Source organism: Oncorhynchus kisutch, linkage group LG28 (genome assembly GCF_002021735.2).
Source record: "Oncorhynchus kisutch isolate 150728-3 linkage group LG28, Okis_V2, whole genome shotgun sequence".
NCBI classification, from domain to species: domain Eukaryota; kingdom Metazoa; phylum Chordata; class Actinopteri; order Salmoniformes; family Salmonidae; genus Oncorhynchus; species Oncorhynchus kisutch.
The window spans coordinates 33,080,484-33,152,572 of NC_034201.2; the positions used below are offsets into that span (position 1 = coordinate 33,080,484).

Below are 72,089 nucleotides of genomic sequence, written 5' to 3' on the forward strand. Positions count from 1 at the left end.
CTGCTACCTTACCATATTCGGTGTCATTATTGCTGTTTTGCTGGCACCATTTAATCTCTCTAGATCTAGAAAGGTTCCTAGAGGGTAGGCAGTGGCGACCATTTTGGAATTGGGACACTATGGGGTTCTCTCATTTGGGCAAAAGTCTGTCCTCCGTCCTCTCTCCTCCGTGACCCAGTAACCGATAAGAGGTCAAGGAGTGTGTGAATTCGTTAGTAGGCAAACTAAAGAAGGTCATCCCCTCTTCAATAGCCTCATTTTGGCAAGTGTACCCTACCGGAGGCCTTTGTCCGAATCGTTTTAAAGCTGCAATATGTCACTTTTTGAGCGACCTGACCAAATTAATATATACATGTGAGTTATAGATATGCTATTCTCATTGAAAGCAAGTCTAAAAAGCGGTATATCTGTTCTATATGCGCTATTTCCATGCTTCCCGTTCTTATGTTTAATTTTTGCTTCTGGTTTTGTACACCAGCTTCAAACAGCTGAAAATACAATATTTTTGGTTATGGGAAATATATTTCACAGCGGTTTAGATGGTACAATGATTCTCTACACTACAGTTGCTTTTTTTTGTCACAAACAGAAGTTAGGTGAACCATTAGAATTTTAGCAACCAGGAAATTGCAGTGCGATTTCTGCATAGTGCATCTTTAAAACCTGCCAGATCCCCTTTGAATCAGCTATATTTTTCTCAATGGGAAAAGAATGGAAACATTTAAAAACGATATGCTACGTATCCTTTTATCAATAAAATGTCTTGCATAACTAGCTAAATTAGTTTGTATCACTTTATACATTTATTTTGGAAATCTACCCTGTAAATATAATTTGCCAAATGAAGCACGATTGTAGAAGGAGAGTCCCAATTCATACAAGTGCTTTTTCCCCCACTTATCCTCAATGACTTTTGAGCTTTTTCAAAAGGAGGTCAGAGAGGTTGCAGGAGTTGAGCAAATCAAATTGACCATGTGACCTGTCCTGTACATGTGTCCCCGCAAGTGCCACCACAGCCTGACCCTACTCTTTTAACTTTAACACACAGACTGACACGGACCGAGACATAAACATTATATAGTTTAACCTGACTCTGTGAGAAGGAACAGAGCCAGTTCCAAATCGCCCTCCCACCTTCTCCTCCCCGGCCCTGACCCTTTAATGCTTGCTGATCTGTCAGGTGGAAGCAATATGGTGGAAGCTTCAACACTACACTGCTGATATACAGTGCCTTGCGAAAGTATTTGGCCCCCTTGAACTTTGCGACCTTTTGCCACATTTCAGGCTTCAAACATAAAGATATAAAACTGTATTTTTTTGTGAAGAATCAACAACAAGTGGGACACAATCATGAAGTGGAACGACATTTATTGGATATTTCAAACTTTTTTAACAAATCAAAAACTGAAAAATTGGGCGTGCAAAATTATTCAGCCCCTTTACTTTCAGTGCAGCAAACTCTCTCCAGAAGTTCAGTGAGGATCTCTGAATGATCCAATGTTGACCTAAATGACTAATGATGATAAATACAATCCACCTGTGTGTAATCAAGTCTCCGTATAAATGCACCTGCACTGTGATAGTCTCAGAGGTCCGTTAAAAGCGCAGAGAGCATCATGAAGAACAAGGAACACACCAGGCAGGTCCGAGATACTGTTGTGAAGAAGTTTAAAGCCGGATTTGGATACAAAAAGATTTCCCAAGCTTTAAACATCCCAAGGAGCACTGTGCAAGCGATAATATTGAAATGGAAGAAGTATCAGACCACTGCAAATCTACCAAGACCTGGCCGTCCCTCTAAACTTTCAGCTCATACAAGGAGAAGACTGATCAGAGATGCAGCCAAGAGGCCCATGATCACTCTGGATGAACTGCAGAGATCTACAGCTGAGGTGGGAGACTCTGTCCATAGGACAACAATCAGTTGTATATTGCACAAATCTGGCCTTTATGGAAGAGTGGCAAGAAGAAAGCCATTTCTTAAAGATATCCATAAAATGTGTCGTTTTAAAGTTTGCCACAAGCCACCTGGGAGACACACCAAACATGTGGAAGAAGGTGCTCTGGTCAGATGAAACCAAAATGGAACTTTTTGGCAACAATGCAAAACGTTATGTTTGGCGTAAAAGCAACACAGCTCATCACCCTGAACACACCATCCCCACTGTCAAACATGGTGGTGGCATCATCATGGTTTGGGCCTGCTTTTCTTCAGCAGGGACAGGGAAGATGGTTAAAATTGATGGGAAGATGGATGGAGCCAAATACAGGACCATTCTGGAAGAAAACCTGATGGAGTCTGCAAAAGACCTGAGACTGGGACGGAGATTTGTCGGAGACTGGGACGGAGACTTCCAACAAGACAATGATCCAAAACATAAAGCAAAATCTACAATGGAATGGTTCAAAAATAAACATATCCAGGTGTTAGAATGGCCAAGTCAAAGTCCAGACCTGAATCCAATCGAGAATCTGTGGAAAGAACTGAAAACTGCTGTTCACAAATGCTCTCCATCCAACCTCACTGAGCTCGAGCTGTTTTGCAAGGAGGAATGGGAAAAAAATTCGGTCTCTCGATGTGCAAAACTGATAGAGACATACCCCAAGCGACTTACAGCTGTAATCGCAGCAAAACGTGGCGCTACAAAGTATTAACTTAAGGGGGCTGAATAATTTAGCACGCCCAATTTTTCAGTTTTCGATTTGTAAAAAAATATTGAAATATCCAATAAATGTCGTTCCACTTCATGATTGTGTCCCACTTGTTGTTGATTCTTCACAAAAAAATACAGTTTTATATCTTTATGTTTGAAGCCTGAAATGTGGCAAAAGGTCGCAAAGTTCAAGGGGGCCAAATACTTTCGCAAGGCACTGTATATCCAGGCCCATCCCACATGCTAAGATCAAGCGGTTAGGGCCAAGGGGGAGGGATAGGGAGCCATTTCAGACTGGCTGATCCGACAGACAGACAGGTCATGAATTCAAATTAATATTTTTTTAGAGGACTATGTTTCCTCTGCGTAATGGAATGCTGCTAAGTGGCATTTTAATGGCTCAACTAGATAAGTATAAACCCAGTAGCCATCAAAATAAAAGCCTTAGACATTTCAGATCAAACTGAGAGAGACAAGTGACATGAGATAACTCTCTACAGTGGTACAGGATAACAAGAGCTTCGGGACCAAATAGAGCTGCCTTATAATCGCCATCTGCTGCACCAACTGTCCAGGACAGGGAAATGGCCTTTCCCATTGCATCTGCTCTAACAAACTCCAACACTCGCCCCATGCAACCTAGTTTGACTGACGAGCCATGCACAAATCATGTAAAATCCTCCATTGATGGCAACTGGAGACCTGCGAGAAAATTTGAGTTAGGTTTCGAGATCTGAAGGTGCCTTATTGTGTTGCGTGTGATTGCCATCTGCTGGTTTTAGAGAGAACATTTCATTTTCTAAAGGAATGTGGCAGCCTGGTCCCAGATCAGTTTGCGTGGTCTTTGTTGTTTTTCTAGCGCTGGGATCATCAACTAGATGTAGCTGCAGGACAATTTTTTCTTGATCTGACGGTCAGGGGGCCGGAACATAATTACAAATCATTTGTCAAATGCAAATTAACTGCAAGAAGCACAAACAGATAAAATATTTGACTAAAATATAATAATTTCAAACCTTGCTTACATTTGTATACGATCACATATATCTCTCTATTATGTGTGGGGATACTTTGGCACAGATTTTCAAAATTAAAAATCAGTTGGAGCTGATTTTCTGGAGTTTTTGCCCAATTTCTTTTTTAGGTCCAATAAAAAATGTAAATGACCTGTTGGGGAACCCTGCTCTAGTGGTTATATGACTATAGGAGTTGGCTATACAGCACTCACAGATCTGGGACAAGGCTAGGAACGTGGGAGGAAAGAAACAGAAGGTGCATCTCAATAAGCTGAAGTTGCATCCTCTTCTACTCTCCTTCATCTGTACTGAAGACATATGGAAAATGATGCCTACCGGAAACCAGCTTTCACTTGTCCAGATCTTTCTCATCTGTTACGTCAAAGGACTAGAGTGGAAGACACTGTAGACTTCAGAGATGCACCCAGGGTGAAACAGAGACCAGAGATGCGTTTAGTTCGGTTCAATGTTTTCTACGTTGTGTGGCGGTTTGTACTGAACAACATGTTTCCACAAAAATGTGCACACCGTTCTTCAACAGCCTTTGAAGTAGTGCTACGCTTGCTCCCGTTTGGTGGGTGTGACGAGTTGTAGCCTGATCAATATGAGAGTGACCATTAGAAATCACAAAACTCATGCAGCCAACCATACACGATCGCTCCCTGGGCCACCATAATCACACCGTTCTTCTACTGGTTGTTCAGTACAATACCCTTTCCATTAAATCAAACAATGTTCTGTCATTTCGAACACAACCCTGGTTGGTGTTCATTGAGTCCCACCATAGAAAAACGATAAATGTTAATGAGTGTTTCTTCTTGGAAAACTTCAGATAGTACCTCCCTGTTTCACTCTGTTTTGGAAAATTTTCTCAAATTTTGTAGCTACTAAAGAAACCCTAGAGTTCTCTGTGCAAATTGAGGCATGTACAGCAAATAACAGACTCTGGTTCAAAATAATTCATCAAATCAGTTTTATTTGTCTTTAAGGGGTGTCTGATTTCACAAGTTGCAACAAAATATTTCCTATCAATCAATGCTTAGTTTATTTAATTAAAGAGCCCATTCTCTTCTCAGATAAGAAATTCCTCAAAAAGGGCACACTACAAACAAACAAAAACATATATGTATATATCAAAGTAGATACATAAATATATATGAAAAAAATCAGATAATGTTATCAAAAAAATAACAGGAGGCAGGGAGTGTTGAAGGTTGTGAATAAGCTGCATATGGTAACTTACACAGCCAAGATGGGATATGAGATGACAGACACTATTGTATGTATATATATATATATATATATATATATATATATATATATATATATATATATATATATAAAAAAATAAGAGAGAGAATATCATTTTAATTCAAAAACAACGAAACACAGCAAACTAATTCTGAACTGGAGTATATATAAAAAAAAGTACAGAATCGTGACGAAGGAAGAGAGAAACACATTGGAAGACTCCCCGTAGGAGTCGACAAACACCCTTTTGTCTTAAGAAATTTAAGATAAAAGTTTGGGGGATTTTTGAATACGTGTACAGTGGTATTGTACTAAGAGGACGATGGGAGTGCATGCAACGGATAAAACTGCCGCCTCCTCGTTTGATAATGCCCCAAGGGTTTGCTTTCATTTTCGTTTTTTACCGAAAGTTGGAATTGACCCAGAAAGAAGGCCAGCCACAACCTGTAAATGATGCCTGCCAACTCTATTATCGCGCCGAGTTTTGTGGGTATCACAAAGGCAAGGGATACCAATTTGGTTCACTATATCCAGAGTTCCAAATCAAATTGTATTTGTCACATGCGACGAATAACACAACAGGTGTAGAACTTACCATCAAATGCTTACTTACAAGCCTTTAACCAACAATGCAGTTCAAGAAATTGAGTTAAGAATATATTTACTACAAACAAATTATAAAATCAATCTGGACCATACATTTGCCCAAAAGTTCTAATCCATTTTTTTTCCCTTGATAGTTTTTTAATTTTAAATGAATTTCATCAGCCCAGTTCTACTAATATAACTCCCTTCCCTCTTGTTTTTTTACAACCCGATTCAGTCTTAAATTGGAATTGAAATCCACTGGCCAGCCAGTCAGTGGGCCATACCCTCGATAACCCTCCAAATCAAAGCAGCAAAAATACTGGAAATGTAAGTCTGCCACCTCAACACAGCCATTAATCCTGATCACACTGGCCATGCACACCTCACGGTCCACCCCACCGATGTTCCTGCATAGACTGGATGTGGATGGATGGTGACCTGGGATAAGGGTTGTGTTAGTGGGGGAGTGGAGACACTGCCATGCAGTCTGGTTGGTAAGGCATGCACTCCCAGTCCTCATTCCTCCCTGGCCGGGTGGGGGTAGGCGGGTGGTTCAGTCTACAGTAAGCCCAAGATGGTAAGCCCTCTCTTGAGTATGAATAGTGGAGAGTCCCCCCTGGAGAACCAGGCTGGAGGAAGGAGGAGGATGACAGTGTGAGATGAGATGACACACTGAGGGTGGTGGGGGGTGGGATCTAGATCTGTGCTACAGTGGTTTGGAGATTAATGTTAATGATTATATGATAACATGGTTGACTAAAGTGCCTGACAATCTTTGGTCTACCAACCCTACAGGTTGCGATACCACAAGCCATGCCAGAACGCATTTGGAAGAAAGCAAAAAAACAACAGAACAAGCAGGAGAAGACAGCACGACATTCCAGGTATTTTCATATTTCAGAATCCATCATTTTCATCAAAACTCTTGTTTCACAAATGTTAAAATAAATCTAAGCTATACAGATATATGTTAACATTTTCTTCATCAAACCCTGAGCAAAGAGAGGAACCTCCAAGGAGGCCGAACATAAGACTTCATACATTATTGTAAAAAAAAAAAAAAAAAAAATATCTGTCCGGAATAAGAATGAATATAAAGAGATTTATCAGGATATGTGTTTTGAATGCTGACCCTTGAACCGCGGGATTCAAAGGCTCTGGATTGCATGTCAGGGAAGGGGGATTGCACTTTAGTGACACATCGTGGTGCCCTAAGTTTCAAAGTGTAGGAGACTACTGGCTCTCTATACTCTGCCTCAAACCTCACAACAACGACATCGAGCTAGCAAGAGACAAAGGGACATTTTAAACGTATACCATAAAAATCCCTAAAGCCATCAATGTTACCCTTACTATATCAGGCCACACCACATATGTCATCGGCTTAAACATCAAATCAATCAATAACAACCCATATGAGAACAACTGAACACTTCAAGATGGGGGCAAATATCTCTGAAATGTCGATTTAAACCATAAAAGGCTCCCCACAGTGGCTGTGCTGCATTGAGAGGACATAAGTGGCGTCGACTTGTGAGGGCATGTGTATTCTGTTCTGGTCCAATAGGGTTCTGGTTAAAAGTAGTGCACTATATAGGGAATAGGGTGCCAGTTGGAACAGAACCCATGTGTACAGATGATGAGTCTGTCCTTCAGGCATCTCACTGTGTGCTGTGGACTGACTCAGGAGAGCTGCAGACTGCAGTGAGCAGCACATCCAGAGAGCCTTTTTAAAGCCATAATGGCCTCGTTAAGAAAGGGTCCCGTATCCTAATTAACCCTGTGTTCCCTGGACTCTGAGCTGCTGAGTAGAGACTGGACACCTGAAGCCAGTGGCAGTGCATCTAGACAGGGTACGAGGAGTGAGCGAAAGATGAAGAGACATGAAGGGAGAGCGAAAGTGTAACAGACAAAGAAAGAGGGAGGGCAAGAGAGTGCATGGCAGGGTAGCCTAGTGGTTAGAGCATTGGACTAGTAACCGAAAGGTTGCAAGTTTGAATCCCCGATCTGACAAGGTACAAATCTGTTGTTCTGCCCCTGAACAGGCAGTTAACCCACTGTTCCTAGGTCGTCATTGAAAATAAGAATTTGTTCTTAACTGACTTCCCTAGTAAAATAAAAAAGAAGGCCTGGGATGTTTCTAGAAGGAGTGCCGTGGTCGTCTCAGGCAGACAGACAAAAGACTTGAGTCGAGGCACATTGCTAGACTGAGCCTCACCACTCTCTGCCTCGGAGTCCGGGCCAAACAAGCCCATCATTTAGCAGTAGCAGCATTCAGCTTCCCTCCTTCCCCAGCCTCCTGCCTGCTCTCGCTCCAGTGGTTACAGAACAAGCCGTCTGCCAGCAGGCCCGCAGTGCACTCATCACTTTCACACACGACCGCCCCGGGAAGCAGGGTCCAACATTCACTTTTTTTTCTACTGGCCCAAACATGGGGTAGTTTATAAATGTATTAGGGTCAAGGCGGGCCTAGGTTAACCTGCTTTCACTCTATTCAGCAAGTAAGAGACAACATTTGGTTATTAGGGTATATATTAAAAAGCTGTGTAATATCATTTAGCAATGTAAGACATTCTATTCTTTAAAATGGCATTGTATTCATTGTTTTTTGTTTCTAAAGTAGGAGATTTGTTTTATCAAAATAGGACGCTGCCACGTTAAGACAACTGCTTTTCAAAAGATATCTGGCTACAGTAGGCTAGCCAAGATGAACGCTAGGTGTCTTTTAGCATTCTTTTTGCAGACTAACAGTAGCTACTAGCCAGTCTATTGCGAGCATTTTTTCACTATTAAAAGGTTTACTTTTGTGATTCACTTTCCCTAAAATAAAAAAGCTCAGTGAGTGGATTGATGAGTGCTTGTGTGTGCAGTGTGAAGGCATCAACTCATTTATTGAGTGCTCGAGAAGTTGTAACTCGCGAGGATCGTGGTTGAATGAATAGCCAATCATATTGCTCAGATACAAATAGCATGACTTCTGTGTGCAGTCATCAATGGTTTTCTATGGCAGACTGCGATACAGCAGGTAAATGTTCAATTGGAACTCCAAAATGCACTGAGAAGTATCTGACCCGGTCGGGCCAGTGGATCTTGTCAGTCACTGGCCCGACCGGGTCAGTAACTTCTCAGTGCATTTTGGAGTTCCAATTGAACATTTACCTACTATAAATGTTTTGTTTTGTTTAACAAATTTTTGTTTTTTTCACTGGCCCTGGGCCAGCGGGCCATCGTTAATGTAGGACCCTGCCGGAAGCACAGTGGCCCGGTTTATTTTGGGCCCGGTTTGGCTCTGGACTGGAGTATTTTCTGCAGAAAACAGCTGAGTCCCCACAATGCAGTGGTCTCCTACAGAGAGCAAAGTCCCCACAATGCAAGCTTGAACTTGCAAACAGAATTTCAGGGGACAGGGACACGTTGACATAACTGACGCAAAGGAGCAGAACGAGGGTCTGTACATAAATCACCTTTGTTGGATGTGCCACAAATAATGCATCCTTACAAGGGACCACTTATTAAAATAGCCTCCAAGACCTGATAATGTTAATTAAAATCATTATGATTAACTCAAGCTAAAATGTAGTCGGTGCATGTAGGTTTGAAGCAAAGTTGTTTTTGTTACCACACACAAACTCCCCTCCTTTCTCAAATGTATTCAATTGCCTAGGTCAGCCTTTTTATGTCTGCTCAGCGTTAAAACTAGAATCATGTTTTGAGTTTGAGCAGAAATACAGTGTGTGTGTGTACACATGATATAAATGTACCGCTCAAGTGCAGTTTGATGGCTTCAGACTTTAAGTGCTAACAGAATCTACAGAAGCTGCTAATTAAGGTTGTCATCATAAAAAAAATTGCGTTCATTTGGTAATGGTTTCTCTAAAAACACATTTTGTTATTATTATCCTGTATTTACAGCCCTATGATTGGTGCTCCATGCTAGCAGCGCTGATGCCAACACAAACGTCACTTCCTCGTTGCCATTATAAACACATGCCATGGATGGGAACTCTGGTTAAAATCATTAGCACTTAAATTTAGCTGTAAATTTGTAATAATTATCTACACGTTAACATTATTTAATTAATTTATACAGAATTATTGCCTTCAGATTGGAAGGCTAAGGAGGAATATTTTTAAGAGAATAACATAAAACTCAAGGCTGTATGGGTTTTGTGACCAATATGAGGTGGATCACATTTAAAAATTGTGCATTGTATAAGTATGGGGTATGGGGTCATTTCTGTATATACTGTATAAGTATGGGGTCATTTCCCACCTAGCTGACCTTTCCTAAGGACCCAACCAAGTAAGGGACAATCTCTAAATTCATTCCCACAACAGGAAATCATAAGGGAAAGTAGAATGTATGAAATGAGTGTGTCGCCACCACCAAGACTTTCTTCTTCTTCTATTCGACAATCTTTGTGAAAATAAATCATTTTGGAGCAGGGTCGCATGCAGCTGTGTAGTCATCCTGCTCAAGCATCATGCTAGGAACCTTACTGTTTTTCTATCTAAACATCAGGTTCATCTATTCTATGTGGGGTTTTACATTGTCCTCGCCGTTTTCAACCTCGTTTTATTGCTCTAACTCAGTGGTTCCCAACTCCAGTCCTCAACAGTCCCCAACAGCACACACTTTTGCTGTAGCCCTGGACAAACATATCTGATTCAACTCATTGAGGGCCTGATGATTAGTTGACAAGTTGAATCAGGTGTGCTTCTCTGGGACTACAATAACAATGTGAACTGTTGGTGGTACTCGAGGACCTGAGTCGGGAACCAGTGCTGGCGCCTTGTGAGCAGTCCCCGGTGGGAACCATTTGGTGTTAAAGAGGAACTGACAGCGTTTTGGCACCATTAAATCTCATTCAAATATAGCGCATTTCTTGTGACAAGTGAGCACATAGATGGTCATTTCACGTTTTTATACATTCATAGAATGTTTGGGAATGACGTCGAGTCGGGTATTTGTGAAAATTCTATAGTAATATGAGTGGGAAAGTGGCTGTGTGTCTGAGCAATTAATAGACACAGCATACCGCATTAAATAAAAACTAATAAAAACTTGTCAGTATTGTCCCGGATCAGAATCTTCACAGAGCAGTACGGCGTACCTAATCAGAGCTACAGTCGGCCTATATGCAAATAAGCCAGTGCCATATGGGGATAATGCCATTCCCTTTGAACTGTGTTTACAGGCAGTTACAACAGCACGACATTAGGTCATAGAAAGCACTCAGCAAAACCCACAAAATACACCTGAATTGTTTTCTTTAAAAGGGGCAGTTCAGTCAAAAATGTGATTTCCAGTTTTAAAAAAAATTATATTCCAACACTATAAAGGCTGAAATAACACTGAAATTGTGAAAATTATGATAACCTTTTAGTAAGAGCTTTGTGGAAGACAAAAAACATATTCTTGGAATTTCAACCTGCTCAGGTGGGATGGAGTTTTTGGCCAACAGCATGACATCACATTCTGATCGAATTATTCTGACCAATGACCATTCAACTTTTATTTGCATATGTTTCCTCCTACTTTGAAGGGGTAAGCGGGGTAGGCTCTAGACCAGGAGTGGGCAAACTATTTGGCTCGAGGGCCACATCAGGATTTCGAAATTCAACGTAGGGCCGCACATTTTTTGTTTGTCAAAATATTTTTGCGGGCCAGAAAAAGTGCAGTTATTTGAAAATATATAGGTCCATTATAATTTCTAAATATCTTCTATCTAGTTTTAGACATTCAACACAGTGGCCTGGAGTGTTTTTTATTTTATTTTTTAGTATCCGATTGTTTTAGGAGCTACTATCTTGTCTCATCGCTACAACTCCCGTACGGGCTCGGGAAAGACAAAGGTTGAAAGTCATGCGTCCTCCGATACACAACTCAACCAACACATGGCCATCCAACCCGGAAGCCACCCGCACCAATGTGTCAGAGGAAACACTGTTCACCTGGCAACCTTGGTTAGCGCGCACTGCACCCGGCCCGCCACAGGAGTCACTGGTGCGCGATGAGACAAGGATTTCCCTACCGGCCAAACCCTCCCTAACCCAGACGACGCTAGGCCAATTGTGCGTCGCCCCACGGACCTCCCGGTTGCGACCGGTTACAACAGAGCCTGGGCGCGAACCCAGAGTCTCTGGTGGCACAGCTGGTGCTGCAGTACAGCACCCTTAACCACTGCGCCACCTGGGAGGCTGGAGTGTTTTTTTTAAACCCATAATAATTCCCCCCACCCCCCAACAACAAAAAACTCCCACCGGCCGGATTGAATGGGCTTGCCAGCGGCCCATAGTTTGCCTATCCCTGCTCTAGACTAGAGTCTAGACAATCCTATCCATCAATTAGGGCTGTGTATGTAAATATATTTACATTTGTATCAACACACCCACACAATCAGACTGAGCATTTCAATGGCAAAACGAAGCTCAGGTAAATAAAATATATATTTTCATTAAATAAAACAGTGATTTATTAAACATATATCATTGATTTAAAATGAAAAATAATGCATCGGGGCTTTAAATATGTAAATACCAGAAGAGTTAAATCTAGTGAGGGATAAACTCAGTCAAACCTTTTCAGCCTGTAGTTACACTGATACGATGGGGAATAGCTTGCTTGCTCGCCCTGTTGTAGCCTGCCGTCTGTCCCATAACCCACGTTTTTGTCAATTTAACGGGATTTACCAGCTTGCTAGCCTGCACATTTGATTGACAAATAAGATATATGGTAACTGTGGATAACAGTCATTCAGGTTTAGCAGTCTGTCAGGGCCTCCCGTGGCGCAGCGGTCTAAGGCACTGCAGTGCTTGACGCATCACTACAGATCCGGGTTGTGTTGCAGCTGGCCGCAACAGGGAGACCCATGAGGCGTTGCACAATTGGCCCAGCGTTGTCCAGGTTAGGGAAGGGTTTGGCCGGTCGGGTGTCCTTGTCCCATCGCGCTCTAGCGACTCCTGTTGCGAGACGGGCGCATGCATGCTGACACGGTCGGCAGTTGTACGGTGTTTCCGACACATTGGTGCGGCTGGCTTCCAGGTTGAGCGAGCAGTGTGTCAAGAAGCAGTGTGGCTTGGCAGGGTTGTGTTTCGGAGGATGCATGGCTCTCAACCTTCGCCTCTCCTGAGTCCGTAGGGAGTTGCAGCAATGGAACAAGACTAACTACCAATTGGGGAGAAAAAATATCTAAAATAATATAAAGTCTGTCACTTACCCACTCATCCAAGCGTTGACATTAAATCCTCCCAGCAGCTAGTTAGGTACAACAAGGTAATGTGTTTTTAGCTTGCCAAAAATACATAAAAAGATCAGATAGCCTATTAGCCACGTTGACTTGTGATCATTGCCCTTGGTAGCTTTGTCGAAAATATTGAGCGAGTGAAACTTACGACAGTTCATCACCCGAATGGCTGCAAGCATCAAACAATGTAAATCACAGCTCATACAACCTCATAGCATTATTTTTTACACTGCCAAGAACGTATTGGTAAAATATGATAATCATGCATTGACTGCATCCATCTATTCTACCACCAATACCAGACTAGGAATTTTGAGTCATGGAATTTTGAGTCAAATCTAAGTTATATATACAGTACCAGTCAAAAGTTTGGACACACCTACTAATTCAAGTTTTTTTCTTCTTTTTTTTCCTACTATGTAGAATAATAGTGAAGACATCAAAACTATGAAATAACACATATGGAATAATGAAGAAACCAAAAAAGTGTTAAACAAATCTAAATATATTTTATATTCCTTAAAGTAGCCCTTCTTTGTCTTGATGACAGCTTTGCACACTCTTGGCATTCTCTCAACCAGCTTCATGAGAATGCTTTTCTTGAAGGAGTTCCCACATATGCTGAGCATTTGTTGGCTGCTTTTCCTTCACTCTGTGGTCCAACTCATCCCAAACCATCTTAATTAGGTTGAGGTCGGATAATTTTTGAGGCCAGGTCAACTGATGCAACACTCCATCACTCTCCTTCTTGGTCAAATAGCCCTTCCACAGCCTGGAGTTGTGTTTTGGGTCATTGTCCTGTTGAAAAACAAATGAAAAGTCCCACTAAACGCAAACCATATGGGATGGCGTATCGCTACAGAATGCTGTGGTAGCCATGCTGGTTAAGTGTGCCTTGAATTCTAAATAAATCACTGTCACCAGCAAAGCACCCCCACACCTCCTCCTCCATGCTTCACGGTGGGAACCACACATGTGGAGATCATCCATTCACCTACTCTGCGTATCACAAAGACACGGCGGTTGGAAGGCCTGACACGACCATGAAGGCCTGAATCACACAGTCTCCTCTGAACAGTGGATGTTGAGATGTCTGTTACTTGAACTCTGTGAAACATTTATTCTGGTTACTACATGATTCCATATGTGTTATTTCATAGTTTTGTTGTCTTTACTATTATTCTACAATGTAGAAAATAGTAAAAATAAAGAAAAACCTGGAATGAGTAGGTGTGTCCAAACTTTTGACTGATATATATATTAAAATATATATTCAAATAACCTCTTATAAAGTTGCTTTTGAGGGATAAACTGGGAATTGATTGATATTATGATTGTCTGTTTCATATCTGCAAAGTAGTTAAAACGGTGTCAGTTCCACTTTAAATGGGATGCCCAGTGGTATACAAGCCCCTCCCATGTGGCCCCGAGACCCCATTGCCAGAGGGCAGCATTGACCTAACAGAAGCACCCCTGACACCTTTTGCCGGAGGGCAAAATGTACCTAACAGAAGCACCGGATCACCCACACCCGGCAAACTTGACCTCGAGTGACCGTAAAGTCTTGTCTCCACCCATTAAAAGCAGCTTCAGTTGTCGCTGTAGCAACCGAGCCGAACCCGGGACTAAACAACCTACCCCATTCCTTCTAATGCCGCTACAGCGCTCCCAGAGAAGTCCAAAGATGGTGGATAAATGAAGATAGTTCACTCAGGCCGTTTACCATATCATTTTTTTTCCAGTTCAGGTGTACTTAAGGGGGTGGCTCTCCCATAGACACCAATGTAATAGCAGCTGGGTCTGGTCTACCTCGTTCGTGGACTTCCATTGAAACAGAAAAAATGGGGGAATGGGATATCTCACTTGCACTTCCGTCTCTGAGAAGTCCTGCGTGTGTAAACATACGGACTAATCTTTTGCTAAGCCTCCCCCTTTAGGCAGGTAGGTCACAGCGCATAATATAGAGGCTCCTCCCCCTCTCTTGGGAGGGGTGGAGCTTGTGATGCCCCACCCCCTGTGTGATACTGAGGGGTGGGGCTTATAGACTTACTGTAAACAGACGCAGCAGGGCAGCACACAGAACTCTGTTGGGCCATAAACAACAAAGGAGGAAGACGGGAGCGTTGCAGGCGCACCGATTGGCCAGCGGCAGCAGCCATAGAGACAGGCAAATGAGGAGAAAGGACAATGGGAGGTGTCAAAGTGGATAAAGGAGTGTGGGGTTCCACAATCCAATCACATTCAAAAAAAATTGTGTAGCTATGCTGGTGCAAAGAGCTTGGAGCAAACATTTTTACTTCATTGTCTCCTTCAAATGTGGATGCTGACACCCGTACCTAGCTTAGTCTATCCCATCCCATCCCACCCCTCCAACCCACCCCTTGTCCCTCCACCCAGCCTTGTCACTATTTCTATCTGCATGCCGAGCCCCCTACCCGCTTCTCCTCCTTTCCCTCCGGTCTTTTAAAGATCAGGACTGGGTGGGTGGACAAACACTTCATAAAATGGGGATCTTCAAAACTTGACACTTAAAAATCATTGACACCAAATAGAACAAATCAATAAATTCTACAGACACATTCATCTACACTGTAACAGACCCTCCAATCAGCAGATCTAGTAATGGAGAGGGGGCGAGGCTGGGGAAGTGACTCAATACTGCACAGGTCACGTAATATGGGGGAAGAAGCAAGACTCCCCCCCCCCCCCCCCCCCGATCCCCCCCATCAAAAAAAGCCAGGAGTTCCATTCTCAGTCTTCTTCATATTCTTTTCGGAAACTCCACTGTAGCACTCCAAATATAACCCATGTCCAGTCCCTATAATCCAGAAAGAGGGGGGTGGGGGGGTAGGAACCCCAAAAAAGATCTAAGGGGGGGTCAAAATTCATCATCAGTATCGCTTGGACTGGGCATGGGTGGAAGAGCAGTAGCTAGTGTAATCATAGTAGTAACGATAGTAGTAGAAGTAGTGATAATAGTAGTAGTTGTTTTGGGGAGACTGTGGTAAGTAGCCATAGTGCCTTTGCAGTAGTAGTAGTAGTAAGTAGTAAATAGTAGTCAATGGTGGTTCGTTTTTGTGTGACTCGAGCGCAGGTAGAGTAGAGAGAACAAGAAAGATCCGAGAGAGCGCAATGGTGACAGAGTGAGCTCTCCAGCTCTAATGGTCTCCCTTGGGTTGGTTGTCCGTGAGGGAGGGGCTAGGTGGGGGCAGGGGGGAGGAGTCCTGGCTGCCGGCAGCAGCGGTGGCGTGACGCTGGCGCTGGTAGAGCCGCCAGCCCTTGCGGCAAAGCAGCACAAACCAGTAGACCTGCGGCGCCAGGATGCATAAGTTGCCCAGGTTGACCGACAGCGTCAGATGGAACGGTACGCCGTAGATGGGGATGCCGTAGTGGCGGCCGTAGACCCAGTACATGTAGGGAAAAAGGGCAATTCGACACAGGAAGAAGCTGAGCAGCACCATGCCCCCATTGGCCTTGTGGACCCAGCAGTCCTGCAGACCCAGCTATGACAAACAAGAGGAGAGAAGGGAAGGATGTGTTGGGAAAATATTCAAAAGGGACAAAAAGAGAGAAAAGACGTCAATATATGGTCAAACAGTGTTGAAATTCTAAGTGAGCAGAACATAAAGTGGGTTGGAATACCTGGGCCTGTTCAAATACTTTGAATATATTCCTTCCTCCTTTCCATGATGAAATTACTGATCTGACACGACCGAACTGGTGAACTCTATGATGTGGTACCCATGCATAATGATAGATCAGTTGATACACCATTACAGGAAGGGAAGGAGGCATTCTAACAGGGCCCATAAGTGACAGTGGCTCTGCAGTACCCAACCAGTCCACCAGAGGGAGGTGTGAGTAAAGACAGAGTGTGGCCCCAAAGATTTTTATAACTAAACCAAGATAGCCCACAGCCTGTTGTTTACAATGGGAACAAATGAGCCATAGTGGGCAAAACAAGCAAGGAGGGGGGCAGAGCCAAGCACAAGCTAGCGAGATCCTATTGGTGCGTTCTAGCATAATCTGCATAATTCCGTTAGGGAACGCCTACTCTGTGAAATGCACCTGTGCAATAACTCAATTTGCCTTTGCACTCCTTCTAAACAATGCACATTTTTCAAACCTTTGCAAAGGCTTAAGTTTACAAACCTAAAGTCCACTCTGTTTATAACAGATTCTAGTTTTGGGAACAGCAAACTGTATTGAGATCAAATGTTTCATTGATGAGAAAATGTGCATAATTTCATCCAAAATCCATCTCCTTCCATCTTCTCCAACTGCCGGCCACTGGGCTTCCTCTTCTCACTACCATATGGTGAGTGGGAACGCCAACCGGATGCTTCACATTTAAACATCCAGTGAAATATCTGTCTCATTGTTCTATCTGTGGTGGGCGGCCCTACAGACTGAAGAGACAGATGTTAGCAGAAAGGGAGCTGGAGGCCAAGAGGACTGCCTGCTCACTGCTCTGCTTTTTTTGTGATACACACATACCAAAAGTGTGCATTTAGTGAGTGGCTGTACGAATACAAGTACATTCACTACATGACCAAAAGTATATGGACACCTGCTCGTCGAACATCTCATTGGGCATGAATATGGAGTTGGTCCCCCCTTTGCTGCTATAACAGCCTCCACTCTTCTGGGAAGGCTTTCCACTAAATGTTGGAACATTGCTGCGGGGACTTGCTTCCGTTCAGCCACAAGAGCATTAGTGAGATCGGGCAATGATGTTGGGTGATTAGGCCTTGCTAGCAGTCGGTGTTCCAATTCATCCCAACGATGTTTGATGGGGTTGAAGTCAGGGATCTGTGCAGGCAAGTCAAGTTCTTCCACACCGATCACGACAAACGTTACCACAAAGTTGAAAGCACAGAATCGTTTAGAATGTAATTGTATGCTCTAGCGTTAAGATTTCCCTTCACTGGAACTAAGGGGCCTAGCCCGAACCACAAAAAACAGCCACAGACCATTATTCCTCCTCCACCAAACTTTACAGTTGGCAGTATGTATTCGGGCAGATAGCGTTCTCCTAGCATCCGCCAAACCCAGATTCGTCCGTCGGACTGCCAGATGGTGAAGCATGATTCATCACTCCAGAGAACGCTTTTCCACTGCTCCAGAGTCCAATGGCGGCGAGCTTTACACCACTCCAGCCGACGCTTGGCATTGCGCATGGTGATCTTAAGGCTTGTGTGCGGCTGCTCGGCCATGGAAACCCATTTCATGAAGCTCCCTACAACAGCTCTTGTGCTGATGTTGCTTCCAGAGGCAGTTTGGAACTCGGTAGTAAGTGTTGCAACCGAGAACAGATGATTTTTACACACTTTAGCACTCGGTAGTCCCGTTCTGTGAGCTTGTGTGGCCTACCACCTTGTGGCTGAGCTGTTGCTGCTCTTAGACATTTCTACTTCACAATAACAGCACTTACAGTTGACCGGTGCAGCTCTAGCAAAGCAGAAATTTGACAAACTGACTTGTTGGAAAGGTGGCTATCCTATGACGGTGACATGTTGAAAGTCACTGAGACCTTCAGTAAGGCCATTCTACAGCCAATGTTTGTCTATGGAGATTGCGCGCCTGTGTGCTTGATTTTATACACTTGTCAGCAACGGGTGTGGCTGAAATAGCCGAATTCACTCATTTGAAGGGTGTCTCATACTTGTGTGTATATAGCGTATCTATACATTGTTAGGTGTGTGTCACCTGGATGAGGATCTTCCCTAAGGAGACGAAGGGCGTGCTGAGCTCTGTGAGAAACAGGCAGCCAATGAAGTAGTCTCCCTGGTCCCTCCTGAAGAACTGAAAAGGCACAGGGAGGGAGATGACACACCGTTACTACAGTCTGATACAAGACCATACACACACACACACACACACACACAACCCCCCCAGTACTTTAGAACAGAAAGGACTTGGAGAATGGATTGTCCCTATGGCTGCACATACAAAAACAGGAGTCAGGACCCGGCTCAATAACACCAACAAGGCCACAAACCAACAGAGAAGAGAAACCAGGCCCAGAAACTCCAATAAGAAACACTCGTATTTCATTGTAAAAGTTTTCTGTTGAGTACACTAATGAATACGAGCGAGACTTATGCCATGAGCCCAGTCTGTACTGGAAGAGAATGGATCACTATGAGTAAACATAAGGAGGAGTGTATTGATGGAAGCTGCAGACAAGGATGCCAAACAGAGAGGGCTCTGTGTGTGTTTTGTGTGTGTGTTAGATATGGCTGTGCGTGTGTGTGTGTGTTAGACATGGCTGTGTGTGCGTGTGATGTGATGATGAATAAACCAGTAGCGTGTGGGTGCGAAGGGTAAGACACAAACTCTGCCATCTGCCCAATGGAAGGATGACCTGCAGCACACACTGTTGCTATGTAACACTACACCTACCTACCTACACACACCTACCTACCCACTGTACCTTCCTGCTGGATCAGGCCTCTGTGTGTGTGTGTGTGTGTGTGTGTGTGTGTGTGTGTGTATGTAATACATGTCAGTGTGTGTTACCTGCGTGTGTGGGAGGGGAACAAAGCAGGGAGCGAGGGAAGAGGAGGAAGAGAGGAGGATTACAGTAGCTGGAGCCTGAATAATGGAGGGGGGGTAAGGTGATCTCATATCACCATTGACAGCCACTGCAAACACAGGGGTCAGGTTTCCAATGCACCTGGCCTCCTCGCTACATGAAATGGACGCTAACATGATCTGTGTGTGTGTGTCTGTGTAGGTAGGTTCCCTGTCGATTACTGTATTATGCACTCATCTGTCGTTATGCGGCTATTAGCTAGCATTGAACTGAAAATGCTGTTGAGGGGAAGACTGAAGACGGCAACCTAATAGAAGGAAAATATCAGCTAGTCTCTAACTCTTGTATCATTGTCAAAGCACTTGTCAAATAGGGTTAGTGCCATATCTCTTAGCCTCTCCCTCCATCATTCACTCATCCCTTTTCTCTCCCCTCTTTTGACTCTCCCTCTCATCAATGTCAGGAAGCAGAATGGTCAACAGGGTATCCCTGTCTTCCCCCTTCCTTCCCTCCCTCTCTCTATATTCTCTCTCACCAGAGTGATGAGCAGCACAATGGTCAGAAGGCCCATGTCACTTTATCACTCACTCTCCTCTCATCTCCCTCCCCCCCTCCTCCTCTCCCACGTCTCCCCTCCTCCTCTCCCACGTCTCCCCTCCTCCTCTCGTCAGTGGCAGGCAGCAGAATGTTCAGCAGGGCATTAAAAGCTCCCTGTTTTTCTGGCCTCAGAGAGAGTCTGTGTGTGTGTTTGTTACTGACCAGGGTGATGGGCAGAGACAGGGACAAGAGAGGCATGAGACTGAGGCCAGAGAGAGTCTGTGTGTGTGTTTGTTACTGACCAGGGTGATGGGCAGAGACAGGGACAAGAGAGGCATGAGACTGAGGCCAGAGAGAGTCTGTGTGTGTGTTTGTTACTGACCAGGGTGATGGGCAGAGACAGGGACAAGAGAGGCATGAGACTGAGGCCAGAGAGAGTCTGTGTGTGCGTGTGTGTGTCTGTGTCTGTGTGTGTGTGTGTGTTACTGACCAGGGTGACGGGCAGCAAGATGGTGAGCAGGGCGATGTGGTGGAGCACCAGTAGGAACTCGCGGCGGACAAACGAGTTGACCGTGGTCAGCGAGTGCTCCTTGTACTCCTCGTGGCCCTTGACCCGGAAGCGGTAGTAGTGGCTTAGGTACATGGCATAGATATCGTATGTCATGTAGGGCACGCCGTACCAGATGACAAAGTAGGTGGCCAGCCAGTACCTGAGAGAGAGGGAGGGAAACAAGCGTTTCTTATTTGACACGTTCAGGTTAGTCCCTCCCCGTTCTGACTGTTTGCTTGTGTTTGGTTCCTAGTGAATACAACCCAAGGTCATGTCATTAGTGACTTCAGATTGTCCCTCCACATTATGGCCCCTTTGGTTCCGTATGTTCCTAGTGATTAAGACCTAGTGTGGGTGTGTTCAGTGATGTGAAAAGTTCAGAGTATCGTAAAATGGATAGAATAGTATGAATAGTGAATAGTGCTGATCTGGCATGCAATATTAATAATAACACGATACATTTCTATCTGAATGTTCTGTAACGTTGTATACTCCAAAACAGGACCCAGGTAGCTTCACGGTTAAGAGCTTTGGGCCAGTGACCGAAAGGTGAAACCCCAGCCCGCAAGGTGGAAAAATCTGCCGTTCTGCCCTTGAGCAAGGCAGGCTTGGGCGGTATACCGTATACCGGGGTATTTAGAAAAATCTATGGGATGGTTTTTAAATACCGTCAAAACTATTTAAGTTTGTCAAAAGATTTGAATATTTGTAGTTACTTTTTAAGCTAATAACTGCAGTCAACTTGTGCTATATGTTAGGAGATAAAGCATTGCGTTCCTCATTTCACCGGTCACATTACTTTACGAAGCTTACCGTAGTTCCCCAGAACAGTTAAGCCAGTCACGTATGTAAAAAGCACAACGGGAGAAAGTGGGAGCTGGCGTTCTACATATGCAATCCACTACTACATGTTAGCCATCTAATAATGGCTTTCTGACAGAAGTCAAAGAGCTCTGGATGAGTTCTGTACAGTTGCCATTTTTTCCCTGTGTTGCTATTAACATTTTTTTCCTATCCTCCATTCTTCCCCCCTCTGCTCCGTGTACACATACTGCTCTTCCTTCAAAGAAGCATGCATCAAAACTTTATTCATTTGTACAATTTATCTCATTCACTTTTGCTTGTAAAATGTCCACTCACCGAAAATGACATTCGGTAGCTACTTGCTATGCTTATATAACTTTATGAGCTGGATTTGCCTGTCTTTGCAATTTGTTTGTTTGTTTTCGCTTGTTAGAATTTAGCTAACAGCGTCTATGCGATTTTGCTATTAGTTTGTGCAATTTTTTTCAGGATTCTGGTAAAAGAGGCCCAATGGAATTTATTTGCTTCTTTAGCGCCCCCTTGTGTGCTATGCCGGTAATACCGTAAATTCCGGGATGAGAGAAGGTCGGTATGATGATATGAAAATCTGTATACCACCAAAGCCTGTTGTTGGGGGTAAACTATAACTGCTCCCGGGTGCCGATGATGTGGACGTCGAATAACGCAGCCCCCTGCACCTCTCCGATTCAGAGGTGCTGGATTAAATGCGGAAGACACATTTTGGTTGAATGCATTCAGTTGTGCACCTGACTAGGTATTGCCTTTCCATTTCCCAGATTCTTTCTGTGTGTATGGGGAGTGAGAAGTCTTGAGGAAGTTTCATCCTGTGTTTCTGTTGATACAGCATTACACATTTTCCTCATATGAGCAAGCAAGCACTCTCAGACACATGAGTGATCATGTACACAACAACAGGGCTATACAGGCAGCTAAGCTTATGGTGCAACTGTAATAAAGAAATGAAGAGCTTGGGAGTGAGCAGCACAGGAGCAGACTCCCCCTAATAAAAGCAGATTGCTACTGGTTCATATCATGACCGGCCAGAACAGCGTTGGTGACCTTTGACCCCCTCAGTAGATTCAACCTTCACCCTGTATTATAAGGTCACCAGACAGCCATGATGGCTTAACATGTCAGGAAGTGCTTAGGGTAAACTGGGTAGTAAAGCTAGTGAGTTTCTCTTGGTCCCGGAGTGGCTCAGTTGGTAAGAGAAGTGTGAGCCAAGTGGGCAAAAAGTTTGTGGGTTCAATTCCCTCAGGGATCACATACATACAGTACCAGTCAAATGTTTGTACATACCTACTCATTCAAGTTTGATTTTCTTTGTTAATATTTGCTACATTGTAGTAATGAAGACATCAAAACTATGAAATAACACATATGGAATCATGTAGTAACCAAAAAAGTGTTAAACAAATAGACAACCTTTGCCTTGATGATAGCTTTGCACACTGTTGGAATTCTCTCAACCAGCTTCATGAGGTAGTCACCTGGAATGCATTTCAATTAACAGGTGTGCTTTGTTAAAAATGTATTTGTGGAATTTCTTTCCTTCTTAATGCGTTAATGCGTTTGAGCCAATCAGTTGTGTTGTGACAAGGTAGGGGTGGTATAAAGAAGATGGACTTTTACCAAATAGGGCTAAGTCCATATTATGGCAAGAACAGCTAAAATAAGCAAAGAGAAACGACATTACTTTAAGACATGAAGGTCAGTCAATGTGGAACATTTTAAGAACTTTGAAAGCTCCTTCAAGTGCAGTCGCAAAAACCATCTATAATGAAATTGTCTCTCATGAGGAAAGGAAGACCTACATTTACCTCTGCTGCAAAGGATAAGTTCATTAGAGTTAAATAAATGCTTCAGAGTTCAAGCAACAGACACATCTCAACATCAACTGTTCAGAGAATACTGTGTAATTAAAGCCCTCATGGTCGATTAACAACAAAGAAACCACTACTAAAGGACACCAATAAGAAGAATCGATTTGCTTGGGCCAAGGAAAACAAGACTGGTGGAAATATGTCCTTTGGTCTGATGAGTCAAAATTTGAGATTACTGTTTCTAACCACTGTCTTTGTAAGACGATGAGTAGGTGAACGGATGATCTCCGCATGTGTAGCTCCCACCATGAAGCATGGAGGAGGTGTGGGGGTGCTTTGCTGGTGACACTGTCTGTGATTTATTTAGAATTCAAGGCACACTTGAAGCATGGCAACCACAGCATTCTCCATACCATCTGTTGTGCGCTTAGTGGGACTATCATTTGTTTGTCAACAGGACAATGACCCAACACACCTCCAGACTGTGTAAGGGCTATTTGACCAAGAAGGAGTGCTCCATCAGAAGACCTGGCCTCCACAATCACCCAACCTCAACCCAATTGAGATGGTTAATGATGAGTTGGACCGCAGAGTGAAGGATAAGCACCTAACAAGTGCTCAGCATATGTGGGAACTCCTTCAAGACCGTTGGAAAAGCATTCCAGGTGAAGCTGGTTGAGAGAATGCCAAGGGCATTCAAAGCTGTCTTCAAGGCAAAGGGTGGCTACTTTGAAGTATCTAAAATATATTTTGATTTGTTTAATACTTTTTTTGGTTACTACATGATTCCATATGTGTTATTTCATAGTTTTGATGTCTTCACTATTATTCTACAACGTAGAAAATAATCAAAATAATGAAAAACCCTTGAATGAGTAGGTGTGTCCAAACTTTTGACTGGTACTGTTGCAAAATAATTATTCCGTGAATTCACTGTACTGCAAGTTTCTTTGGATAAAAGTGTCTGTTTAGTGTTTGTGGCAATTATTTTATAACATTAACTCTAGCTATATGTAGGAATGTAGCAATGTATAGACTGAAACATGACACACCGCGTAGAACAATTAGCTCAGTTAATTAGAGCACATTAGTTGTTGTTACTAACCCTCTGCTGGTCCCTCCCATCCTATTGGAAGAAGAGTGTGTGGGTGTGTGCGCGCCTGCCTGCCTAAGCTAAATGACAAGGATAACACAAACAGTCTATCCTCCTTGCACCGTGGCTGTGTGTGTTGCAATGTTACAGGCTGGCGACTCGCGTGCCTGCTCTGCGTTATGCTGTTGGGGAATTAAGCCCGGGGGGGGGGGGGGGGGATTAGCAGAGCACTGATGCTGGGTTAGGTCAGGAGGAAGAAAGGACATTGCACTGACTGAGGCTGGGCCATGGTCAGAGGCATCCCGGGCTATGGCAACTGACTGGCTGGATTACACTGACTATTAGCATTAGCAGTAGTGTTAGTATTAGCCAAGCACCACTGCCCAAGCCAAGATAGAGATACAGGGATAAGGATCCTAAGCTACACTAGCCCACACAGCAACCTGCTACTTGCAGACTGAGCATATGGCCATCTGACCGAGATACACTATTAGCATCAGCTAGGTAGCACTGGCCAGGTCAAGGATACGGATAGTAAGCTAAAGCTATGCTGTTGACTGCCACTGACTGACTGAGCAGGTGGCCATCTGACTCAGGATAGAGGGGTTCAGGGCCTAAATGAACTTTTTGGTCCACCAGCCACTGTGACAGGTAGATTAAAAAAATATTCCAGCCACTCAGTTTTACTAGCCGAAATATTGTTGCTCCATAATTATATCACAAAAACACAAACAGATGACCATGCTTCGTAATGTTTCTAAAACAATATATTTATTAGTAAGAAGTAATGTGGTATATTGCTCAATTTCCTTGAAAAATAATTGTGACCGGAGTCTATTAACGAAAATATCAGAGAAAAAATGTTCAGCTGTTCTTTTAAGGGCGGGATGTTATTGAGGTATCGGGCCATTCAGTCCTGTCATGCTTGTCTGGGTGTGTGAGATTTGGAATCTGACTAGGGCGTCTTTTCGCTATCAGTTGAAGCAGCAGACAAACTAACATTGAAAAACAACCGAGCTTGTGAAAAAAAGAATGCAAATGGCCAAGAACCACGAGGACAGTCTCACTTTGTAGACTTTTCAGTAAATTAGACCAACTGTTATGCCTGTGTGCAGCGCCTACAAAAATGAATCTATCAGCACTTTACTCATTGCGCACAGTTCCCCTGCCAGGCAGTGTTTCTGTGTGAGGTGAAATATGGGATTTATATTTATTTTGTGCAATCAGCAGCTATAAAACAAAACAGCAGAAATACTCATGTGCTCATACTTGACTTTTGACAATTTTATTTGAGAATGTAATGCTATCATTAATGTAATGCTATCATTAATGTAATGCTATCATTAATGTAATGCTATCATTAATGTAATGCTATCATTAATGTAATGCTATCATTAATGTAATGCTATTACTAGCCTGTTCAACCTCTCTTTCAAAACATCTGGGATTCACAAAAATTGTAAAGCTGCCGCGATCATCCCCCTCTTCAAAAGGGGGAGACACTCTAGACCCAAACTGCTACAGACCTATATGTATCCTACCCTGCCTTTCTAAGGTCTTCGAAAGCCAAGTTAAACAGATTACCGACCATTTCGAATCCCACCATACCTTCTCTACTATGCAATTTATGCAACATTCTCATCAGGAGACTAAACAGCCTTGGTTTCTCAAATGACTGCCTCGCCTGGTTCACCAACTACTTCTCTGATAGAGTTCAGTGTGTCAAATCGAAGGGCCTGTTGTCTGGACCTCTCTATAGGGGTGCCACAGGGTTCAATTCTCGGGCCGACTCCCTTCTCTGTATACATCAGTGATGTCGCTCTTGCTGCTGGTGATTCTCTGATCCACTTCTACGCAGACAATACCATTCTGTATACTACTGGCCCTTTTTTGGATACTGTGTTAATGAACCTCCAGGCGAGCTTCAATGCCATACAACACTCCTTCCGTGGCCTCCATCTGCTCTTAAATGCAAGTAAATTAAATGCATGCTCTTCAACCGATCGCTGCTCGCACATGCCCACACGTCCAACATAATTACTCTGGATGGTTCTGTATTGTTGACAACTACAAATACCTAGGTGTCTTTTTAGACTGTGAACTCCCCTTCCAGACTCACATTAAGCATCTCCAAACCAAAATTAAATCTAGAATCGGCTTCCTATTTCGCAACAAAGCATCCTTCACTCATGCTGCCAAACTTACCCTCGTAAAACTGACCACCCTACCGATCCTCGACTTTGGCGATATCATTTACAAAATAGCCTCCAACACTCTACTCAACAAATTGGATGCAGTCTATCACAGTGCCATCCATTTTGTCACCAAAGCCCCATATACTACCCACCATTGCGACCTGTACACTCTCGTTGGCTGGCCCTCGCTTCATACTAGTCGCCAAACCCACTGGCTCCAGGTCTCTGCTAGGTAAAGCCCCGCCTTATCTCAGCTCGCTGGTCACCATAGCAGCACCCACACGTAGCACACGCTCCAGCAAGTATATCTCACTGGTCACCCCCAAAGCCAATTCCTACTTTGGCTTCCTCTCCTTCCAGTTCTCTGTTGCCAATGACTGGAACGAACTGCAAAAATCACTGAAGCTGGAGACTCATATCTCCCCCACTACCTTTAAGCACCAGCTGGCAGAGCAGCTCACAGATCACTGCACATAGCCCATCTGTAATATAATAGCCCATCCGACTACCTCATCCCCATACTGTATTTATTTATTTTGCTCCTTTGCACCCCAAAGGTATTATCTCTACTTGCACATTCATCTTCTGCACATCAATCACTCCAGTGTTTAATTGATATGTTGTAATTACTTCGCCACCATGGCCTATTTATTGCCTTACCTCCCTTATCTTACCTCATTTGCACACACTGTAAATATATTTTTTCCTACTGTATTATTGACTGTAAGTTTGTTTATTCCATGTGTAAATCTGTGTTGCTGTATGTGTCAAACTGCTTTGCTTTATTCTTGTCCAGGTCGCAGAACTTGTTCTCAACTAGCCTACCTGGTTAAATAAAGGTGAAATAAATACATTAAATTAAATCACTGTAGAGCCCTGCAAACTGACCACCTGCCAACGTGGCTGGTGAAATAGACATTCTTACCTGCCAATACCGAAATCTACCCGCATTTGGCGGGTGGCGGTTGTTAATTTTGTGCTTGTCCCAGTCTGTGAGTGGCTGTCCTACCTGTCAGTCATGACGTTACCGCTGCACGCCGACACCACGATGACTCCCGCCGTGGTGGCCATGATGGCGTGGATGGAGGACACCAGCCTGAGAAAAAGGAGAGAAATGTTTCAAACACACAATTAAGACAACTAGAAATGTGAAGTTTCAGGAGAAACCGTCGGTTCACTACTATAATTACCAGCTTGCATTAATAATACCAGTTGCATTAATAATAACAGTTACCAGAATGTCAATGACCAGAAACAGTATTTACAGGCAATACAGTCATATGAAAAGTGTCAACTTTTTAAATCAATGTATGTTAGATTTCAAGAAGAGACAAGAAAATCATAGGGAGAGCAGAACTAGACAGCATCATCATACTCTCCATTTTCTAAAGGAAATATGTCGCTTCACAAGTTGCAAATAGACAGAGTATAATTTTTCTTCAGGCAAATTAAGGATGTAAGCATTTTACCCAGGGTAGGCTACTCCATATCCTGTCTCACAAGCATTTTAAATGGCAGGCTAATAGAAAGTCCACTTTATCAGTTGACTGTTCCATTTGGTCTTGAACTGCAAACTTTTATTAACTACATTATTGATTGGGGTGCAATTCACATGTAGCATAATGGAGTACTCCGTGTCATTGTAGTTTCACTTCTCCCTTTCCTTCTGGACCTGCCTTCATTGAAACTGTTTGCACCCCATGTCTGTAATGTGGGATGTCACGCAAAATGTCAGCAATTGGCTCACATTCAAAGGTGTTGCAACAAATGAAGAATTAATTTATTTTTTAAAGTTTTCCATTTTAGAATTATAATTCAAAATCACATCCTGAATTGGGTGACCTCAGTTCGAATTGACCCCAACCGTACAAATCTTTTGACCCAATCTTTAGACAAAAGCTAAACCAGACAATCATTTCTTAGAGGACACCGATTGTACAGGCTACTTTCTAGACCTGGGGGTCCGCAAAGGTACTGCAGGGGGTCCACAGCCAGATCAGTGCATTCGGAAATTATTTAGAATCTTGACTTTTTCCACTTTGTTACGTTACAGCCTTGTTCAAAATGGATTCAATTGTTTATTTTCCTCATCAATCTGCAAACAACACCGCATAATGATTATTATTTTATTTTTTTCACATTTCAAAAAAAAAATATTGAAATATCACATCTACATGAGTATTCAGACCCTTGTTGAAGCACCTTTGGCAGCGATTACAGCCTCGCGACTTCTTGGGTATGACGCTACAAGCTTGGCACGCCTGTATTTGGGGTGTTTCTCCCATTCTTCTCTGCAGATCCCCTTAAGCTCTGTCAGGTTGGATGGGGAGCGTCGCTGCACAGTTATTTTCAGCTCTCCCTGGCTGGGCCACTCAAGGACATGAAGTGAATTGTCCCGAAGCGACTCCTGCGTTGTCTTGGCTGTTTGCTTAGGGTCGTTGTCCTGTTGGAAGGTGAACCTTGCCCCAGTCTGAGGTCCTGAGCAGGTTTTCATCAAGGATCTCTGTACTTTGCTCCGTTCGTCTTTCCCTCGATCCTGACTAGTCTCCCAGTCCCTGCTGCTGAAAAACTTTCCCACAGCATGATGCTGCCAACACCATGCTTCTCCATAGGGATGGTGCCAGGTTTCCTCCAGACGTGACACTTGGCATTCAGGCCAAAGAGTGGTTTCATCAGACCAGAGAATCTTGTTTCTCATAGTGTGAGAGACCTTCAGGTGCCTTTTGGCAAACTCCAAGCAGGCTGTCATGTGCCTTTTACTGAGGTGTTGCTTCTGTCTGGCCACTCTACCATAAAGGCCTGATTGGTGGAGTGCTGCAGAGATTGCACCACTATGGGCCCTAGTCAAAAGTAGTACACTATAGGGAATAGCGTGCAATTTCAGACACAGCAATGGAGTTCCCCTTTAAAATGTGGAAAAATGGCTTGTTCAACCAGGCACTTCCACCTCCCAGCTTAGTTTGACAGATCTTGGCACCTCTGGCAATAAGCAGCTCTGAAATATTACGGAAATCTCATTAATTCGCCCTTACCACAGCCACTCGCTATTTACGCCTTTTATGCATTGCACTATTTCCAAATGATTAAAGGGGTGATTCTATTTAGCAGTACAATGGAGTCTCTCAGTCCAGGCTAGGTCAGAGGGAGGGAGGGAGAGAGAAGGCACACACACACAGAGCTGTTTCCTCCGGAGGCCCGCCACCCTTGTCCTCGGGAACGCAGGCCGTCGTGATGACGACAGTGGTTATGTGACCCTACCAGCCCGTAGCTGGATAAGACTACCAACCTCCCCTCCTCCCTTTCACCATCCCCCCCTGCCTTCCTCCACCCCAACTGCAATACACCCCCCCCCCTGTTTTTACCTCCACGCCTCACTGCCTCCTCGGGCTGCACACTCGGTCACGAGACCTAGATTTTCAAAACCCACAATTGTGTCCTCCCTTGAGGGGGAAGAGAGGGAGGTGGGTTGCCATGTTTTGTCATGTTTCCCTTTCTTCCCTAACCTTGGCTTCCTTTTCCCAGAACAGAGTCGGTCGGTCTTCCTTTTCTTTCTTTATGGCTACTGTGTGTGGCAGGGCCACGTTTTGAAGACTACCCTCTCGCTCTCTCTCCCTTCCACCGTCTCTGAGTCAGGAGTAGTGTTTTTCTCCTCCTATGGTTAATGGTGTGTGTAATTTAGAGCAGCACAGTGCACTGGTGCCTGCCCGGGCCGACCGGGAAAAGAGTGCAGAGTGAGAGGAAAAGAGCAAACAGAGCAACACTCATTAACTTCTTGGTGACTAGGGGGCAGTACTGAGTATCTTGGATGAATAAGGTGCCCAGAATAAATTGCCTGCTACTCAGCCATTAAATCTATAATATGCATATAATTAGTATATTTGGATAGAAAACACTCTGACGTTTCTAAAACTGTTTGAATGATGTCTGTGAGTATAACAGAACTCATATGGCAGGCGAAAACCTGAGAAAAAACCCACCAGGAAGTGGGAAATCTGAGGTTGGTCGTTTTTCAACTCATTCCCTATTGAAGATACAGTGGGATATTGGCCATGTTGCACTTCCTAAGGCTTCCACTAGATGTCAAGAGTCTTTAGAAACTTATTTGAGGCTTCTTCTGTAAAGGAGGGGCTCATAAGGGCTCTTTGAGTCAGTGGTCTGGCAGAGTGCCACAAGCTCGTGACGTGCGGTCATGAGAGAGGTAGCTTCCGTTCCATTGCTTTTTTCCAATAAAGGAATTCTCCGGTTGGAACATTATTGAAGATTTATGTTAAAAACATCCTAAAGATTGATTCTATACATCATTTGACATGTTTCTACGGACTGTAACGGAACTTTTTGACATTTCGTCTGCTCCTAGTGAACGCGCTTCCTGACTTTGGATTTGTTTACAAAACGCGCTAACAAAAGTAGCAATTTGGACATAAATGGACATTATCGAACAAATCAAACATTTATTGTGGAACTGGGATTCCTGTGAGTGCATTCTGATGTATATTATATTTTGTATATTTATAATGCTATTTCTGATTAATGTAGACTACACAACATGGCAGATATTTCTTTGGCTGATTTGGACTTTTTCCGTAAAGTTTAAAAAAAAATCTGACACAGCGGTTGCATTAAGGAGAAGTATATCTCTAATTCCATGTATAATAGTTGTATCTTTTATCAATGTTTATTTTGAGTATTTCTGTGAATTGACGTGGCTCTCTGCAAACTCACTGCATGTTTTGGAACTACTGAACATAATCCATTTTGGATATAAATATGCACTTTATCAAACAAAACATACCTATATTGTGTAACATGAAGTCCTATGAGTGTCATCTGATGAAGATCATCAAAGGTTAGGGATTCATTTTATCTATATTTCTGCTTTTTGTGACTTCTCTCTTTGGCTGGAAAAATGGCTGTGTTTTTCTGTGACTTGGTGGTGACCTAACATAATCGTTTGTGGTGCTTTCGCTGTAAAGCCTTTTTGAAATCAGAGACTGGGGCTGGATTAACGAAAATTGTATCTTTAAAATGGTGTAAAATACTTGTATGCTTGAGGAATTTTAATTATGTGATTCTTGTTGTTTTGAATTTGGCGCCCTGCACTTTCACTGGCTGTTGGCGGGGTGGGGCGCTACCGTCCCGAATATCCCAGAAAGGTTAAAGGCACAGACAGTAGCGAGTCCAGCAGCCCTGCACTCTTTCTGTCCCTCCCCCTTTCTCTCTCGCTCTCTCCTCATACACAGATTAAGCCTAGCCTGTTGTGCTCAATTCATTCATCCCCTAAACTGGACACTATAATAACTGGTTGGAAGCTATTGACAAAACAAATGAGGCTACTGGTTGCCTCTCCTAACACAACCAAAATCATCACAATCCACAATTTCCTGGCTTCAGTAAGATGAGAAGACGCAGAGGCCTGTTCAGAAGGGATGGAGTGATGTGGATTAACCCACATGGTTACTTAGTACTGGCTCATGTTCATGTAGGCTAGGTAGGTACCAAATAGAAGAACATGGACTGAAACCGGGAAGGACTAATTTTAGTTTTCCGTTGCAATGCCCTAGTGAACACTGCCCTGATGAACAATGATTCATTCAGTGGTGCTTTGGTTCATTATATTGTACTCTATAGTCTATCCACCCATTTTATGTTAACAATGAATAGCCTTTGAAGTTTATAGGCCTATAATTTCTTCCCTAAGGACAAATAAGTATCTAACAGCTATCTATACATCTACATTATCTAGAAGCATATCTCAAATCAAACTTTATTTGTCACATGTACCGAATACGACAAGTGTAGACCTTAGCGTGAAATGCTTACTTACAAGCCCTTAACCAACAGTGCAGTTCAAGAAGAGCTAAGAAAATATTTAACAAATAAAACTAAAGCAAAAAAAATGTAAAAAGAAATATATACTAAATAAAAAAATATTATAAAAAGTAACTGTCACGTTCTGACCTTTATTTCCTTTGTTTTGTATTTATTTAGTATGGTCAGGGCGTGAGTTGGGAGGGCAGTCTGTTTGTTTTTCTATGTTTCGGCCTAGTATGGTTCTCAATCAGAGGCAGGTGTCATTAGTTGTCTCTGATTGAGAATCATACTTAGGTAGCCTGGGTTTCACTGTGTGTTTGTGGGTGATTGTTCCTGTCTCTGTGTTTTGCACCAGATAGGACTGTTTTAGGTTTTCGCACGTTTGTTGTTTTGTTAGTTTATTCGTGTACAGTTTCTTTATTAAAGTACAATGAATAACAACCACGCTGCATTTTGGTCCTCCTCTACTTCACCTAAAGAAAACCGTTACAGTAACACAATAACATACCAGTAACGAGGCTATATACAGGGGGTACCGGTACTGAGTCAGTGTGCGGGGGTACAGGTTAGTTGAGGTAATTTGTACATGTAGGTAGGTGTAGAATGACTATACATAGATAATAAACAGCGAGTAGCAGCAGTGTAAAACAAAAATTGTTCGGTGGCCATTTGATTAATTGTTCAGCAGTCTTATGGCTTGGGGTAGAAGCTGTTAAGGAGCCATTTGGTCTGAGTTTCCCTTTGTAGTCCGTAATAGTTTGCAAGCCCTGCCACATCCGACGAGTGTCAGAGCCGGTGTAGTAAGATTCAGTCCAATCTTAATCCTGTATTGATGCTTTGCCTGTTTAATAGTTAGTCTGAGGGCATAGCGGTTTTTCGTATAAGCGTCCGGATTAGTGTCCTGCTCCTTGAAAGCAGCAGCTCTAGCCTTTAGCTCAATGCAGATGTTGCCTGTAATCCACGGCTTCTGGTTGGGATATGTATGGTCACTGTGGGGACGACGTCGTTGATGCACTTGTTGATGAAGCCGATGACTGAGGTGGTATACTTCTCAATGCCATTGGATGAATCCCAGAACATATCCCAGTCTGTGCTAGCAAAACAGTCCTGTACTGTAGCATCCGTGTCCTCTGACCACTTCCGTATTGAGCGAGTCACTGGTACTTCCAAGTGACTCGGAATCAGGAGGATAGAATTATGGTCAGATTTGCCAAACGGAGGGTGAGGGAGAGCTTTGTATGCATCTCTGTGTGTGGAGTAAAGGTGGTCTAGAGTTTTTTTCCCTTCAACATGCTGGTTGAAATGAGGTGAAACGGATTAAGTTTGCCTGCATTAAAGCCCCCGCCGCTTCTGCATTTTCTTTTTTCCTTATGGCCTTATACAGCTCGTTGAGTGCGGTCTTAGTGCCAGCATCGGTCTGTGGTGGTAAATAGACGGCAACGAATAATATAGATGAGAACTCTTTTGTTAGATAGTGTGGTCTACAGCTTATCATAAGGAATACTACCTCAGGCGAGCAATACTAATATTAGACATTGCGCACCAACTGTTATCTAGTGTCTATCAATCTATCCATCTAGTTTCTAGGCCAAGCTCTCCAACCCTGTTACTGGAGAACTACCCCCCCTGTAGGTTTTTGCTCCAACCCCAGTTGTAACTAACCTGATTCAGCTTTTCAACCAGTTAATTATTAGTAATGTGCAAGATTAGGGTTGGAGCGAAAACCTATAGGACGGTAGCTCTCCAGGAACAGGGTTTGAGAGCCCATCTGGTATAGATCTTATCCATCTGCAGTGCATTTAGAAAGTATTCAGACCCGTTGACTTTTTCCACATTTTGTTATGTTACAGCCTTACTCTGAAATCGATTAAATATTTTTTCCCCCCTCATTTACACACAATACCTCATATTGACAAAGTGAAAACAGGTTAGACATTTTTGAAAATGTATATATATATAAAACACTTATTTACATAAGCCATCAGACCTCTTGCTATGAGACTCAAAATTAAGCTCAGGTGCATCCTGTTTCAATTGATCATCCTTGACATGTTTCTACAACTTGATTGGATATGATTTGGAAAGGCACACACCTGTCGATATAAGGTCCCACAGTTGACAGTGCACGTCAGAGCAAAAACCAAGCCATGAGGTCAAAGGAATTGTCTGTAGAACGGTGAGACATGATTGCGTCGAGGCACAGACTTGGCAAAGGGTAGCGAAACATTTCTACAGCATTGAAGGTCCCAAAGAACACAGCGGCTTTCATCATTCTTAAATGCTGGCCGCTCAGCCAAACTGAGCAATTGGGGGAGAAGGGCCTTGGTCAGGGAGGTGACCAAGAACTCGATGGTCACTCTGACAGAGCCCCTCTGTGAAAATGTCAAGAATTGTTAAAAACTGAGTTTAAATGTATTTGGCTACGGTGTATGTAAACTTCCGACTTCAACTGTATATAACGTAGGTACAGTTGAAGTCGTAAGTTTACCGTAGCCAAATACATTTACCTCAGTTTTACACAATTCCTGACATTTAACCAGAGTAAAATTCCCTGTCTTAGATCAGTTAGGATCACCACTTTATTTTAAAAATGTGAAATGTCAGAATAATAGTAGAGAGAATGATTTCTTTCAGCTTTTATTTCTTTCATCACATTCCCAGTGGGTCAGAAACTTACATACACTCAATTAGTATTTGGTAGCATTGCCTTTAAATTGTTTAACTTGCGTCAAACGTTTTGGATAGCCTTCCACAACAATAAGTTGGGTGAATTTTGGCCCATTCATCCTGACAGACCTGGTGTAACTGAGTCAGGTTTGTAGCCCTCCTTGCTCGCACACAATTTTTCAGTTCTGCCCACAAATGTTCTATAGAATTGAGGTCAGGGCTTTGTGATGGCCACTCCAAGGACTTTGTTGTCCTTAAGCCATTTTGCCTCAACTTTGGAAGTATGCTTGGGGTCATTATCCATTTGGAAGACCCATTTGCGACCAAGCTTTAACTTCCTGACTTGACTGTCTTGATGTTACTTCAATATATCCACATAATTTTCCTCCTCATGAAGCCATCTATTTTGTGAAGTGTACCAGTCCCTCCTGCAGCAAAGCACCCCCACAACATGATGCTGCCACCCACGTGCTTCACGGTTGGAATGGTGTTCCTCGGCTCGCAAATCTCCCCCTTTTTCCTCCAAACATAGCAATGGTCATTACGGCCAAACAGTTCTATTTTTGATTCATCAGGCCAGAGGACATTTCTCCAAAAAGTACGATCTTTGTCCCCATGTGCAGTTGCGAACCGTAGTCTGGATTTTTTATGGCGGTTTTGGAGCAGTGGCTTCTTCCTTGCTGAGCGGCCTTTCAGGTTATCTTGATAAAGGACTCGTTTTAATGTGGATATAGATACTTTTGTACCGGTTTCCTTCAGCATCTTCACAAAGTCTGGGATTGAGTTGTTCTGGGATTGAGTTGCACTTTTTGCACCAAAGTACGTTCATCTCCAGGAGACAGAACTTCTGATCCACTGGAATTGTGATACAGTGAATTATAAGTAAAATAATCTGTAAACAATTGTTGGAAAAATTACTTGTCATGCAAAGTAGATGTCCTAACTGACTTGACAAACCTATAGTTTGTTTACAAGAAATTTGTGGAGACGTTGATAAATTAGTTTTAATGACTCCAACCTAAGTGTATGTAAACTTCCGACTTCAACTGTACATGATGTAATGACGCCACATAAAATTATGCGCTACACGTGCAACGATGCATTGCTAACCTAGCCCACAATGTGTGCTGTGTTGATTGAGCAGTCAACAAGTTGAGCAGTCATTTGAAAGAGTAAGAACATTTCAGCGAGAACTGAAAGGTCAAATCCATTAACGCCAAGATAATGGGATTTATTGCCCTTGACAAATCAAATCTGTCATGGGTGATGTACCAAGTAGAGGTCGACCGATTATGATTTTTCAACGCCGATACCGAGACCGATTACTGGAGGACCAAAAAAAAGCTGATACCGATTAAATCGGCCGATTTTTATATAATTTATTTGTAATAATGACAATTACAACAATACTGAATTAACACTTATTTTAACTTAATATAATACATAAATAAAATCAATTTAGCCTCAAGTAAATAATGAAACATGTTCAATTTGGTTTAAATAATGCAAAAACAAAGTGTTGGAGAAGAAAGTAAAAGTGCAATATGTGCTATGTAAGAAAGCTAACATTTCAGTTCCTTGCGCTGAACATGAGAACATATGAAAGCTGGTGGTTCCTTTTAACTTGAGTCTTCAATATTCCCAGGTAAGAAGTTTTAGGTTGCAGTTATTATAGGAATTATAGGACTATTTCCCTCTATACCATTTGTATTTCATTAACCTTTGACTATTAGATGTTCTTATAGGCACTTTAGTATTGCCAGTGTAACAGTATAGCTTCCGTCCCTCTCCTCGCTCCTCCCTGGGCTCAAACCAGCAACACAACGACAACAGCCACCATCGAAGCAGCGTTACCCATGCAGAGCAAGGGGAACAACTACTAGAAGGCTCAGAGCGAGTGCCGTTTGAAACACTATTAGCGCGCGCTAACTAGCTAGCCATTTCACTTCGGTTACACCAGCCTCATCTCGGGAGTTGATAGGCTTGAAGTCATAAACAGCGCAATGCTTGACGCACAACGAAGAGCTGCTGGCAAAACTCACGAAAGTGCTGTTTGAATTCATGTAAGGTTGCAAGATTGGATCTCCCGAGCTGACAAGGTGAAAATCTGTCATTCTTCCCCTGAATGAGGCAGTTAACCCACCGTTCCTAGGCCGTCATTGAAAATAAGAATGTGTTCTTAACTGACTTGCCTAGTTAAATAAAGGTATAAATATGTATATATATTTTTAAAATCGGCAAATCGGCACCCCAAAATTTCCGATTGTTATGAAAACTTGAAATCGGCCCTAATTTATCGCCCATTCCGATTAATCGGTCGACCTCTAGTACCATTTTTCAGATGTTGCCCTACTCGAATTACACAGTAATAACTTCACTGCTATTAGCTTCACGACTGACATTTGGACCAGAAATATCAGCCCCATGAGCATGCTGAGTGACAGCACAGTGGTCGTCGAGGATTTCGTACTGAGGAAAGTTGTATTGCATGCTTATGAATGTGCTGGTTGTCATACCGCTGCTGCCATTTCAATGGCATTTGAGAACATGTTTGAAACATGAACACACTAGCTAGCTCAATTCAAACAACTGACTCGAGAAATAAGCTCATCAAACGCGTCTTCAGCAGATGTACCCTCTGTCATGGCATTAAAACGCCTGCTCAACTAAACTGCCGACAGGCTGTGAACATGAGATTTGGTGGCATTCTATCTTTACTGTGTTCCCACCATGCTCGAGGCTATGTACAAGGACCACTACTTCGACGCAAAAAAGAAACAGGGTTTAATGAAATGTTATATATATGAAATGTTATATAAACAGCTGGACAAGCTGGAAACGGACACAGTGACAGTGCGCACCGAGAAAGAAAGGCCACGGACAGACATAGTTGAAACATCACTGCTTGACATGTAAGATGAAATCCTGGTCGAGAATGAAACGACTGAACAATTGAACAACGAAACAGCACAGCAAGTGAAAGAAATACGTTTTGATGATGTTTTACTGGTAAATGGGGACATACGTAAATGCCAACAAAATAACGTTTTGGTCAGTGTGGTGTGTAACCTTTATTTAACTAGGCATGTCAGTTGAGAACAAATTCTTATTTATAATGATGGCCTACCCTGGCCAAACCTGGACGATGCTGGGCCAATCGTGCTCCGCCCTATGGGACTCCCAATCATGGCCGGATGTGATACAGCCTGGAATTGAACAGGGACTGTAGTGATGCCTCTTGAACTGCGATGCAGTGCCTTAGTTAACACACACACATGGATGCAGCGGTCTATTTAAATGTACTAGAATGCTTAAAAAGGCCCCAAAAATGTTAAATATAGGTTATCGGTATCGTTTTTTTGGCAAGGAAAATATTGGATATCTGTATCGGCCAAAAATGTCATATCGATGCATCACTAGTCCTAAGTATTTCAAAAACTAACTGCATTGTATTTAGGACAAATCATTCACTAAACCCTAAACCTTAACGAGTCCAATGAGCCCGACGTGAAAGACATACTGCTTTCCTGGCAACAGGCCCAACGAATTCTAAGGAAGTCTCGAGGGTTTGCTTGCCTGAGGTAGAGTATCTCATGATAAGCTCTAAACCACACTATCTACCTAAAGAGTTATCTATATTTTTCGTAGCTGTCTACATACCACCGCAGACCGATGCTGGCACTAAGACCACACTCAATGAGCTGTATTCCGCCATAAGCAAACAGGAAAACACTCATCCAGAGGCGATGCTCCTAGTGGCCGGGGACAATAATGCTGGAAAACTTAAACCCATTTTACCAAATGTCTATCAGCATGTGGCGGCAGGTAGCCTAGTGGTTAGAGTGTTGGACTAGTAACCAAAAGGTTGCAAGATCAAATCCCTGAGCTGGTAAAGGTAAAAATCTGTTGTTTGCCGCTGAACAAGGCAGTTCCTAGGCTGTCATTGAAAATAAGAATTAACTGACTCGCTTAGTTAAATAAAAGGTCAAACTTTTTTTAAATAATAATAAAAAAATACCCAAAAAAGTTACATGTGCAACCAGAGGGGAAAAAATTCTAGACCACCTTTACACCACACAGAGACACGTACAAAGCTCTCCCTTGCCCTCAATTTGGTAAATCTAACCATAATTCTATCCAACTGGTAGCAGGGCTTGCAAATCATTACAGACTACAAAGGGAAGGAAAGCCAAGAGCTGCCCAGTGACACACACAAGCCTACCAGATGAGCTAAACTACGTTTATGCTTGCTTCGAGGAAAATAACACTGAAACATGCATGAGAACACCAGTTGTTCCCGGACGACTGTGTGATCACGCTCTCCGCAGCTGATGTGTGCAAGACCTTTAACTTCTTATGGCTGCAGGGGCAGTATTGAGTAGATTGGATGAAAGGTGCACAGAGGTGCCCATATTCAACGGCCTGCTCCTCAGTCATAGTTGCTAATATTTGCATATTGTTATTACAATTGGATAGAAAACACTCTGATGTTTCTAAAACTGTTTGAATTATGTCTGTGAGTATAACAGAACTCATATAGCAGGCAAAAACCTGAGAAATTGCACTTCCTGTTTTTTCTGGGGTTGGCAGATTTTCAACCAAGCTCTCATTGAAATTACAGCGAGATATGGATGAGTTTTCACTTCCTACGCCTTCCACTAGATGTCAACATTCAATAGAACTTTGTCCAAGGACTCTAATGTGAAGGGGGCGTCGAATGACACAGGAAATAGTCACCACTTCCACGGGTTGACCATGCATTCACTGTGAGCGTTCACAGGGGAAGGACCTGCGTTCCACCGGTCATCTGAAGTCATTCTAATTCTCCGGTTGGAACGTTATTCAAGATATACACTGCTCAAAAAATAAAGGGAACACTTAAACAACACAATGTAACTCCAAGTCGATCACACTTCTATGAAATCAAACTGTCCACTTAGGAAGCAACACTGATTGACAATAAATTTCACATGCTGTTGTGCAAATGGAATAGACAACAGGTGGAAATTATAGGCAATTAGCAAGACACCCCCAATAAAGGAGTGGTTCTGCAGGTGGTGACCCCAGACCACTTCTCACTTCCTATGCTTCCTGGCTGATGTTTTGGTCACTTTTGAATGCTGGCGGTGCTTTCACTCTAGTGGTAGCATGAGACGGAGTCTACAACCCACACAAGTGGCTCAGGTAGTGCAGCTCATCCAGGATGGCACATCAATGCGAGCTGTGGCAAGAAGGTTTGCTGTGTCTGTCAGCGTAGTGTCCAGAGCATGGAGGCGCTACCAGGAGACAGGCCAGTACATCAGCAGACGTGGAGGAGGCCATAGGAGGGCAACAACCCGGCAGCAGGACCGCTACTTCCGCCTTTGTGCAAGGAAGAGCAGGAGGAGCACTGCCAGAGCCATACAAAATGACCTCCAGCAGGCCACAAATGTGCATGTGTCTCCTCAAACGGTCAGAAACAGACTCCATGAGGATGGTATGAGGGCCCAACGTCCACAGGTGGGGGTTGTGCTTACAGCCCAACACCGTGCAGGACGTTTGGCATTTGCCAGAGAACACCAAGATTGGCAAATTCGTCACTGGCGCCCTGTGCTCTTCACAGATTGAAAGCAGTTTCACACTGAGCACGTGACAGAGTCTGGAGACGCCGTGGAGAACGTTCTGCTGCCTGCAACATCCTCCAGCATGACCAGTTTGGCGGTGGGTCAGTCATGGTGTGGGGTGGCATTTCTTTGGGGGGCCGCACAGCCCTCCATGTGCTCGCCAGAGGTAGCCTGACTGCCATTAGGTACCGAGATGAGATCCTCAGATCCCTTGTGAGACCATATGCTGGTGCGGTTGGCCCTGGGTTCCTCCTAATGCTAGACAATGCTAGACCTCATGTGGCTGGAGTGTCAGCAGTTCCTGCAAGAGGAAGGCATTGATGCTATGGACTGGGCCGCCCGTTCCCCAGACCTGAATCCAATTGAGCACATCTGGGACATCATGTCTCGCTCCATCCACCAACAGACTGTCCAGGAGTTGGCGGATGCTTTAGTCCAGGTCTGGGAGGAGATCCCTCAGGAGACCATCCGCCACCTCATCAGGAGCATGCCCAGGCGTTGCAGCGAGGTCATACAAACACGTGAAGGCCACACACACTACTGAGCCTCATTTTGACTTGTTTTAAGGACATTACATCCAAGTTGGATCAGCCTGTAGTGTGGTTTTCCACTTTAATTTTGAGTGTGACTCCAAATCCAGACCTCCATGGGTTGATAAATTTGATTTCCATTGATAATTTATATGTGATTTTGTTGTCAGCACATTCAACTATGTAAAGAAAAAAGTATTTAATAAGAATATTTCATTCCCTTTATTTTTTTGAGCAGCGTATGTAAACCAAATTCTAAAGATTGATTCAGTACATCGTTTGACATGTTTCTACTGACTGTTACGGAACTTTTGGACATTTCGTCACGTTATAGTGGATGCGCTTTGTGACTTTGGAATTGTTTACCAAACGCGCTAACCAAAGTAGCTAATTGGACATAAATAACAGACATTTTCAAACAAATCAAGCATTTATTGTGGACCTGGGATTCATAGGACTGCATTCTGATGAAGTGCATCAAAGGTAAGGAAACATTTATCATGCATTTTCTGATTTCTGTTGACTCCAACATGGCGGCTAATTTGGCTTCTGTTCTGAGCACCGTCTCAGATTATTGCATGTGTTGCTTTTTCTGTAAACTTTTTTTAAAATCTGACACCGCGGTTGCATTAAGGAGAGGTATATCTATAATTCCATGTGTATAACTTGTATTATCATCTACATTTATTATGAGTATTTCTGTTGAAACAATGTGGCTATGCAAAATCACTTGATGTTTTTGGAACTAGTGAATATAATAAGCCAATGTAAACTCAGATTTTTTTATATAAATATAAACTTTATCAAACAAAACATGCATGTATTGTGTAACATGAAGTCCTATTAGTGTCATCTGATGAAGATAATTCAAGGTTAGTGATTAATTTAATCTTTATTTCAGCTTTTTGTGAATGCTATATTTAGCTGGAAAATGGCTGTGCTTATTGTGGTTTGGTGGAGACCTAACATAATCGTTTGCAGCGCTTTTGCTGAAAAGCATATTTGAAATCAACACTTTTGTGGGATTAACAACGAGAATAGCTTTAAAATGGTATGAGACACATGTATGTTTTAGGAATTGTAATTATGAGATTTCTGTGGTTTGAATTTGGCGCCCTCTATTTTCACTAGTAGTTGTCATATCGATCCCGTTAGCGGGATTGCAGCCATAACAAGTTTTAAACAGGTCAACATTCACAAGGCTGCAGGGCCAGACGGATTACCTGGACGTGTACTGCGAGCATGCGTTGACCAACTGGAATGTGTCTTCACTGACATTTTCTCCCTGTCTGAGTCTGTAATACCAACATGTTTTAAGGAGACCACCATAGTCCCTGTGCCCAAGAACACTAAGGTAACCTGTCAAAATTACTACCGACCTGTATCACTCATTTCTGTAACCATGAAATGCTTTGAAAGGCTGGTCATGGCTCACATTAACACCATTATCCCAGAAACCCTAGACCCACTCCAATTTGCATACCGCCCTAACAGGTCCACAGGCAAAGATAACTGAACTAAATGACTACCGCCCCGTAGCACTCACAAGGATCATATCACCTCCACCTTACCGGCCACCCTAGACCCACTTCAGTTTGCATATCGCCCTAACAGGTCCACCGACGATGCAATCGCTATATCACTCACTGCACACTGCCCTATCCCATCTGGACAAGAGGAATACCTATGTAAGAATGCTGTTCATTGACTACAGCTCAGCATTCAACACCATAGTAACCTCCAAGCTCATCATCAACCCCGCCCTGTGCAATTGGGTCCTGGACTTTCTGACAGGCCGCCCCCAGGTGGTGAAGGAAGGAAACAATATCTCCACCTCGCTGACCCTCAACACTGGAGCCCCACAAGGGTGTGTGCTCAGCCCCCTCGTGTACTCCCTGTTCACCCATGACTGCGTGGCCATGCACGCCTCCAACTCAATCATCAAGCTTGCAGACGACACAACAGTAGCAGGCTTGATTACTTACAACTACGAGACAGCCTACAGGGAGGAGGTGAGGACAATCGGAGTGTGGTGTCAGAAAAACAACCTCTCACTCAACGTCAACAAAACGAGAGGATTGTGGACTTCAGGAAACAGCAGAGGGAGCACCCCCTATCCACATAGAAGGAACAGCAGTGGAGAAAGTGGGAAGTTAAGTTCCTCAGCGTACACATCAACGACAAATTTAAATGGTCCACCCACGCAACAGCGCCTCTTCAACCTCAGGTGACTGAAGAAATGTGGGTTGTCACCCTAAAAAACCCTGACTAACTTTTACAAATCCACAATCACAGCGTGGTACGGCAACTGCTCCGCCCTCAACCGCAAGGCTCTCCAGAGGGTGGTGCAGTCTTCACAACTCATTTATCATGCATTTTCTGATTTCTGTTGACTCCAACATGGCGGCTAATTTGGCTTCTGTTCTGAGCACCGTCTCAGATTATTGCATGTGTTGCTTTTTCTGTAAACTTTTTTTAAAATCTGACACCGCGGTTGCATTAAGGAGAGGTATATCTATAATTCCATGTGTATAACTTGTATTATCATCTACATTTATTATGAGTATTTCTGTTGAAACAATGTGGCTATGCAAAATCACTTGATGTTTTTGGAACTAGTGAATATAATAAGCCAATGTAAACTCAGATTTTTTTATATAAATATAAACTTTATCAAACAAAACATGCATGTATTGTGTAACATGAAGTCCTATTAGTGTCATCTGATGAAGATAATTCAAGGTTAGTGATTAATTTAATCTTTATTTCAGCTTTTTGTGAATGCTATATTTAGCTGGAAAATGGCTGTGCTTATTGTGGTTTGGTGGAGACCTAACATAATCGTTTGCAGCGCTTTTGCTGAAAAGCATATTTGAAATCAACACTTTTGTGGGATTAACAACGAGAATAGCTTTAAAATGGTATGAGACACATGTATGTTTTAGGAATTGTAATTATGAGATTTCTGTGGTTTGAATTTGGCGCCCTCTATTTTCACTAGTAGTTGTCATATCGATCCCGTTAGCGGGATTGCAGCCATAACAAGTTTTAAACAGGTCAACATTCACAAGGCTGCAGGGCCAGACGGATTACCTGGACGTGTACTGCGAGCATGCGTTGACCAACTGGAATGTGTCTTCACTGACATTTTCTCCCTGTCTGAGTCTGTAATACCAACATGTTTTAAGGAGACCACCATAGTCCCTGTGCCCAAGAACACTAAGGTAACCTGTCAAAATTACTACCGACCTGTATCACTCATTTCTGTAACCATGAAATGCTTTGAAAGGCTGGTCATGGCTCACATTAACACCATTATCCCAGAAACCCTAGACCCACTCCAATTTGCATACCGCCCTAACAGGTCCACAGGCAAAGATAACTGAACTAAATGACTACCGCCCCGTAGCACTCACAAGGATCATATCACCTCCACCTTACCGGCCACCCTAGACCCACTTCAGTTTGCATATCGCCCTAACAGGTCCACCGACGATGCAATCGCTATATCACTCACTGCACACTGCCCTATCCCATCTGGACAAGAGGAATACCTATGTAAGAATGCTGTTCATTGACTACAGCTCAGCATTCAACACCATAGTAACCTCCAAGCTCATCATCAACCCCGCCCTGTGCAATTGGGTCCTGGACTTTCTGACAGGCCGCCCCCAGGTGGTGAAGGAAGGAAACAATATCTCCACCTCGCTGACCCTCAACACTGGAGCCCCACAAGGGTGTGTGCTCAGCCCCCTCGTGTACTCCCTGTTCACCCATGACTGCGTGGCCATGCACGCCTCCAACTCAATCATCAAGCTTGCAGACGACACAACAGTAGCAGGCTTGATTACTTACAACTACGAGACAGCCTACAGGGAGGAGGTGAGGACAATCGGAGTGTGGTGTCAGAAAAACAACCTCTCACTCAACGTCAACAAAACGAGAGGATTGTGGACTTCAGGAAACAGCAGAGGGAGCACCCCCTATCCACATAGAAGGAACAGCAGTGGAGAAAGTGGGAAGTTAAGTTCCTCAGCGTACACATCAACGACAAATTTAAATGGTCCACCCACGCAACAGCGCCTCTTCAACCTCAGGTGACTGAAGAAATGTGGGTTGTCACCCTAAAAAACCCTGACTAACTTTTACAAATCCACAATCACAGCGTGGTACGGCAACTGCTCCGCCCTCAACCGCAAGGCTCTCCAGAGGGTGGTGCAGTCTTCACAACTCATTTATCATGCATTTTCTGATTTCTGTTGACTCCAACATGGCGGCTAATTTGGCTTCTGTTCTGAGCACCGTCTCAGATTATTGCATGTGTTGCTTTTTCTGTAAACTTTTTTTAAAATCTGACACCGCGGTTGCATTAAGGAGAGGTATATCTATAATTCCATGTGTATAACTTGTATTATCATCTACATTTATTATGAGTATTTCTGTTGAAACAATGTGGCTATGCAAAATCACTTGATGTTTTTGGAACTAGTGAATATAATAAGCCAATGTAAACTCAGATTTTTTTATATAAATATAAACTTTATCAAACAAAACATGCATGTATTGTGTAACATGAAGTCCTATTAGTGTCATCTGATGAAGATAATTCAAGGTTAGTGATTAATTTAATCTTTATTTCAGCTTTTTGTGAATGCTATATTTAGCTGGAAAATGGCTGTGCTTATTGTGGTTTGGTGGAGACCTAACATAATCGTTTGCAGCGCTTTTGCTGAAAAGCATATTTGAAATCAACACTTTTGTGGGATTAACAACGAGAATAGCTTTAAAATGGTATGAGACACATGTATGTTTTAGGAATTGTAATTATGAGATTTCTGTGGTTTGAATTTGGCGCCCTCTATTTTCACTAGTAGTTGTCATATCGATCCCGTTAGCGGGATTGCAGCCATAACAAGTTTTAAACAGGTCAACATTCACAAGGCTGCAGGGCCAGACGGATTACCTGGACGTGTACTGCGAGCATGCGTTGACCAACTGGAATGTGTCTTCACTGACATTTTCTCCCTGTCTGAGTCTGTAATACCAACATGTTTTAAGGAGACCACCATAGTCCCTGTGCCCAAGAACACTAAGGTAACCTGTCAAAATTACTACCGACCTGTATCACTCATTTCTGTAACCATGAAATGCTTTGAAAGGCTGGTCATGGCTCACATTAACACCATTATCCCAGAAACCCTAGACCCACTCCAATTTGCATACCGCCCTAACAGGTCCACAGGCAAAGATAACTGAACTAAATGACTACCGCCCCGTAGCACTCACAAGGATCATATCACCTCCACCTTACCGGCCACCCTAGACCCACTTCAGTTTGCATATCGCCCTAACAGGTCCACCGACGATGCAATCGCTATATCACTCACTGCACACTGCCCTATCCCATCTGGACAAGAGGAATACCTATGTAAGAATGCTGTTCATTGACTACAGCTCAGCATTCAACACCATAGTAACCTCCAAGCTCATCATCAACCCCGCCCTGTGCAATTGGGTCCTGGACTTTCTGACAGGCCGCCCCCAGGTGGTGAAGGAAGGAAACAATATCTCCACCTCGCTGACCCTCAACACTGGAGCCCCACAAGGGTGTGTGCTCAGCCCCCTCGTGTACTCCCTGTTCACCCATGACTGCGTGGCCATGCACGCCTCCAACTCAATCATCAAGCTTGCAGACGACACAACAGTAGCAGGCTTGATTACTTACAACTACGAGACAGCCTACAGGGAGGAGGTGAGGACAATCGGAGTGTGGTGTCAGAAAAACAACCTCTCACTCAACGTCAACAAAACGAGAGGATTGTGGACTTCAGGAAACAGCAGAGGGAGCACCCCCTATCCACATAGAAGGAACAGCAGTGGAGAAAGTGGGAAGTTAAGTTCCTCAGCGTACACATCAACGACAAATTTAAATGGTCCACCCACGCAACAGCGCCTCTTCAACCTCAGGTGACTGAAGAAATGTGGGTTGTCACCCTAAAAAACCCTGACTAACTTTTACAAATCCACAATCACAGCGTGGTACGGCAACTGCTCCGCCCTCAACCGCAAGGCTCTCCAGAGGGTGGTGCAGTCTTCACAACTCTTCACCGGGGGCAAACTACCTGCCCTCCATGACACCTATAGCACCCGATGTCACAGGAAGGCAAAAAAGATCATCACAGACAACAACCACCCGAGCTACTGCCTGTTCACACCGCTACCATCCAGAAGGCGAGGTCAGTATCAGTGCATCAAAGCTGGGACCGAGAGACTGAAGAACGGCTTATATCTCAAAGGAAATCAGACTGCTAAACAGCTATCAGTAACATAGACTCAATAACTGGCCACTGGATCACTAGTCATTTTAAACAATGCAACTTTAATAATGTTTACATTACTCCTATCATATGTATATACTGTATTTTATACCCTCCATTGCACCTTGCCTACGCCGCTCGACCATTCATATACTTATATGTACATATTCTCATTCACCCCTTTTAGATTTGTGTGTATTAGGTAGTTGTTGGGGAATTGTTAGATATTACTGCACTGTCGGGAACCAGAAGCACAAGAATTGCACTACACTCGCATTAACATCTGCTAACCATGAGTATGTGAAAAATACAATTTGATTTGATTTGACTACAGCTCAGCGTTCAACACCATAGTGCCCTCAAAGCTCATCAATAAGCTAAGGACCCTGGAACTGAACAACTCCCTCTGCAACTGGATCCTGGACTTTCTGACGGGCCGCCCCCAGGTGGTAACGGTAGGTAACAACATATCCGCCACGCTGATCCTCAACACACGGGCCCCTCAAGGGTGCGTGCTCAGTCCCCTCCTGTACTCCCTGTTCACTCATGACTGCACGGCCAGGCACGACTCCAACACCATCATTAAGTTTGCCGATGACACAACAGTGGTAGGCTTGATCACCGACAACGACGAGACAGTCTATAGGGAGGAGGCCAGAGACCTGGCCGTGTTGTGCCAGGACAACAACCTCTCCCTCTATGTGATCAAGACAAAGGAGATGATTGTGGACTACAGGAAAAGGAGGACCGAGCACATTTTCATTGACCGTGCTGTAGTGGAGCAGGTTGAACTTCAAGTTCCTTGGTGTCCACATCACCAACAAACTAACATGGTCCAAGCATACCAAGGAGGAGACCTTGGTATGAAGAGGGCACGACAAAACCTATTCCCCCTCAAGAGACTGAAAAGATTTGGCATGGGTCCTCATATCCTCAAGGGGTTCTACAGCTGCACCATCGAGAGCACTGGTTGCATCACTGCCTGGTATGGCAACTGCTCGGTCTCCGACCACAAGGCACTACAGAGGGTAGTGCGTACGGCCCAGTACATCACTGTGGCCAAGCTTCCTGCCACCCAGGACCTCTATAATAGTCGGTGTCAGAGGAAGGCCCTACAATTTGTGAAAGACTCCAGCCACCCTAGTCATAGACTGTTCTCTCTGCTACCACACGGCAAGTAGTACCGGAGCACCAAGTCTAGGTCCAAGTAGCTTCTAAGCAGCTTCTACACCCAAGCCATAAGACTCCTGAAAATCTAATCAAATGGCTACCCAGACCATTTGCATTGCATTGCCCACCCTCTTTTACGCAGCTGCTATTCTGTTATCATCTATGTCTAATCACTTTAATAACTCTACCTACATGTACATATTACCTCAATTACCTCAACTAACTGGTGCTCCTGCACATGGACTCTGTACCGGTACCCCCTGTTTATAGTCTCGCTATTGTTACTTTACTGCTACTCTTTAATTACTTGTTCCTTTTATTTCTTATTTGTATTTGGGGCTTGTAAGTAAACAACATCTGTTGTATTAAGGCATGTGACTAGGTCTGCACATTTTGGGTAATATTCAGGGGTGGAAACTTTCCGTGGGAATTAATGCCAATATATGGGAATATGTGCAAATTAATATTAATACCATTTAAATGTAGATGTTTTCGCATTGGATATATTTACCACATCATAGGGAGACAGAAACATAAACCTTTTACCTAATCATAAGTAGACATAATTGCAAATGATTAAATCCTTCCAATAGAAATAAAGAAAAACAATTTAGTTACGAATTGAACTGTAATTAAATTAGTTGACTTCACATGGGATGATTTCACTGAACAACAAAAGGGAATATTGAATGATCTCCAATGATCCATCGCATCTCTCAAAAAGTTTTCAACATATGTGTAAAATGATCTAGAAACTAAAGCTTTGGTTGTCTTCCTCTCAGGCTTCCATGTCTTCTCCCTGGACCTCCTCAATGTCCACCTCTTGATCATCAGACTCTTGAGGCCTCATCTTCACTGTCACTTTCCAACCTGGTTGAGGATGGCTCGTTGTCAAGCTCAAAAAGCCTCAAATTTGCCCGGATGACTACCAATTTCTTAACCCTTGTATTGATCAGCCTGTTGCGTGCTTTGGTGTGTGTTCCCAAACAAGGACCAGTTGTGCTCTGAGGTGACTGATGTTTGTGGGATTTGGAGAATGATGGAGGCAACAGGGGAAAGAGCCTCAGATTCAAAAAGTCGCTTCGAACTAGGTGGCCGATTAGATATCTTAGCACGACTCCCATATTGCATCTCAATCCCAAAGCCCTTGCTTGGAACTCTACTTCTCCAGACTGCCAAGAACCTTGACCTCATGCAGGCCAAGGTGGCGAGACAGTAGTGATGACACCATAGGCCTTGTTGATCTCTGCACCAGACAGGATGCTCTTGCCAGCATACTTGGGGTCCTACATGTACGCTGCGGCATGTATGGGCTTCAGGCAGAAGTCTTCACACTTTTTGATGCATTTCAGAACTGTAGTTTCCTCTGCTTGGAGCAACAGTGAAGTGGGCAGGACAGTACGGATTTCTTCTCTTACATCTGCAAGCAGTGTCTGAACTAGAGGTCGATCGATTAATCAGCATTTTTGGACACATTATGGCCGATTACATTGCATTCCATGAGGAAACTGCGTGGCAGGCTAACCACCTGTGACGTGAGTGCAGCAAGGAGCCACGGTAAGTTGCTAGCTAGCATTAAACTCTTATGATTTGATAATTGATAGAGCAGTTTGAGCGGTGGTAGGGGGCAGCAGGTTCGTAAGCATTCATTCAAACTATACTGCGTTTGCCAGCAGCTCTTAGCAGTGCTTGATTCACACGCTGTTAATGACTTCAAGCCTATCAACTCCTGAGATTAGGCTGACAATACTAAAGTGCCTATTAGAACATCCAATTGTCAAAGGTATATGATATACAATGGTATAGAGAGAAATAGTCAACGCTTCATAATTCCTATAATAACTACAACCTAAAACTTAACTGGGAATATTGAAGAACTGGGAATATTCAACCACCAGCTTTCATATGTTCTCATGTTCTGAGCAAGGAACTTAAACGTTAGCTTTTTTACATGGCACATATTGCACTTTTACTTTCTTCTCCATTACTGTGTTTTTGCATTATTTAAACAAAATTGAACATGTTTCATTATTTATTTGAGACTAAATATATTTTATTTATGTATTATATTAAGTTTAAAGTGTTCATTGTTCATTTAGTATTGTTGTAATTGTCATTACAAATAATATATATAAATAATAATAAAAATGTTTAAAAAATATAATCCGCATTTTTTGGTCCTGCAATAATTGGTATCGGCGTTGAAAAATCATAATCATTCGACCTCTAGTCTGAACATCAGACAGGATGGCATTGTCTCCCTCAATCCGTGCAATGGCTACTGCTATAGGTTTCAGGAGTTTCAGGCTGCTTTCCACTCTCTCCCAAAATACATCATCCAGGAGAATCCTCTTGATGTGGCTGTCCATATCGGCAGACTGTGATATGGCCATTTCTTGGAGAGACCCCTTCCCCTCCAGGAGACTGTCAAACATAATGACAACAACACCCCAACGAGTGTTGCTGAGCAGCTTCAATGTGGTGCACTTATTCTTCTCACTGTGCTTGGTGAGGTAGATTGCTGCTATAACTTGATGACCCTTCACATACCTAACCATTTCCTTGGCTCTCTTGTTTTCAGTGCCATTATGTCCTTGAGGAGCAGATTCAATGCATGAGCAGCACAGCCAATGGGTGTGATGTGAGGGTAGGACTCCTCAACTTCAGACCAAGCAGCCTTCATGTTCGTAGCATTGTCTGTCACCAGTGCAAATACTTTCTGTGGTCCAAGGACAATGACGACTGCCTTCAGCTCATCTACAATATAGAGACCGGTATGTCTGTTGTCCCTTGTGTCTGTGCTCTTGTAGAATACTGGTTGAGGGGTGGAGATGATGTAGTTAATTATTCCTTGCCCACAAACGTTCGACCACCCATCAGAGATGAATGTAATACAGTCTGCTTTCTCTATGATTTGCTTGACCTTCACTTGAACTCTGTATCCAGCAAATGAGTAGGTAAAGCATGTCTGGTTGGAGGGGTGTGTGCTGGGGGAAGAACATTCAGAAATCTTGTCCAATACACATTGCCTGTGAGCATCAGAGGTGAACCAGTTGCATATACAGCTCGAGCAAGACATTCATCAGCATTTCTCTGACTATTTTTTATATTTTACCTTTATTTAACCAGGCAAGTCAGTTAAGAACAAATTCTTATTTTCAATGATGGCCTAGGAACAGTGGGTTAACTGCCTGTTCAAGGGCAGAACGACAGATTTTGTACCTTGTCAGCTCGGGGATTTGAACTTGCAACCTTTCGGTTACTAGTCCAATGCTCTAACCACTAGGCTACACTGCCGCCCCATGATCCTCCATTGAGTCAAAAAAAACTTCTGATTCCGGGAGAACCATGAGCTGTTGCTATCGATAAAGTGTCTGATTCATGATTTTCACCTCGAATAGAAGTAGAGGGACTTTTGTCAGAGGTTGTTTGTTGTGAGTGCTGAGGGAACTTTATACACTTGGCCAGATGATTCTGCATCTTTGTTGCATTCTTCACATGTGATTTGGCACAGTATTTGCAAATGTACACAGCTTTTCCTTCTATATTAGCGGCAGTAAATGTCTCCACACATCAGATAGTGCCCGTGGCATTTTCCTGTAAAGATTAGGGGGAAAAAGAGTTTAAAAAAACAACAAATACAATTCCATGTACAGATAAATAGCTAAGCAGTTAGATTAAACAACTCCTTTGTAAGATACATGTTTAATTTGAAAACATTTATGTAAACAGGTGAATTAACACACAGTTAGCAGGCTCAAGCAAGCTAAAAATCCACATGATAGCAAAAACTAACTAGCAGAAATTGTTAACAAGTTAGAAATTATTTAAACACACTTTGCCGTAGGCTACTATTTATTAGTTAACAAAATATAATGTATGTCACATAAAATATATTCACCCCACCCAATATTGTAATCAAAACTTACCAGAAAGCACGTAGGCCTTGGCTGAGACAGTGTGGTAGTGTGGGCTCTATAGCATATCATTAGTGTGTAAGATCTTGAGAATCAGCTGTACATGTGATGGAAGAGCGCACTACACATGTGATGGAAGAATGCACTGTTGCATGAAGAGGATTGCAATTCCATTGAATTGGGGATAATGTAACCAAAATATGCCACAAGACCTAGAATTACCCTGTGTATCCCACAAAAAAACATTCAGCTAGCTTTTTTGATGAATTTAAGCAAAATTCCCCAAATTCCCGAGCTTAACTTCCCATGGACAATTTCTGATTTTCTTTTTAAAATTTACCAGAAAGTTTCCTACCCTTTGCAACCCTACATGTGACAAATACAATTTTATTTGACATCTTGTAATGAATAATGTGGATATTGAGAAAGTTGAGGAGACTAAACTGCTTGGAGTAACCCAGGATTGTAAACTGCCATGGTCAAAAAATATTGAAACAACAGTAGCTAGGATGGGGAGGAGTCTGTCTATAATAAAGCGATGCTCTGCATTCTTAACAGCACTAACAAGGCAGGTCCTACCGGCCCTAGTTTTGTCGCACCTGGACTACTGTTCAGTCGTGTGGTCAGGTGCCACAAAAAGGACTTAGGAAAATTGCAATTGGCTCAGAACAGGGCAGCACGGCTGGCCCTTGGATGTACACAGAGAGCTAACAATAATATGCATGTCAATCTCTCCTGGCTGAAAGTGGAAGAGAGCTTGACTTCTTCACTACTTGTATTTGTGAGAGGTATTGACATGTTGAATGCACCGAGTTCTATGTTTGAACTACTGGCAGCTCGGACACCCATGCATACCCCACAAGACATGCCACCAGAGGTCTCCTCACAGTCCCCAAATCCAGAACAGACAATGGGGGGTGCACAGAACTACATAGAGCCATGGCTACATGGAACTCTATTCCACATCAAGTAACTCATGCAAAAAGTAAAATTGTATTTAAAAAACCTTACAGAACAGCAGGGACAGTGAAGCCACACAAACAAAGACACATGCATATAAACACAATAACAAACACACTATACACACACATGTACACATGGATTTTGTGTTACAGATGCTATGTGGTAGTAGAGTAGAGGCCTGAGGGCACACACTTAATATGTTGTGAAATCTGTTATGAATGTATTGTAATGTTTTTTAAATGTATAACTGCCTTAATTTTGCTGGACCCCAGGACCCCATCCATGGAAATGACTGGTACAAGAAAAATATGGTGGAAACTCCCTCTAGCATAGAATCATGCTTTAATTGTAAGTGGAGTACACAAGTCAAGTGCACACTTCAGGAAAATGTGGTATGCAGCCACACATTGAAAACTGACATTCACATAATAGCAGAAATGGGGCAGCTGAAAACCTTCTGGTGCAACGCTGTGACCATGTCTCTCTCCGTCACTGTGGAGGAAACTATTCTCCAATCCAGATAAACTCAGTGCTTTTTAAACTGGGGCAAGGTCATGTCTTGCCTATAGGTACCCTGATGCTGTTGTATTATTGTGCCAAAAAATATCAAATGTGGAAATGGCCACATACAGCATGATTTTCAGTTGGTTGGAGGAGCATGGGGCTCAAAATAGCTGAGCTGTGGGTTTGATTTAGGTATTGTATTGAATAAATGTCATAACAATATGTTTCTTTGGATTTAATTAGGCCTATATTAATATTGTGTTGGCCAATAGCCACATACAATGACTATAGTAGGCTATATACATGGAGTGTACAAAATATTAGAAACACATTCCTAATATTGAGTTGCACCCACTTTTGCGCTCAGAACAGTCTAAATTTGCCAGGGCATGGACTCCACAAGGTGTAGAAAGTGTTCCACAGAGATGCTGGCCATGTTGACTCTAATGCTTCCCACAGTTGTGTCAAGCTGGCTGGATGTCCTTTGGGTGGTAGACCATTCTTGATACACACGGGAAACTGTTAAGCATTGAAAACCCAGAAGCATTGCAGTTCTTGACACAAACCAGTGTGCCCAGCACCTACTACTATACCCCATTCAAAGACACCTAAATATTTTGTCTTGCCCATTCACCCTCTGAATAGCACACATACACAATCCATGTCTCAATTGTCTCAAGGCTTAAAAATCCTTATTTAACCTGTCCCCTCCCCTTCTACACTGATTGAAATGGATTTAACAAGTGACATAAAAAAAAGGGATCATAGCTTTCACCTGGATTCACCTGGTCTGTCATGGAAAGAGCAGGTGTTCTTAATGTTTTATATACACACCACCCAGTTCATGACAATGGATCGCACATGGCATTCGCATGCTATATAAAGCAAGCAGACAGACATCGAGGCATTGTTACTGTTCGATTGAACTCTAGAATGGGAAAAACTTGTGACTTAAGCGACTTTGAGAGTGGTATGATGGTCGGTGCCAGGAACGCCAGATCCAGTGTCTAGGGTAAACAGAGAATGGTGCTACTAGGGTTGCACATGTTGGGGAATATTCGAAGGTGGAAACTTTCCGTGGGAATTAACGGAAATATATGCGAAATAATATTAAGACCATTTAAATGTAGATGTTTTTTTGCTTTGGATATATAGTTGAAGTCAGAAGTTTTTATTTATTTATTTAACCTTTATTTAACCAGGTAAGATAGTTGAGAACAAGTTCTCATTTACAACTGCGACCTGGCCAACATAAAGCAAAGCAGTGCGACACAAACAACAACACAGAGTTACACATGGAATAAACTAGTTTACAGTCAATAACACAATAGAAAAAAATTAAGTCTATATACAGTGTGTGCAAATGGCGTGAGGAGGTAAGGCAAAAAAAATAGGCCATAGTAGTGAAGTAATTACAATTTAGCAACTTAAAAATCTGCCGTTTCCAGCTACAAAGTCATTTATAACATTTTTTAAAAACCTTTATAGGCAAGTCAGTTAATAACAAATTCTTATTTTCAATGACGGCCTAGGAACACTGAGTTAACTGCCTATTCAGGGGCAGACGAAAGATTGGTACCTTGTCAGATCAGGGATTTGAACTTGCAAACTTCCGGTTACTAGTCCACCGCTCTAACCACTAGGTTACCCTGCCGCCCCATTAACAATGTCTACACTGTATTTCTGATCAATTTTATGCTATTTTAATTGACTTTTTTTGCTTTTCTTTCAAAACAAGGACATTTCTAAGTGACCCCAAACTTTTGAACGGTAGTGTATATTTATTTAAATGTATGTTTCATTGGATAAGCGTGTTGACATAATTACCATATTATAATTAATATGAGGCCTAGATTATTACATAAAGCATGGATTCGAACAGTGTGGGTACATGGGAATGAATTATCTGATGTTCTGTCATGGTGGTGGGCCTTGAACCCACCTGTAGGGGTGGCAGGTAGTCTAGTGGTTAGAGCGTTGGACTTGTGACCGAAAGATTGCAAGATCTAATCCCTGAGCTGACAAGGTTAAAATCAGTCTGGATTTGAACCAGGTTGTCTGTAGTGACGCCTTTAGCACTGAGATGCAGTGTCGGTAAAACACATCACTGGCTAAAATACCGCTAGAGATAGAACAACTCAAGCATCACGTCCTGCAGCTTATCCAGGCGGTCACTGACCCACTGGCACTTCTAACAGGCAGGTAAAATAAACACAACCCCTACAGTTGCTGGCCAACAGATCGGGAAACAAAACTTATCCTATAGCCGTTAACGTAAAAATTATTCTAAAGAAAACAACATCAACACACCGGCTGTGTGACATTGTAGAAAACTGGAGAGGCATTCAAACGGAGTTTACCCGGGCTACTGAGAATATAGCCCCTGGGGCATCCACACGTTTCCAAATGTTTTATTTTTATTTTCCCGTTAGATGAGCATTATTACCGAATTGATAAGAGCGTTAATAAAACCAAGCGATCCGCTCAGTATAGTTCAGCACTTAACATTGCATAACTCAGTAGCCACCACAGCGCTAGAGGTTGGCGGGGATTATCAACTGGAGTGACAGGGTTCCCAACTAGAATGACAGGGTTCAAATGAACATTGAATTGACCCTTGCGCATGTCAGTGCGTAATTTTGATCAAAACTGAGCAATATTCCCAAGGTGTTAGTTATTATGTTGTAATTCACTGGGTTAGCCACCGTTATAATAACGCTACTAACGCTACCTACAATAAGATTTCCAAGTACGACATGTAGTGGCCATTAAGACTAATCAAATTTACAAACAAAAAATATCTAATCTAATAATATATTTTAGCGCTATTTGAAAGAGCAAATGTGGCTAATTCGGTTAAAACCTTGTGCCAAGCTCAAGACTCAATTTGTTTTATCAGCTTGCACGACCGTGCTAGCCAGCTAGCTAGCATAGCCTTAGGGCCAGCTACTGCTTGTCCAGGGTTAAACATATACCATAAAGAAAGGACGTTAATAATTACCTCTCGCTGACCAGTACAACGTCGGCATCGGTCCACTGTTTGAAAATGGAAGGGAGTACTCTCCGAAAGATGAAGAAGAGACCGGGAAAAACTACGACGCCGCAAGCCAGCACTTGCAACATCCTTGCGTTGCACTTGTCCTGCTATCAAGCTAGCGACCTATCTATTATTATAATTTGGTTCGAGGGCTACTAAATGTATTTTACACACCGTGTTTTACACCGGTGACTGGGATTCGCCGTGTTTTCTAGACTGCATTGGTGCTCACGCCACAAGATCCAGTCACCGGTGACCGCTGCGTTTTTTCCCTTGCCTCAGCAGCACCACACTGTACCGTTACACAAAAACTAGCGGTGAAGGTACCCGGTGATTGATTGGTCTTCACTCCTGCCCTGGCGCAAAGCCGGTAACGTTAGCCAACACGCTAACTACATGCCGCGGAATACACTTTAATTACGAGGTTTGAGATTATTCAACCAGCAAAAACATGCGCCCGGTAGTCCACGATGAATATCATAAATATGTGAATTAAACGGCGGAAAGGCAAGGTTCGACCTATGCTTCTTCGAGATGGGGTGCTATGCTGCTAACCATCAACGACTCGACAAGCGCTTTTATGCCTGACGGTGCAGACCCTACACACAGTGGACTGCAAGGTGCATTCCGCAAGACAGCGCCATCTAGGCAGCAGCGGACCTGTGCTGCATACCGTTACAGAACCCTGATTATTCTGAATTTAGCTGTTTTAGTAGCCAACTCTTACTAGTCTCCACTAGAACACTGAATTCGACTATGCATTATTATGAAAGCATGCGTTTTCTTTAAAAACACTCTATTTATATGTATCACAAAAGAGAAGTAGAAATATAAATATTCACCACATTTTTATGTATTTTCTGTATATGTAATGATGTAATGTGCATGCTATTTCTAATCACCTTAAACGCTGTATAAAACATAAGTATCAAAAGAGCCCTGTCAATTTTGTATTTGCTCCACATTATGTATTTTTTATTTTTTTTCACCTTTATTTAACCAGGTAGGCAAGTTGAGAACAAGTTCTCATTTACAATTGCGACCTGGCCAAGATAAAGCAAAGCAGTTCGACAGATACAACGACACAGAGTTACACATGGAGTAAAACAAACATACAGTCAATAATACAGTATAAACAAGTCTATATACGATGTGAGCAAATGAGGTGAGAAGGGAGGTAAAGGCAAAAAAGGCCATGGTGGCAAAGTAAATACAATATAGCAAGTAAAACACTGGAATGGTAGTTTTGCAATTGAAGAATGTGCAAAGTAGAAATAAAAATAATGGGGTGCAAAGGAGCAAAATAAATTAATGAATTAAATACAGTTGGGAAATCAAATCAAATCAAAATCAAATTTATTTATATAGCCCTTCGTACATCAGCTGATATCTCAAAGTGCTGTACAGAAACCCAGCCTAAAACCCCAAACAGCAAGCAATGCAGGTGTAGAAGCACGGTGGCTAGGAAAAACTCCCTAGAAAGGCCAATACCTAGGAAGAAACCTAGAGAGGAACCAGGCTATGTGGGGTGGCCAGTCCTCTTCTGGCTGTGCCGGGTGGAGATTATAACAGAACATGGCCAAGATGTTCAAATGTTCATAAATGACCAGCATGGTCGAATAATAATAAGGCAGAACAGTTGAAACTGGAGCAGCAGCACAGTCAGGTGGAAGTTGAAACTGGAGCAGCAGCATGGCCAGGTGGACTGGGGACAGCAAGGAGTCATCATGTCAGGTAGTCCTGGGGCATGGTCCTAGGGCTCAGGTCAGTTGAAACTGGAACAGCAGCATGGCCAGGTGGACTGGGGACAGCAAGGAGTCATCATGTCAGGTAGTCCTGGGGCATGGTCCTAGGGCTCAGGTCCTCCGAGAGAGAGAAAGAAAGAGAGAAGGAGAGAATTAGAGAACGCACACTTAGATTCACACAGGACACCGAATAGGACAGGAGAAGTACTCCAGATATAACAAACTGACCCCAGCCCCCCGACACATAAACTACTGCAGCATAAATACTGGAGGCTGAGACAGGAGGGGTCAGGAGACACTGTGGCCCCATCCGAGGACACCCCCGGACAGGGCCAAACAGGAAGGATATAACCCCACCCACTTTGCCAAAGCACAGCCCCCACACCACTAGAGGGATATCTTCAACCACCAACTTACCATCCTGAGACAAGGCTGAGTATAGCCCACAAAGATCTCCGCCACGGCACAACCCAAGGGGGGGGGGGGGGGGGGGGGGCGCCAACCCAGACAGGATGACCACAACAGTGAATCAACCCACTCAGGTGACGCACCCCCTCCAGGGACGGCATGAGAGAGCCCCAGCAAGCCAGTGACTCAGCCCCTGTAATAGGGTTAGAGGCAGAGAATCCCAGTGGAAAGAGGGGAACCGGCCAGGCAGAGACAGCAAGGGCGGTTCGTTGCTCCAGAGCCTTTCCGTTCACCTTCCCACTCCTGGGCCAGACTACACTCAATCATATGACCCACTGAAGAGATGAGTCTTCAGTAAAGACTTAAAGGTTGAGACCGAGTTTGCGTCTCTGACGTGGGTAGGCAGACCGTTCCATAAAAATGGAGCTCTATAGGAGAAAGCCCTGCCTCCAGCTGTTTGCTTAGAAATTCTAGGGACAATTAGGAGGCCTGCGTCTTGTGACCGTAGCGTACGTGTAGGTATAGGCAGGACCAAATCAGAGAGATAGGTAGGAGCAAGCCCATGTAATGCTTTGTAGGTTAGCAGTAAAACCTTGAAATCAGGGAAAGAGGTAGTTGTTTGGGCTAAATTATAGGTGGGCTATGTACAGGTGCAGTAATCTGTGAGCTGCTCTGACAGTTGGTGCTTAAAGCTAGTGAGGGAGATAAGTGTTTCCAGTTTCAGAGATTTTTGTAGTTCGTTCCAGTCATTGGCAGCAGAGAACTGGAAGGAGAGGCGGCCAAAGAAATAATTGGTTTTGGGGGTGACTAGAGAGATATACCTGCTGGAGCGTGTGCTACAGGTGGGAGATGCTATGTTGACAAGCGAGCTGAGATAAGGGGGGACTTTACCTAGCAGGGTCTTGTAGATGACATGGAGCCAGTGGGTTTGGCGACGAGTATGAAGCGAGGGCCAGCCAACGAGAGAGTACAGGTCACAATGGTGGGTAGTATATGGGGCTTTGGTGACAAAACGGATTGCACTGTGATAGACTGCATCCAATTTGTTGAGTAGGGTATTGGAGGCTATTTTGTAAATGACATCGCCAAAGTCGAGGATTGGTAGGATGGTCAGTTTTACAAGGGTATGTTTGGCAGCATGAGTGAAGGATGCTTTGTTGCGAAATAGGAAGCCAATTCTAGATTTAACTTTGGATTGGAGATGTTTGATGTGGGTCTGGAAGGAGAGTTTACAGTCTAACCAGACACCTAAGTATTTGTAGTTGTCCACGTATTCTAAGTCAGAGCCGTCGTGATGTTGGACAGGCTGGTAGGTGCAGGTAGCGATCGGTTGAAGAGCATGCATTTAGTTTTACTTGTATTTAAGAGCAATTGGAGGCCACGGAAGGAGAGTTGTATGGCATTGAAGCTTGCTTGGAGGGTATGTCAACACAGTGTCCAAAGAAGGGCCAGAAGTATACAGAATGGTGTTGTCTGCGTAGAGGTGGATCAGGGACTCACCAGCAGCAAGAGCGACCTCATTGATGTATACAGAGAAGAGAGTCGGTCCAAGAATTGAACCCTGTGGCACCCCCATAGAGACTGCCAGAGGTCCGGACAGCAGACCCTCCGATTTGACACACTGAACTCTATCAGAGAAGTAGTTGGTGAACCAGGCGAGGCAATCATTTGAGAAACCAAGGCTGTCGAGTCTGCCGATGAGGATGTGGTGATTCACAGAGTCGAAAGCCTTGGCCAGATCAATGAATACGGCTGCACAGTAATGTTTCTTATTGATGGCGGTTAAGATATCGTTTAGGACCTTGAGCGTGGCTGAGGTGCACCCATGACCAGCTCTGAAACCAGATTGCATAGCAGAGAAGGTATGGTGAGATTCGAAATGGTCGGTAATCTGTTTGTTGACTTGGCTTTCGAAGACCTTAGAAAGGCATGGTAGGATAGATATAGGTCTGTAGCAGTTTGGGTCAAGAGTGTCCGCCCCTTTGAAGAGGGGGATGACCGCAGCTGCTTTCCAATCTTTGGGAATCTCAGACGACACGAAAGAGAGGTTGAACAGGCTAGTAATAGGGGTGGCAACAATTTCGGCAGATAATTTTAGAAAGAAAGGGTCCAGATTGTCTAGCCCGGCTGATTTGTAGGGGTCCAGATTTTGCAGCTCTTTCAGAACATCAGCTGAACGGATTTGGGAGAAGGAGAAATGGGGAAGGCTTGGGAGAGTTGCTGTTGGGGGTGCAGTGCTGCTGACCGGGGTAGGAGTAGCCAGGTGGAAAGCATAGCCAGCCGTAGAAAAATGCTTATTGAAATTCTCAATTATGGTGGATTTATCAGTGGTGACAGTGTTTCCTATCTTCAGTGCAGTGGGCAGCTGGGAGGAGGTGTTCTTATTCTCCATGGACTTTACAGTGTCCCAGAACTTTTTTGAGTTAGTTTTGCAGGAAGCAAATTTCCGCTTGAAAAAGCTAGCCTTGGCTTTTCTAACTGCCTGTGTATAATGGTTTCTAGCTTCCCTGAACAGTTGCATATCACGGGGGCTGTTCGATGCTAATGCAGAACGCCATAGGATGTTTTTGTGTTGGTTAAGTGCAGTCAGGTCTGGGGAGAACCAAGGGCTATATCTGTTCCTGGTTCTAAATTTCTTGAATGGGGCATGTTTATTTAAGATGGTTAGGAAGGCATTTAAAAAAAATATCCAGGCATCCTCTACTGACGGGATGAGATCAATATCCTTCCAGGATACCCCGGCCAGGTCGATTAGAAAGGCCTGCTTGCTGAAGTGTTTCAGGGAGCGTTTTACAGTGATGAGTGGAGGTCGTTTGACCGCTGACCCATTACGGATGCAGGCAATGAGGCAGTGATCGCTGAGATCTTGGTTGAAGACAGCAGAGGTGTATTTAGAGGGCAAGTTGGTTAGGATGATATCTATGAGGGTGCCCGTGTTTAAGGCTTTGGGGAGGTACCTGGTAGGTTCATTGATAATTTGTGTGATATTGGATAGTACTGGATAGTAGGACAGAACTCTGCAGGCTATCTTTGCAGTAGATTGCAACACCGCCCCCTTTGGCAGTTCTATCTTGTCTGAAAATGTTGTAGTTTGGAATTAAAATTTCAGAATTTTTGGTGGTCTTCCTAAGCCAGGATTCAGACACAGCTAGAACATCTGGGTTGGCAGAGTGTGCTAAAGCAGTGAATAGAACAAACTTAGGGAGGAGGCTTCTAATGTTAACATGCATGAAACCAAGGCTATTACGGTTACAGAAGTCATCAAAAGAGAGCGCCTGGGGAATAGGAGTGGAGCTAGGCACTGCAGGGCCTGGATTCACCTCTACATCGCCAGAGGAACATAGGAGGAGTAGAATAAGGGTGCGGCTAAAAGCAATAAGAATTGGTCATCTAGAACATCTGGAACAGAGAGTAAAAGGAGGTTTCTGGGTGCGATAAAATAGCATCAAGGTATAATGTACAGACAAAGGTATGGTAGGATGTGAATACAGTGGAGGTAAACCTAGGAATTGAGTGATGAAGAGAGAGATATTGTCTCTAGAAACATCATTGAAACCAGGAGATGTCATTGCATGTGTGGGTGGTGGAACTAATAGGCTGGATAAGGTATAGTGAGCAGGACTAGAGGCTCTACAGTGAAATAAGCCAAGAAACACTAACCAGAACAGCAATGGACAAGGCATATTGACATTAAGGAGAGGCATGCTTAGTCGAGTGATCAAAAGGGTCCGGTGAGTGGAGAGGTTGGTTGGGGGTCACGGCGATTTAGACAGCTAGCCATGCCATCGGTAGCAAGCTAGCATAGGATGGAGGTCTGTTATTAGCCACCTCTTGCGTTCCGTCAGTAGATTAGTGGGGTTCCGTGTGGTAGAGGGGATTAATCCAAATCACACAACAACAACAAAAATAAAAACAATAGATATAGTTATAGAGGCCCAAGAAGAAAACATAATAATAATATAAATAAATAAATAAATTGTCAGATTGTCTATTCAGATAGCAGCCGATAAGACAGCTAACGGTTAGCAGGCCGCAGATGGGCGTTCAGGTAACGTCGCGACGGAGGAGCCAGCCGGATAACTCCTTCGGGTAGATAACGTCGGCAGTCCAGTTGTGAAGGCCCGGTGGGGCTCCGCGTAGGCAGTAAAACGGGTCCGGATAGGTGACTGCAGCCCAGGAGTGATTGATGGAACTCAGGAGTGATTGACGGAGCTGGCTAGCTCCGGAATAATTGATGTTTGCTCCGGAATCGACGAAAGCCGATAGTCACACGGATAGCAGCTAGCTAGCTGTGAGATCCAGGTATGAATGTCCAGAGAGCGGTTGAAATCCAGGGACATGGAGAGAAAAATTGGTCCGGTATGTTCCGTTCCGAGCCGCGCTGCGCTGCGCCGTACAAAACTGGCGATAGATTTTCGAGCTAAAGGATAGCTGATGACCACAAACCGTGGTTAGCTGAATACTAACGATTTGCCAGTAAAGAAGCTAACTAGCTTCTGAACTAGCTTCTGATTAGCTTCTGGATTAGCTTCTGGGCTAGCTTCTGGCTAGCTCCTGGCTAGCTTCTGGCTAGTTTCTGGCTAGCTTCTTGGAGGATTACAGATTTGAGGTAAATAATACTTTTTTATAAATATAAATTGGTGAGGCGGGTTGCAGGAGAGTGTTTTGAAGATGAGTTGATGGAAAATTTAAAACATTTATGTGAAAAAAGTTGTAAATATATATATATACGGGACACGACAAGACGAGGACAAAAGACGTCTGAACTGCTATGCCATCTTGGTACATCATATAAGTACAGTACCTTCGTAAAGTATTCAGACCCCTTGACTTTTTCCACATTTTGTTACGTTACAGCCTTATTCTAAAAATGAATAAATTGTTTACATTTGGGGAGTGTCTTCCATTCTTCTCTGCAGATCCTCTCAAGCTCTGTCAGGATGAATGGGGAGCGTCGCTGCAAAGCTATTTTCAGGTCTCTCCAAGAAATATTAGATTGGGTTCAAGTCCGGCCTCTGTCTGGGCCATTCGAGGACATTCAGAGACATGTCCCAAAGCCATTCTTGCATTGTGTGCTTAGGGTTGTTGTTGTGTTGGAAGGTGAACCTTCGCCCCAGTCAGGTCCTGAGCGCTCTGGAGCAGGTTTTCATCAAAGATCTCTGTGTACTTTGCTCCGTTCATCTTTCCCTCGATCCTAACTAGTCTCAAAGAGTTCTATCTTGGTTTCATCAGACAAGGGAATCTTGTTTCTCATGGTCGGAGAGTCTTTAGGTGCCTTTCGGCAAACTCCAAGTGACCTGTTTTGTGCCTTTTACTGAGGAGTGGCTTCTGTCTGGCCACTCTACCATAAAGGCCTGATTGGTGGAGTGCTGCAGAGATGGTTGTCCTTCTGGAAGGTTCTCCCATCACCACAGAGGAACTCTAGAGCTCTGTCAGAGTGACCATCGGGTTCTTGGTCACCTCCCTGACCAAGGCCCTTCTCCCCGATTGCTCAGTTTGGCCGGATGGCCAGCTCTAGGAAGAGTCTTGGTGGTTCCAAACAAATTCCATTTAAGAATGATGGAGGCCACTGTGATCTTGGGGACCTTCAATGCTGCAGAAATGTTTTGCAGAAATGTTTTGGTATCACTCCCCAGATCTGTGCCAAAACACATTCCTGTCTCGGAGCTCTACGGACAATTCCTTCGACCTCATTGCTTGGTTTTTGCTCTGACATGCACTGTCAACTGTGGGACCTTATTTAGACAGATGTGTGCCTTTCCAGATCATGTCCAATCAATTCCAATCCATTGATCAATTTACCACAGGTGGACTCCATTCAAGTTGTATAGTCATCTCAAGGATGATCAATGGAAACAAGATGCACCTGAGCTGAACTTCGAGGCTCATAGCAAAGGGTCTGAATACTTATAACAAATTAAAATAAAATAAACAACCTGTTTTCGCTTTGTCATTTTGGGGTATTGTGTGTAGATTGCTGAGGATTTTTATTGAATTAATACATTTTAGAATAAGGCTGTAACATAACAAAATGTGGAAAAAGTCGTAGGGGTCTGAATACTTTCCGAAGGCACTGTATATCAATGTATACAATGGGGGACAACAGTAAGTAGTGAGTGAAGGTTTTCATGCTGAGGGGGGTATGGTGGGGTGGGTAAAGGGCAGTGTGGCATTAATGGCGCTCCGGCTGTGGCGCTCACTGAGTGGTGGAGGGCTCATGGTGTGAGGGCTTAGTGACCCACAGGTCACCCAGTGCTGTTGAGTCCACACAGGCTCCCCTTTGTTCTCCAGTCTGCCCGTCACAACCCCTAATCCTGCCCCTGCCCCATGGGCTCCCAAAGCCAGCACCGCCCACTTACCCCTACTGAGGACTCACACACACACACACACACACACACACACACACACACACACACACACACACACACACACACACACACACACACACACACACACACACACACACACACACACACACACACACACACACACATACACCCGAGGGAGAGAGATATCCTGTTGGTGTTACTGCTCTCTCTCATGCTATCTCCCACTCTCCCAGATTCAGATATACTTTATTAACATGAATGACAAGGCCACTGTTGCTAAATCAAAGTGAGATAATTACATAAACAAGAACAGGCAATAAATAATAGTAATGGTGATTAGAGGAAGAGGAAGAGGAAAAAAAGATATAAATAAAAATATATATTATTGCTTGGTACTTTTTTCACTAGTCTGTGGTAAAATGTCACAACTGTTAGTACAAAACTTAAAACACATATTCAACAATGCTGTTTTTTCAAAACTTTAAGTGCATTTTCAATTGACATAGTACAACACACAAAATCACACAGTAACTTTTTCACCAAACCTAATCAGTGTTTCATCTAGAAATACCTTAAATGTTAAGTAATTGCAGAATCTTGTTTCTCGTGGTCTGAGAGTGTTTAGGTGCATTTTGGCAAACTCCAAGCGACCTGTTATGTGCCTTTTACTGAGGAGTGGATTCCGTCTGGCCACTCTACCATAAAGGCCTGATTGGTGGAAGGTTATTGGTAACCATAAATGTTATTGGTCACCTGTCTAACCAATGCCATTCTCCCCCAATTGAGCAGTTTGTCCGGGTGGCCAGCTCTAGTAAGAGTTTTGGTGGTTCCAAACAAATTCCCTTTAAGAATGATGGAGGCCACTGTGTTCTTGTGGACCTTCAATGCTGCAGAATGTTTTTGGTACCCTTCCCCAGATCTGTGCCTCGACACAATCCTGTCTCGGAACTAAAAGGACAATTCTTTCAACCTCGTGGCTTGGTTTTTGCTCTGACATGAACTGTCAACTGTGGACCTTATATAAAGGGGTGTGTGTCTTTCCAAATAATTTCTAATCAATTGAATTTACCACAGGTGGACTCCAATGAAGTTGTAGAAACATCTCAAGGATGATCAATGGAAACAGGATGCACCTGAGCTCAATTTTGAGTCTCATGGCAAAGGGTCTGAATAAGCATAGCAAAGGGTCTGAATTAAATATCTAAAAATCTGTTTTCGCTTTGTCAGTATGGGGTATTGTGTGTAAATTGATGAGATGTTATATTTATTCATCCACTTTATAATAAGGCTGTAACGTAATAAAATGTGGAAAAAGTCAAGGGGTCTGAATACTTTCCGAATGCAATGTATGGTACATGACAACCATACATGTTGACTACTCGTTATTGCCAATTGATTTAACATAGTGGTAACCACAATTGGTCACCATTTAACAAAAAATATGTTACAGACAAGATACTTTACAATTTACATACATTTAAAAATATGAACATGTATTTTATGTGTGGGTCTATCAGTTCGGAAAGTATTCAGTCCCCTTGACTTTTTACACATTTTGTTACATTACAGGCTTATTCTAAAATTTATTAAATTACACATTTTACGCATCAATCTACACACAATACCCCATAATGACAAAGCGAAAACAGTTTTTTAGAAGTACCTTATTTACATAAGTATACAGACTCTTTGCTATATGGCTCGAAATTGAGATCAAGTGCATCCTGTTTCCATTGATCATACTTGAGATGTTTCTGCAACTTGATTGGAGTCCACCTGTGGTAAATTCAATTGATTGGATGTGATTTGGAAAGGCACACACCTGACTAACAAAGGTCCCATTGTTGACAGTGCATGTCAGAGCAAAAACCAAGCCATGAGGTGGAAGGAATTGTCCGTAGATCTCCAAGACAGGATTGTTTTTTGACACATATCTGGGAGGGGTACCAAACAATTTATGCAGCATTGAAGGTCCCCAAGATCACAGTGGCCTCCATCATTCTTAAATGGAAAAAGTTTGGAACCACCAAGACTTTTCTTAGAGCTGGCCACCTGGCCAAACTGAGCAATTTGGGGAGAAGGGCCTTGGTCAGGGAGGTGACCAAGAACCCGATGGTCACTCTGTCAGAGCTCCACAGTTCCTCTGTGGAGATGGTAGAACCTTCCAGCACCACAAACATCTCTGTAGCACTCCACCAATCAGGCCTTTATGGGAGAGTGGCCAGACAGAAGCCACTCCTCAGTAAAAGGCACATGACAGCCTGCTCTGTGTTTGCTAAAAGGCACCCAAAGACTCTCAGACCATGAGAAACAAGATTCTCTTGTCTGATGAAACCAAGATTGAACTTGAATGCCAAGCATCACGTCTGGAGGAAACCTGGCACCATCCCTACGGTACTAACAGCATCATGGTACTAACAGCATCATGGTACTAACAGCATCATGCTGTGGGGATGTTTTTCAGCGGCAGAGACTGGGAGACTAGTACAGAGAGATCCTTGATGAAAACCTGCTTCAGAGAGTTCAGGACCTCATACTGAGGCAAAGGTTCACCTTCCAAGAGGACGACGACCCAAAGCACACAGCCAAGGCAATGCAGGAGTGGATTCCGGACAAGTCTCTGACTGTCCTTGAGTGGCCCAGCCAGAGCATGGACTTGAACCTGATCGAACATCTCTGGAGAGACCTGAAAATGCTGTGCAGTGACGCTCCCCATCCAACCTGACAGACAGAAGCCACTCCTCAGTAAAAGGCACATGACAGCCTGCTCTGTGTTTGCTAAAAGGCACCCAAAGACTCTCAGACCATGAGAAACAAGATTCTCTTGTCTGATGAAACCAAGATTGAACTTGAATGCCAAGCATCACGTCTGGAGGAAACCTGGCACCATCCCTACGGTACTAACAGCATCATGGTACTAACAGCATCATGGTACTAACAGCATCATGGTACTAACAGCATCATGCTGTGGGGATGTTTTTCAGCGGCAGAGACTGGGAGACTAGTACAGAGAGATCCTTGATGAAAACCTGCTTCAGAGAGTTCAGGACCTCATACTGAGGCAAAGGTTCACCTTCCAAGAGGACGACGACCCAAAGCACACAGCCAAGGCAATGCAGGAGTGGATTCCGGACAAGTCTCTGACTGTCCTTGAGTGGCCCAGCCAGAGCATGGACTTGAACCTGATCGAACATCTCTGGAGAGACCTGAAAATGCTGTGCAGTGACACTCCCCATCCAACCTGACAGAGCTTGAGAGGATCTGCAGAGAAGAATGGGAGAAACTCCCCAAATACATGTGTGCCAAGCTTGTAGCATCATACCCAAGAAGACTCTAGGCTGTAATCGCTGCCAAAGGTGTTTCAAGAAAGCACTGAGTAAAGGGTTTGAATACTTATGTAAATGTTATATTTTCTTTATTTTTTTGTAAAAAATGCTAAAAACCTTGTTTTGCTTTGTCATTATGGACCATTGTTGAGCTCCCAAGTGGTGCAGCGGTCTAAGACACTGCAACTCAGTGCTAGAGGTGTCACTACAGACCCTGGTTCATTTCCAGGCTGTATCACAACCGGCCATGATTGGGAGTCTCATAGGGCGGCACACAATTAGCCCAGCGTCGTCCAGGTTTGGCTGAGGTAGGTCATCATTGTAAATAAGAGTTTGTTCTTAACTGACTTGCTTATTTAAATAAAGGTTAAATGAAACATTTAAATAAAAGGAAATGTGCGTAGATTTATGAGGGGTAAAAAAAACGATTTAGAATAAGGCTGTAACGTAACAACATGTGGAGTGGAACAGGTAAACCCAAGAGCAGACTCAGACGAGGAGACTGGGATGAGGTAACCAAGGTATTTATTGAAACACGGGGGGAAGATTGAGTGCAGGCCAGGGGAAGCTCGGGCGGGTTGCTGGAAACCAGGTGCGGTGGCTCAGGCTGGAGCGAGAGGTGTCGAGACAGGGTAAGCAGATCCGGAGGGGAATCCAAGGGAGCGTAGAGTGGGGAATCCAGGACAGAGTAGCAGGACTGACGAGAAGTCGGACTGGAGACAGGGACCAGAATCAGAGTGGGCAGAACTGTAGCGGAGAGGAAAACAGCATCAAGCAAGGAAGACAGGCACTAAATAGTAGGGAACCGTAGACTGACTGAGCAGAGATCTGGCAGTGTGGAAGTGGCAGTGCTGAGTGTCTGTAAAGGTCTTGATTATGGAACAGATTGCAGCTGGTGGGGATCTGCTCTGACACACCTGTCTCCGCTCACAGACACAGACAGACAGAGACAGAGACAAATACACAGAGAGAGAGAGAGAGAGAGAGAGAGAGAGAGAGAGAGAGAGAGAGAGAGAGAGAGAGAGAGAGAGAGAGAGAGAGCACACTGGGGGAGTGGCGGCAGGTCAAGAGACACCGGATGAGCACTAGAGGGCGTGGCAGGAGCAGATGTGACACACTGTAAGTTGTTGGCATTTCCAGCCTAAGTTTTCCCACTATGCCAATGAAGTAATCATTAAAATTATTGCCAACATCGATTTGTCTTTCTGCCCATCATTTCAATCTTTATATCATTGACCTTGGATTCATAATACTGTTTCCTCTTCTTTTTGTTGAGTTTAGTCACATACTTTCTCAGTCAGCCAGTCAGATGTGCAGCCAGACTTATTAGCCACTCCTTTTGCCACATCTCTTTCAACCAGACATTTGTTCAATTCCTCATCAATCCATGGAGCCTTAACAGTTCTAACTGTCAGTTTCTTAACAGGTGCATGTTTATTAATAATTGGAAGAAGCAATTTCATAAATGAATCAAGGGCAGCATCTGGATGCTCCTTATTAATCACATCAGACCAACAAATATTTTTAACAATGAGGACATTCATTGTGATGTAGATGAGAATTGATGGCCAAATGCTCAAGACATGCTTGATGCAAATGAATGCATACTAAACGTTGTTTTATTTTTATTCATTTAAGTTGTTTAATTTAGTTTTTTACATTTAATTACAGACAGTACAACTATGTTGCAATTATACTGAAAAGTGAAATGTTTTTTTGCATGAATGATTGTAGAGGATGTCTTTATTGATCACACCTTTGATTACACGTTGAATAGATCCTATGGAAATTATAGATTTTCTGTCAATTTTGTTGGATAATGTAAGTGTTTTGCCTAATGTGAAAAATGTGTAATCTACTGTAATTTACAGTACTGTAGCATATTACTTTCAGTACTTCTAAGGGTGATTTTAAATACATATATTGCATGGTTTGCTATTGGATTAACTGGTAGTTAAAACAACTAAATTGAAAATATATAATTATGTTGTGTTTGGGTGATTAAACCAATGTTCTCATTACACGATATTTCACGAAAAACTTAAGTTTTGAATCCATGGTTGTGTGGTGACAGATGTGTACGATACAAATTAATGCACAATGACAGGTTTTGAATGAAAGACTGGCTTCGTTACAAGCGTGACCAGTGAGTTTTGCACTAAAAGTTATGAAAATGTACCACATACTTGTGAAAATAATACCAAAGGGATTAAAAATATATTTTTTTTTGTAAAGTAATAACATTTAAATGATATAAATGAATAAAAATAGTAGAGATAATTTAAAAATAATTTAGCTTTGATAAGTAAAAAAATATTTAAAAAGAAGAACATGTATATCAGTACAATGAAGTCATGCAGTGTATATCTATAAAACATTGAATCAATACAATGAGATCATCTATTGAATGTAGGTGTGCATGCATGTGTCTGTAGTGTGTGTGCGTGTCCGCACAACCAATTTGTGCACATAGTTTTGCATGGGTGTGTGGATAAGTATATGAGTGTATTTCATGCTATTTTACAGAAATTATTGAAATAATTTAAAAAGGAAACAAAACAAAAAGAGAGCTAAACACAATGACACAAAACAAAAACACAAATAACTGCAAAGTCTATTCTCTCTCTTTCTCTCAGTACCATGACGGTCCGGGGGCAAATCTCCTCTTCATACTCATACAAACTCATCTTCAACCATCTCACAGGCTACCAACCTGTAGGCTTAGTCTTGAGTCATTCAGTAGAACTCTGTATAATCAACACAATGCTATTCACAGAGCAGTATATATTTTATTAACACATGTTCATTTTACTGGGCCTATTCAGGGTTGAGTCCCAAAGGGTGCCCTATGTAGTGCACTACGTAGGGAATAGGGTGACATTTGGGACACAGGGTGTAGATGAAGAAGCCCATTGTCCATTGACACCAATGGAAAATGTCTGACAGCTTGGCTCCAACCATTCAGGGCCCTACGTGAATACATTGCCATAATGACAAACACACTGTATTTCAAGAATTCAAGAGGAAGGAAATAACCTCTAGTTATCATTCATCACCCCCCGGGCGCACACTTGTTGAGTCAATGTTGTTTCCACGTAATTTCAATGAAACTACGTTAAACCAATGTGGAATAGATGTTGAATTGATGTTTGTGCCCAGTATCTACCATATTCCTTAAATCCTTATATTACATAGTATATGTATTTTATCCAATCACCTTGGCTTTTACCACCTGGATCAGTTAAGGAACTGATTTGGCTGATTATGGGTATTTTTGAGGAAGGGTGTACTTGCAATAATTGTAATGTGTTTATTATTATTTTCTACTTAGTTGAATGCACTGAATGTAAGTTGCTATGTATAAGAATGTGTGCTAAATGACAAAAACTTTAATGAAGGACACCTTGAATATATATATGTTCTGATAATCATAATCTTTCCCTTT

The 72,089-nt window shown here is 43.2% G+C and overlaps 1 protein-coding gene across 1 annotated transcript; it reads right to left on the bottom strand.

Moving 5' to 3' along the window:
- Positions 1 to 10,992: 10,992 nt before the first annotated feature.
- On the bottom strand, positions 10,993 to 57,419 carry LOC109873219 (ceramide synthase-like). The gene is made up of 5 exons (XM_020464834.2): positions 56,801 to 57,419; positions 27,327 to 27,413; positions 20,322 to 20,541; positions 18,466 to 18,561; positions 10,993 to 16,259 (listed from the first exon to the last, which is right to left on the bottom strand). The coding sequence occupies exons 1-5, from the start codon at positions 56,920 to 56,922 to the stop codon at positions 15,915 to 15,917; spliced, it is 870 nt and encodes a 289-aa protein (XP_020320423.1). The 5' UTR covers positions 56,923 to 57,419; the 3' UTR covers positions 10,993 to 15,914.
- Positions 57,420 to 72,089: the final 14,670 nt, after the last annotated feature.

Bases quoted from the DNA above. Each gene is read 5' to 3' on its own strand.
- LOC109873219 (XM_020464834.2), bottom strand. From the start codon at position 56,922: ATGTTGCAAGTGCTGGCTTGCGGCGTCGTAGTTTTTCCCGGTCTCTTC. The intron at 27,414-56,800 runs GTAATTATTAAC...CCTTTTTCTCAG, and splicing joins GTTGTACTGGTCAGCGAGAG to GCTGGTGTCCTCCATCCACG. The intron at 16,260-18,465 runs GTGACACACACC...TGTTTGTCATAG, and splicing joins TAGGGAAGATCCTCATCCAG to CTGGGTCTGCAGGACTGCTG.